Here is a 72089-nt window from a genome sequence, read left to right on the forward strand (position 1 = left end):
ACTCAAATTTTCGAGGTGGCCTCTATGCCTACCTGATTTGCAAATTTCTTAAAAGCACACAGTGTGCCAACTTTGTACAGTTGTACCATGGCTTGTCTTATTAATGCAATAACTTCAATACAGATATAAATTACGTTGAAACTCGAAATCACGTGTGTCACGAATTAAAGAGCTCATTATTATCCATTTGGTTACATACAGATGGTTCAAATGGCTCTGACCACTATGCGACTTAACTTCTGAGGTCAACAGTCGCCTAGAACTTAGAACTACTTAAACCTAACTAACCTAAGAACATCACACACATCCATGCCCGAGGCAGGATTCGAACCTGCGACCGTAGAGGTCGCTCGGCTCCAGACTGTAGCGCCTAGAACCGCATGGCCACTCCGGCCGTCTTACATACAAAACAAAAAAAAACAAAAAAAAAACAGTATTTTGGTCCTGTTTGGGCGCATTTGGTAGCAACATCGCCATGGTTCACGTTTGCGCATTTACTCCACGTAAGTCGGAAAGACATGAATTCCACACCAGTAACTTGCCTGCATCTTGGTGCTTAAACATCCGCACCGGAGTGCCCCGTGTTACATATACACTGCAGCGGTGCCCTAAAACGGGAACTTCTCGATCGCCCCTTGCACCAAGCGTCCCTGCACGATACTAGTGATCCCTTGGTATGTATCACAGAAAGTTTCTAGTCAGTAAGTTCCACTTCCGTGCTGATGACCGACGGTTCAAACTCCATATCTATTGACTACAACTGACTGACTTGCCACAGTGCGATTGTAGCATCAAGAAAGACATGTACAACATTTTCTGCTGCCCACTGCTGTACCAAGCTCCAACCAATTTAATACAATACTGAGAGCTTCGTGAGAATCTTCCCACCAGAACAAAGACGGTACTTACAGCGAATGACGTGTCACTGGTATACATTAATCAGTTAGAACATTATGACCAGCTACGTAATAGCCGGTATGTCCACCTTTGGCACAGATTACTGCGGCTTCATGCTATGGCGTGGAAGCAATGAGAGTTGGGACCACGTCTGTACACACAAGTCACCCAATTCCCGTAAAGTCTGTGGAGGAATCATGAGCTCTGACGTCATATCAAATAACAATCCGGATACATTCGACTGGGTTCAGATCTGGCGAGTTGGAGGCCAGTAGATCAATTGGGACTCGCCACTATGTTCCTCGAACCACTCCATCACACACCTTGCCTTGTGAAATGGAGCATAATCTTGCCACTGCAGTCTGCAAACATGACCGTCATGAGCGGGTGTACGTGGTCTGTATCGTTGGCCGCCATGGTGCCTTGCAAGAGCTCCACTCGACCTATGGATGCCCACACGAATGTTCCCCAGAGCATAATGAAGCCGGTGCTAGCTTGTATCCTTCTGACAGTACAGGTGTCAAGAAGCTGGAACACGACGGATGCGCGCCCTGCCATCGGCAAGGTGAAGACGGTATCGGGATTCATCAGACCATGCAATGCTGTGCCACTGCGCCAACGACCAGTGCCGATGATCACGCGCCCATTCCAGGTCTATTTGCCGATGTCGCAGGGCTAAAAATTGCACACGCGTGGGTTGTTGCCTGCGGAAGCCCATCGTTAGGAGTGTTCAGTGCACTGTGCACTTGTGCTCTGCCCAGCATTAAAGTCTGATCTTATTTTCGCCACAGTTCGCCGTCTGTCGTGGTTTACCCGACTGCCTAGCCTACCACATTCGACATATATTAATGAGGGGTGGTCACCCAACCCCACGACGTCTGGACACAGTTTCACTTTGCTTTCGTCACGTGTTGAAGGCGCTCACCGAAGCACTCTTTGAACACCTGACAAGTCGTGCAGTTCCCGAAATGCTTTTGCCGAGCCTCTGTTCCATCGCAGTCCGCCCTCGGTCAAACCCAGACGGATGGAGCGCCTTTCCCATTCTGCACACGGACAGCACGCTCACTGATACTACACGCGCCGTGCGTGAGTCTGACTAGCAGTCATTTCCCGTCAGGCGACGCTGCTGTCGCCTGGAAGGGCTTATATCGACAGTATGTTGATGGACATAACGTTCTGTCTGGTCAGTGTATAATTATATAACCTATTAACGACTCAACATGTTGTGGTTTAATTAATTTGTTTACAACCTTACATGTACTCGTATATTGCATATAATGCTTGGAATGCGAATCATGGATATATTAATATCTCTTTTATCCACCAAAATAAATGTTACTCTCTATAATTTGTATGGTGTCATGTAGTGGAAATTTCTGCGTGGATCATGTGCGACAGTGAAATCAAATTAAAAAAAGTTCCATATCCCGAAAACATCTATCAAGCGTAAATAAAAAAACGCCTGCGACCAGCTCTATGTACAAACTGCTTAAGAATTTTCATGTAAGTGTGTGTGAAAGGGGTGGGCGTGAGGTGAGAGTAGTATGTCGACCAATGTGAGAAAGAGGCTGGTCGCGGGATGCAGATTTTGTGCACATACGCTGTAAACAATAGCGGTAACTGTACAACAGTCGAGGCTGCTGTAGGAATGTCGAACAAACCCCGAAAATAGTCTACGCCTTACCTATTGAACCCCCCCCCCCCCCCCCAATTCGCAAAAATCAGCTGTCGGAGATGCAGTGTCGAAAGCAATACTGGTGAGAATAAAGTGGAACAGCAGACGTTTTGTAAGTGGGCTGCTTCTGTGTTGGCAGCGCTGTGTTGCGCTTTGCATTGGATCTCTGACTGTACTTCCTTTGTAAGAGACTCTGTGGCTGGTTGAACTCGTTGTTGGAAGTTAATCGCCGGTACTGTTAGCAGTTGGAAGCTCGTCGCCAGCAGTGATGGCAGTACTGTTGGGCAGTTGGAGGTGAACAGCCAGCAGTGATGGATGTGAGGTGTGAGAAGTTAGCACTGATGGAGGGTAGGGGCCTGAAGTGTTAGCGTAGGCTGACAATCTGTACATGTTCCACTTGGAGATTGAATATTATTCATAATTATATACCTTTGTGCAAGATTTCAATGGCGATTTATATTTGTGTCTGTACTGAGCAGTCAGGTTGCGTTGCGCTGGAATATTGTGGGCCAGTGTTGACACGATAAGAATAAGTAAAGAGAAAGTAGGTTCACTTGCATTCAATTTCACTCAGCAGCTTAAGTAAAATATTTAGTAAAGAAGTTTCAGTTTGTGTGAGGCTCGCTGCAAGGCCTGACCATGAAGAGTTTATCAAATAATGGAATCCAACCGGCAACAATGGCCTTGTAACATCTGAACCGCACGAAGCGGGTACCGCTGTGCTGGCCTCTCCACAGCTCAACACGACGTTTAGCGAAGGACGCTCCGCGGCCGAACTGGCCCTTGGTGTACTGCAGAAGGAGGAATCAACTTGTTGAGATTCATATATGCCACCTTATAATGCATGAATTCTGTCGGGACGGAGGGTGTATGCACCGCAGTATCGAGTGGCCGTAAATAAAGGCTAATGTCGGAAAAAATGGCCCGGCCGCTTTACACAATAAACTCTCTCATATCAGGCCGCCCCTCCGCTCAGGAATTAATAGCGAGCGGTGGAGTCTGCGTGGAGGTTAGAATCCTGCCGTGTTTAATGGAGCGAGACTGCTCGGACAGAAATCATTCTGCCAGAATGAAACTGGGGGTGGGGGAGGGGGAACGTCCCCCGTTCTTCACACGATAAGAGAGCTTGTGGGACGAGGACGCGCTGCTTGGTCGTGTTCGCAACGCCCACAAAAAGTTCCCATCTTTGTGGTAGCGTGTAAATGCAAAACTATCAAAACATCTACATCATTCTGCGCGAGCCACCTAACGGTGTGTGGTGGAGGGTACTAGAGGTACCACTAATTGAACCCCCCTTTCATGTTGCACTCACGATTGGCACTCGGGAAGTATAATCGTCGATAAGCCTCTGTATTACGTAGCTCTAATTTCTCGAATTTTCTCGCCCTGATCGTTTCGTGAGCTGCATGTGGGAGGAAGTAACACGTAGTTCCTTACCGCTCTCTGACTGTCAGTCCATTCCCATGGGAATGGACGAGCGTGGTTTGATAAGTCCTTGAGAGGATATATACTTGGCCCAGTGATCCTCCAGCTTTTGATTGCATGAGAAAATTATGTTCTGGCAGACTCTGCAAAACACGCGCTGACTGCAACTATCACTTCCTCATTTGATAATAAATTTCTTTTCTGCAAGCCAGACAATCAAGTGATGCAACAATAAAAAGTCACTCTGGGTTAGGTCTGGTGAATAGGGTGGATGAGGAACCAATTCAGAACCCAATTCGCGCAAACAAGTGATTTACGGACAATACCATCCTTTCTCTTTAGTTGAAGATACAGAATTTTAAAAAATGTATTTATTATAAGCTTTGCACAAGTTAAAATTTACCAAATCGAAAAACGTTGTGAAACTCTCTAATGCCCAATTGTATCACGGTATCCTCTTGGGTACAACATTCCAGAGGTACAATAGCCTCTGGGCACAGCTACTCAGGAGGATGTCGTTGTGAGGAAAGACAAAACTGGTTTTCTACGGATCGGAGTGTGGAATGTCAGATCTCTTGGGCAGATAGGTCAGAAAATTTAAAATGAAAATGGGGAGGTTGAAGTTAAGTATAGTGGGAGTTCGTGAAGTTCGGTGGTGGGAGGAGCACGACTTCTGGTTAGGTGAATACAGGGTTCTAAGTATAAAATCAAATATGAGTAACGCAGTAGTGGACTTAATAATGAATAAATAATGAATTGGAACGCAGATATGCTACTATTAACAGCACAGTGATCGCATTATTGTAGCGAAGATAGACACGAAGCCCGCACCCACAACAGTAATACAAGTTTATAGGCCAGCTAGCTCCGCAGATGAAAAGAGATTCTTTCAAGAATAATGAAAGAAGATTATATACTTGGAAGACACTTGCAACACTAGAAAGTTTCAGATTGGTTATATAATTGTAAGACAGAGATTTAGGAACCAGGTTTTAAACTTTAAGACATTTCCAGGGGCAGATGTGAACTCTGATCACTACTTTTTGGTTATGAACTGTAGATTAAAACTGAAGAAACTGCAAAAAGTTGGGAATTTAAGGAGATGGGACCTGGATAAACTGAAAGAACCAGAGGTTGTACAGAGTTTCAGGGAGAGCGAAAGGGAACTAATGGCAGGAATGGGGGAAAGAAATACAGTAGAAGAAGAATGGGTAGCTTTGAGGGATGAAGTAGTGAAGGCTGCAGAGGATGAAGTTCGTAAAAAGATGAGGGCGAGTAGAAATTCTTTGTTAATACAAGAGATACTGAATTTCATTCATAAAAGGGGAAAATATAAAAATGCAGTAAATGAAGCAGGCGGATGGGAACACGAACGTCGAAAAAATGAGACTGACAGGAGGTGCAAAATGGCTAAGCAGGAATGGCTTGAGGACAAATGTAAGGATTTAAGATCATATATCGGCAGGGAAAAGATAGATGCCGCCTACAGGAAAATATAAGAGACCTTAAGAGAAAAGAGAACGGCCAGTATGAATATGAAGAGCTCAGATGGAAAACCAGTCCTACGCAAACAAGGGAAAGCAGAAAGATGAATGAAGTATATAGGGAGATGTACCTGGGGCAATATTCTGGAAACGGAAGAGGACATAGACGATACTGCGCGAAGAGTTAGACAAAGCACTGAAAGATGTGTTGAAACAAGGCCCTAGTAGTAGATAACGTTCCATTAGAGCTAACTGATAGCCTTGGGAGAGCCAGCGGTGACAAAACTCTACCATCTGGTGAGCAAGATGTATGACTCAGGTGAAATACCCTCAGACTTCAAGAATAATGTAATAATTCCAATCCCAAAGAAAGCATGTGTTGACAGGTGTGAAAATTACCGAACTATTAGCTTAATACTTCACTGTTGCAAAACAGTAACACGATTTCTTTACAGAAGAATGGTAAGACTGATAGAAGTAGACCTCGGGGAAGGTGAGTTTGGGTTCCAGAGAAATGTTAGAACACGAGAGGTAGTACTGATAGTGCAACTTTTCATAGAAGATAGGTTAAGGAAGAGCAAACATTCGTGTATAGCATTTGTAAACTTAGAGAAAGCTTTTGACATTACTGGCAGGAACACTCTGTCGCAAACTCTAAAGGTGGCAAGACCCAAATACAAGGACCGAAAGGCTTTTTACAATTTGTACAGAAACCAGATGACAGTTATAAGACTCGAGGGGCATTAAACGGAAGCAGTGGTTGAGATGGAAGTGGGACAGGATTTAGCCTGTCCCCGATGTTATTCAATCTGTATATTCAGCAAGCAGTAGAGGAAACGAAAGAAAAATTTGGAGTAGGAATTAAGGTTCAAGGAAAAGAAATAAAAACTTTGAGGTTTGCCAATGACACTTTAATTCTGTCAGAGACAGCAAAGGACTTGGAAAAACTGTTAAAGGGAATGGACAGAGTCCTGAAAGGATGATATAAGATGAACATCAACAAAAGCAAAACGAGGTTAATGGAATGTAGCTGAATTAAATCAGGTGATGCTAAGGGAATTAGATTAAGAAATGGGACACTTAAAGTAGTAGCTGAGTTTCGTTATTTGGGCAGCAAAACAACTGGTGATGGTAGAAGTAGGAAAGCTATAAATTATAGAGTGGCAGTGACAAATACAGCGTGTCAGAAGAAGAGGTATTTGTTAACATCGAGTATAGATTGAAGTGTCAGAAAGTGAAACATGAACGATTAACAGTTTAGACAAGAGGAGAATAGAAGCCTTTGAGATGTGGTGCTACAGAAGAATGCTGGAGATTTGATGGGTAGATGACGTAACTAATGATGATGATGATGTTTGGTTTGTGGGGCGCTCAACTGCTCGTTCTTCAGCGCCCGTACAAGATGCCAACTATTACACAGTCCAATTTTTACGCAATCCAGTCTAGCCACTGTCACGAGTGATGATGATGATGATGATGAAATGATGAGGACAACACTTACAACCACTCCCCAGGCAGAGATAATCCCCAACGCGGCCGGGAATCGAACACGTAGCTAATGATAAGGTACTGAATGAAATTGGGGAGAAAAAAATTATTGCTAAGACCTCACTAGCCTGTAATGCGGTGTTATTCTAGAAGGCTGATATTAAAGTGCAGTGATTAGGTAAGAGAGGAGGAGATTGTGTGCAGAAAAACCGCAGGCGCGAAGGACCGCACAGCGGCGACTGGCCCCTCCATCATCGCCTGCACTACTGAGTCACGTGGATGCGGTGAGCAGCGGCATGGCTCAGTTCCTGGCTCTGCCGGCGGTTGCCAGCTTTCTGGGCGGCAGAGCGTCTTAATTGTGATTCAGGCTGCTACTCAGCTGGCCTACCTGGCTTACTGCACCGTGTTCTACACCCCATAGCCGGCGAACAGCCACGGCAATAGCGAGAACTGAATACGGTTCGTCGGCATGCCAGTCACAAAGGTTGACATACGTATTAAGACATGATTAGGGAATAACATCAATGATAGAGCGATAAAGTTGCAGGGAAGAGAGAGAGTGGTATATTTACTACGAAATAACAATGAAAACCTTAGATTCAAGCGGTAATCTGAGATAAAGGTAAGAGATTACCGCTGGATATCAATTTCGCTGAACAGAATGCCACATCAAAGCAAAGAATGACAACCAAGAAATGAAAGAAAATATTTAAGAAAAAGGTGGTGCTGAATTCTGCAGTGACTGTGGTACTCCCAGTGGGAGTAGGGGGGGGGGGGGGGAGGGTCACGACACTTAGTGAGAGGAGACTGAGCGACAGTGCGGGCCTGACAGGTGGTGGTTTTGCAGCAGCTCAGCCGAACGCAGCGTAATTACAGCAGGAGTTTGTCTGAGCTGGGAGCTGTCTTTGTTGGACGACTCCTCCCAGAATGCACAGAGGGGGCCTTTTGTCGGCGGCCTGGCTCCCATTAACAGATCTACTCCGGTTCGATTAACCATTCATCGCGAACAATCAGCTCGCCGAGTATTGTGTGAAAGCTTTCAAATTGGAAATATTGATGTCGGAGGGAACTAATTTTGGCCACACAGTATTGTATGGCTGTGGTTCGACCCTCAGCTGTAAAACATTCAAGCAGTTCTAGAAATACATAACACACACATTCACTCACTCACGCACACACACACTCACTCACTCACATACCTGCTGCAGTCTCATTCGGAAGGACGACGGTTCAAATTCGCGTCCGGCCATCGAGATTTAGGTTTCCCACGACTTCCCTAAATCGGTTAAGGCAAATGCCGGGGTGGTTGTTTTGAAAGGCACAGCCGATTTCCTTCCCCAATCCAAAATTCTGCTCCGTCTCTAATGATCGTATTTTTTACGGGGTATTAGACTTCAACCTTCCTTATTTCGTTTTTTGACGTACTCTCTCTTGTAACACGATAGGTTATTCAGAACCAGTAGTAGACGAAGGAAAGGTACAAGTTGTCGCACTGGCAACCTGAACGACAGTAGCTGGCTCACAGTCAACAAAGACATGGAGGAAGGTCCGCCGTGCATTACTGTAAGGAATAATACTGACACTCCCCTAAACAGAGTTAGGGAGGGCACGTAGGATAGAACGGTACAATTTACCCTTCTAAAAGACTTGGAGTGCGTCAAAATGTAAAGACGGTGGTTCGTCATGATTCACTCATAAGGAAAACCATAAAATTATGCACAGCGATAGCGTGATGGTTTTACAGACTTGCCGGCCGAAGTGGCCGAGCGGTTCTAGGCGCTACAGTCTGGAACCGCGCGACCGCTCCGGTCGCAGGTTCGAATCCTGCCTCGGGCATGGATGTGTGCGATGTCCTTAGGTTAGTTATGTTTAATTAGTTCTAAGTTCTAGGCGACTGATGACCTCAGAAATTAAGTCCCATAGTGCTCAGAGCCATTTGAACCATTTTTTTACAGACTTCCAGGGATTACCGTATGGAGAAGGGTACACGTATCAGTTTGATGTAACAGACCCTGGTCCGGAAACGACCGAGTCGAACGCTATGAGGGAAAATAGTTGTTCTGTCAAAAAAATGTTCAAATGTGTGTGAAATCTCATGGGACTTAACTGCTAAGGTCATCAGTCCCTAAGCCTACACACACTACTTAACCCAAATTAACCTGAGGACAAACACACACACCCATGCCCTAGGGAGGATTCGAACATCCGCCGGGACCAGCCGCACAGTCAATGACTGCAGCGCCCGAGACCGCTACACTAATCCCGCGCGGCAGTTGTACTGTCTCTGACAGTGGAATACATATATCGGTTCTGTGTTTGCTAAGATTGTAGGGCAGGCGATATTCAGAGGTGGTAGCATGGAGCAAAACAAGAAAAAATACCTAGAAAATATGGACACTGAAATGCATAACTTTAGAGCTATGAGCACTTGTTCATCTTCCCTAGTGTGAAACACAGCTTTTCTATTGAAAAAGTACCAGTAGCTCTCAAGACACGCAGTTTGGCCCACACGAACCTCACCAAAAACATTGACAACACAGAGCATTCAGTAGAGCAGACATGTTATTTGCGGTATCCAAGATAAAAAAAAAGTGCCCAAAGCTCTTAAGACACGCATTTTTGAGCTCATATGTAGTACGCATTTTTTCCATGCTTCGCTGCATACTACCACTTCTGAACGTTGTCTACCCTACTACAGTCTTAGCAACAATAGTACCGGTACGTGTATTGCACTGCCAGGTATATCAGAACGATTAACCCCCCTAGTTTCGGCTTAGTCGCTTCCTGGTCTGGGTGCCTTGCCTCCAAATGATACACTTACCCTTTTACCTCACCTCTGAAATTTGGTAACATCATCACATAATCACCCTGTGTTATTGATGGCTCTCCATCTTCCACCATAATCGAGTCCATCAACATAAGGTGGCAAATGTGAGGTAGCCAAGGAGGTGGAAACGTGGGTTCTACTATGCCAAGACTGCTTGGTAGCTACAACAGGAAAACACAATTAATTAGCAGGAGTACAAAATAGGAAAGTATTTATTACTTAGATTTGCTGTAGTCCATGATCAGTTAGTTGACAGTTATAGAAGACGCGACTAGACTAAGCGTCTGTAGAATGACATAATTTACAAGTCACAATTCTTGCAGTGACGAATTAATCTCTCGTAATCTTGAATGTGCAATCCGGTGAATTTGGAGACTAACTTGGATCGGAGCTACAAAGACTTGACGGCGGCAATGACTGAGCTGGAGACTGATGACTAACACGGGCGCTGGCTGACTACTGAGCGCGGCTACGAACTGTAGACCGGCACGACTGCACTACTCTCCTGCTGCACGTGAAGTGGCGTAGCTGCGCATCGCGGCGAGCATAAACACTGCGACTGGCTGTGTACTCTCTGGCTAGCACAGCCGTTCTTCTGTTCCGTTTATCGAGAGAATCGCATGCGACGGATCGATCTTTTTTTTTTTTAATTGATAACTTCAGCAGACAGCAGAATTGCGTTTAAAAAAAAAAATGTAGTAGCGAATGTAATAGAACACGCGACGTCTTATCAACAGTGCGCGACGCTTACCGTTACGCAACTTTTTTTTTTTAGGGAAGATTTTTTTTTTTTTTTTTTTTTTTTTTTTTTTTTTTTAAGGAGGTGGGGGAGGGCGGGGAAGGCAGAGCGATCAGGGGTCGTAACCCGAGGCCTGGTCGCAGTGTCCCCTTCGTCCGTCAAGGAATCAGGGATGGGAAAGGGAAATCTTTTGTGGGAATTATTATTCATTTATTTATTTTTATTTACTGTTTTAATACATTCTTAATGTGGTTTTACTTTGTACCACAACAAAAATAAATGTATCTAGCACCGCATCGTGCTCTGAGAAAAAGAAAACAATATCGCGGCACGTTCCTACACCGAGGTAATGTACACTCCTGGAAATGGAAAAAAGAACACATTGACACCGGTGTGTCAGACCCACCATACTTGCTCCGGACACTGCGAGAGGGCTGTACAAGCAATGATCACACGCACGGCACAGCGGACACACCAGGAACCGCGGTGTTGGCCGTCGAATGGCGCTAGCTGCGCAGCATTTGTGCACCGCCGCCGTCAGTGTCAGCCAGTTTGCCGTGGCATACGGAGCTCCATCGCAGTCTTTAACACTGGTAGCATGCCGCGACAGCGTGGACGTGAACCGTATGTGCAGTTGACGGACTTGGAGCGAGGGCGTATAGTGGGCATGCGGGAGGCCGGGTGGACGTACCGCCGAATTGCTCAACACGTGGGGCGTGAGGTCTCCACAGTACATCGATGTTGTCGCCAGTGGTCGGCGGAAGGTGCACGTGCCCGTCGACCTGGGACCGGACCGCAGCGACGCACGGATGCACGCCAAGACCGTAGGAACCTACGCAGTGCCGTAGGGGACCGCACCGCCACTTCCCAGCAAATTAGGGACACTGTTGCTCCTGGGGTATCGGCGAGGACCATTCGCAACCGTCTCCATGAAGCTGGGCTACGGTCCCGCACACCGTTAGGCCGTCTTCCGCTCACGCCCCAACATCGTGCAGCCCGCCTCCAGTGGTGTCGCGACAGGCGTGAATGGAGGGACGAATGGAGACGTGTCGTCTTCAGCGATGAGAGTCGCTTCTGCCTTGGTGCCAATGATGGTCGTATGCGTGTTTGGCGCCGTGCAGGTGAGCGCCACAATCAGGACTGCATACGACCGAGGCACACAGGGCCAACACCCGGCATCATGGTCTGGGGAGCGATCTCCTACACTGGCCGTACACCACTGGTGATCGTCGAGGGGACACTGAATAGTGCACGGTACATCCAAACCGTCATCGAACCCATCGTTCTACCATTCCTAGACCAGCAAGGGAACTTGCTGTTCCAACAGGACAACGCACGTCCGCATGTATCCCGTGTCACCCAACGTGCTCTAGAAGGTGTAAGTCAACTACCCTGGCCAGCAAGATCTCCGGATCTGTCCCCCATTGAGCATGTTTGGGACTGGATGAAGCGTCGTCTCACGCGGTCTGCACGTCCAGCACGAACGCTGGTCCAACTGAGGCGCCAGGTGGAAATGGCATGGCAAGCCGTTTCTAAGGACTACATCCAGCATCTCTACGATCGTCTACATGGGAGAATAGCAACCTGCATTGCTGCGAAAGGTGGATATACACTGTACTAGTGCCGACATTGTGCATGCTCTGTTGCTTGTGTCTATGTGCCTGTGGTTCTGTCAGTGTGATCATGTGATGTATCTGACCCCAGGAATGTGTCAATAAAGTTTCCCCTTCCTGGGACAATGAATTCACGGTGTTCTTATTTCAATTTCCAGGAGTGTATATGGGGAAAACGAAAAAAAAAGTGCTTCATACAGGATGCAGAAGGGTGTGTCGCTACTCTCCTTACGCTTCATCATCCAGGTACGTCTTCACGTATATCATGTTGTTCCACCGAGAATCGAACTTAGTCATCTCAGCTCACTCAATGGGTATCTTCTCCTACCTGTTGATGATCCAGCTGCGTGGAGGGTCGCGCAGGGCACTCCCTAAGTAATTAGAAAAATACTGTCTGTATTTTGGGTTCCGTACGATCTTGCAATGACGTTCTTGTAGGTAGTTCCAAAAGTCTAATACATCTTTAGGTCCATCGTGAAATAAGTAGTGTACCGCATGCGCACGGATCCACGTGACAGCGTTGGTCTTGGCGCGCGGGAAATACTGTTGATCCGGAAATAGTAGAAACCGAGGTGTAATGTGTTCCGGAGTCACTCGTAGAAAATACGACAAAATTTGTCGCACCAAGCGCCGTACGTCTTCTGCCGCGCCACATGTGAGACGGTGTTCGTCCGTGTCTGGTATCCCGCAGTCTACGCAGAGAGGCGATTCCGCCATGTTTATCTTGTGGAGGCGTGATCGGGTGATCTGTTTACCATTGACTGTGATGTACCATGTGGATCGGACGGCTGTGTCCAGTGGAATCGCGTGAATCGTCTTCCACACCACCTTCCAATTAACCTGAGGGCTTTTGGTCTCCACGATGTTTGGTGGGCGCCTCTGCTGTAGGACATGATATATATCCCGCGCCGACGCCTGTTTCGTCGGTGGTACTGCGATACGGACATAACTGTGTTCAATGTAAAAGTTCCCGAAGTAGTAGAAGGGTGGGGGTATGTCTTGCGTGGTCAGTGGGGGCATAATGGATGGCGGAGCTAAGGACTCCAACAGCAAACCTGTCAAACTTTCCGAGTGGTGGCGCCACAGCTTGATGTGTGAGCTGACATACAGAGCCACAGCTCTGTCGTGGACATGGACTAGACCAAGACTTTCCCTTCCTGGGGGAAGGGTCAGTGACTCATAACTGACTTTGAAAAGCATGTCTGTACTGACGTAAGCTCCGAATGCCGCTAATAGACGTCGAGCCACCAGTAACGGTATTGGGAGAACACACGCTATGTGTGGAAGGCGCGATGCGAGGTAAACATTGACGAAGTGTGTCCTTTGGAGAATGTCGAGGGTCCGCAGACGAAGGTTGAAGATCTGGACCCGAATTTGTTGTAATAAGCGGCGGTAGTTAAGAGCCGCGGTGCGCCGTATGTCGTCGTGAAACTCTATTCCGAGACATTTGATAGTGCCACGAAGCTGTAGGGGTTCGACACACGCTGGGGTCAACCCGTCTCCTATGGCCGTGGCGACCGATTTGGCGACGTTGAGACAGCTGCCGGAAGCCACACCGTACTTGGTAATCCATTCTAGTGCTCTGTTGACATCGTCGCGATTGCAGAACACGAGAACCATGTCGTCTGCATATGCTGTACAGCGAAATGTGACGTCACGTAGGGTAAGACCGGTGAGGCGTTGACGGAGACCACAGAGGAGCGGTTCCAGTGCCAGAGCATATAGTAACGTCGACAAGGGGCAGCCTTGACGGACGGAGCGGAAAATCGGGAGGGACTGCGAGAGACGCCCGTTAACGAACACTTTGGAAGTCGCCCCTCGGAGTAGGCGCATCACGACGTCTGTGAATTGCTGTGGGTACTGCATGTGCTGGAGAACGGACGTTAGGTACGCGTGATCCACTCGATCAAAAGCTTGGCTAAAATCTAGTGATGCCAGCGCTCCCGGGATGCGGCGTGCCCTGGCTAGGGCTATTAGGTCACGGTATCGACACAGTGCTGTGTGGATGTTGTTGATACCCCCTAGGGAAGTCTGATCTGGCGAGATGACGTAAGGTAGGGTCGGTCGTAGACGGTTTGCTAATAGTCTGGTGAATATCTTCATGTCGCAGTTGACGAGTGTTAGCGGGCGGTAATCTTGTATTCGAGCCCCACCTTTAGGCTTGTTAACCGGTATAATTATTCCTTCTACGAAGGTCGCAGGGAGCCGCACCGCGGGGGACATAAGCTCCCGACAGATGTCTGTTAACTTGGGAGCCAGTAAATACTGGAAAGTACTATAAAACTCCACAGGGAGCCCGTCGGGGCCAGGAGACTTATTCGCCGCTCCTTTACCGATGGCGTCGATAACTTCGTCTTCCGTAATGTCGTTCAATAATTCAGTTTGTAAATCCTGTGGAACAATACCGTAAACCAGTTGTGAGACTGCTGTCACCGTCGTCGGGTCGGAACATTGAGCAGAATAAAGTCGTGCGTAATGGTCGAAGAAGGCTGCAGCAATATCGCGTTGTGTGGTGTGATGATGGCCGTCCTCAGTGGTGATGGCATGTATCAGCGCCCGTCTTCGCAGTGTACGTTCTCGGATGACGTGGTACATGGTGGGTCGTTCCGTTGCGAGTCTGTCTTGTGTCCGCGCTCGGACGATCGTCCCTTCGAGGTGTCGGCGCATATGGGCTACGATCTGTGCTTTCGCACGCTGAACTGTCAGCTGTCGTTCCGGTGTGGGTGGCAAGGAGGCGCATTCGCGAAGGACGGTGAAATAAAAATCAAGGGTCTGCCGCCTCCAAGCAGCAGTCTCACGACCATACGTAATAAAGGTTCGCCGTAGGGCCGGCTTGGCGCAGGTTAACCACCAACTAATCGACGTAGGATACGTTGGGAGGCGGCGGACGCACAAACTCCACGTGTCTTCGATGGCGCGTCGACAATCCGGAGAAGCGAGATGAGCAAGGTTCAATTTCCAGGGATGTCGGCTGCGCCACACCCGTTGGCGACGAAGGGTGACGGCACATATATAGGCCTCGTGATCAGAAAAGGCTACTGGCCACACCTCCGCGTCACTCACCGTTGCGGCGAGAGAACGGGAGACGTAAATCCTATCGATGCGACTAGACGAGTGACTCGTGAAATGGGTGTATCCCGGTCTATTTCCTCGGACATGTTCCCATGTATCTACTAGCTGGAGATCGCCGATGAGTGTCCCAAGTTCGGGGCACGGTGAATGGCGTGGCAGCTGATCTTTAGGTGCTTGGGGTGCAATTGAAATCGCCCCCTAATATCAAGTCATCGTACCTGCCCTGAAAAAGCGGTGCTATTCCTTCTGCGAAGAAGAGCGATCGGTCACGACGGCGATTCGTTCCGGAAGGGGCGTACACATTGATAAACCGGACGCCTTGCACCGTTACGGCCATTCCTCTAGCGTCGGGGAGATATCGGGCTTCGTCCGCCTCGAGGCCCTCTCTGAGGAGAATGGCGACTCCACTGTTAGTTGGCGAGGCGTGGGACACATGAGCCGTATAACCAAACATACCCGGGAAATCGGCGACGAAGACTTCTTGGAGAAAGACAATGTCAACGTCTGCTGCATTGAGCATGTCTTGGAGCAGCGACAACTTCGTACGTATCCGAATGGTGTTAATGTTGATGGTCGTCAAGCGATAGGTTTGTAGATCGTCTCCTGCGGTGGGGGCTGCCGTCAGTGTCGCCGTAAAAGGTGGGGCCCGTGATCTGCTGGCCGCGTCCGCGCCGTCATCTGTTGCTACTCGGGAGGGGCCGAGGTGTGGGAGGAGAGACCCCACTCCTCATCCACCACAGCGGCCGTAGAATCGTCTTCAATGTCATCCGCCCAAGGTCCGTAAGTTAACGGTGGCTGCGGTAGAACACTTGTGGGCTGAGTGACTAAGGGTGAATCCGCAGTTGTTTCCGGTTGTGTACCAACGGCGGGCGCTGTGCTGGCCATCCGTTTGTCCGAGGGAGCGGAATCGGGTTTGTCAAAATCAGACAAAGTGACAGGTGAGGGCGATCTCGTGTCATCCATTCTCCTCGTCGTTTCGTCGGCCGTCAACTGGAGAAGACGTCCGCTGGGGGCAATCGTCTGAGGGTGTGTGACGTCGCCTTTTATGTTATCTCGGTGACCTTTGTTTGCGGACGTGGGTTTCTGTGTCCGAAAGAGTTTGTGGTTCCCGTATAGCATCCCCCTCAGGGAGAAAGGCAGAGGTCGGTACAACCCTAGCGTCGAGTTCCATTCTCTTGTCAGAATCATCTTCATGTGGAGTCGATGGGCGGCGTTCTTCAACCCCTGCAGACACCGTAATGGTGTTGGTCAATCCAGGACCGGCGACAGGTGCGCATTCTAACGCTTCCTGTCTGCCGGGGGGGTTGTCGTCTGTCATGACGGTCGATCGTGTCACCTCTGCGTAATTGAGGGGGAGGGCCTTGAGCGTAGGAGGTGGTGTCGTGTCATGCAACGGAAGTTGTGTAACGCGACGTTGAATACACGCCGAGCGCACATGACCCTCCTGGCCGCAACCAGAACAAGTACGTGGTTGGCCGTCGTACATTATTATTGCTCGACAGCCACCTATGACTAAGTAGGACGGCACATGTTTCTTTAATTCAATTTTCACTTGTCGGACGCCGTTGAGGACTTGGTACGTCTCGAAGGTGTTCCATTTTTCGGCCACGTGGCTAATTACCGTCCCATAAGGGCGGAAAGCTGAGGTAACGACGTCCGGTGGTACTTCGAAAGGGAGTTCGAAGACTCTTAGTGTGCGTAGTCCTAGTCCAGCATGGTCAACAGTAACCTCTCCGATGTTACCATCGGAGTGTTTGAACTTGAGAGTGTTCGCGCATCTGTTCACAACTGCGTGACATAACTCGTCGTCGACCATCTTGACGTAAACGACGCTACTTGTGATGGATAGGTGGATACCGATGATGTGCTGTGTTGGTATTTGAACTTCGTCACGGATGAATCGTTCGACTTCAAAGGCTCTTGGTCGTGCGTAGTCGGGCTGGAAGCTGATCTTTCTGTACGAATGAGCCATGGCGACTCAGTGTTAACGGACGCGAGTATTAGCTGCGGCGAGGAAGTAAACAAACTACGCGCGCTCGCGACTCTGCGGACGGGACCGCGACTCTGCGGACGGGACGTAAACAAGACGTCCTCGCCGCTCACCGGCCGAAAGCAGACTGATCTCTCAGGCGGCGGTGTGATCGTATGACTGACGACGTCACAATTATCGAACGCACAAAAGCTGCTGACAGCCTTCTTCCTCTTTTTCTTGTGGCTTTGTCTCGAATCGGCGCAGCGTCGGCTCGGCTATAAACAGATTTGGCGCGGCCCACGTGCCCCTCCTGTCACTACCCCGTTACCCTCTGGGAAGGATCGTGTGTAACCCACGTATCTGCGACTACTGTTACTCGCGCGAAAGCGAGCGGAAGTTTTGTAAACGTTTGAGAATGGCGTCACTGAGGCGGGACTTGTGTGTCAGCCCGGTACTGCCCAGCGGGATGTGGGAAACCCCCTGAAAACCACACCGAGCCTGGCCAGCGCGCCGAACCCCGCCGCTGAGCCACCGGCCCGGCTTGATCCCGTCCCGGAAGGAGCGCTCCGGTAACAAGCACCGCTGTCCGGGCGGGTAGTGTTGGCTGCCGAGAACCCGAAAATGACAAATTAATGAGACGAAACGGTGTATAAAATACACACAATTGCCAAACATCGAAACGACTTCAAGGAAGAGTGTTTTGGGTAAGAAAGTGTCAACAGTAAAACAGCAAAATATGTAAGATAAACAATTTTTATGAAACAAATTACGCATCTAGTACTCGTGCCAAGTAAGAAGGCTGTGCCGGCAGCCCGGAATTCGCGTCCAGATTCCCAGACTTGCGTTACCAGTTGAGAACACCTGACGATTCGATTCGTAGCGTACTGTGGTCTCACAGCTCACCTGATTGTGTGCTACCGGTGGTACGCAGAGGTCCCACAACGAATCCGTGGCTGCCACGCTGTAGAACTTCTCAGAGACGCCCATCCCACAGTATAATCTGCTAAGAGTAACAACACGCCAAATCGAATTATTTGTGGTAGTGCCGTATTTACGCTCTGCCGCTCAAGTGTGGAGATAATGACGGTACCTTTTCACGCTTCAGTTAATGTTGAACGTCAGCTGACGTATCATACGAGTTGACTTTAAACTACTGACAGTTATTATCCTTGCTCTCCTTATCTCTGTTATTTATTTTTTTTAAAATACTTTCTCCGTAAGAGAAAGACCCGCAAAGTTCTTTCACAGGAGAGCCCAGTCGTAAAGCGTTCGTTGCTGCGTAGTAAAAAGTAGAGTTACGTAATTAAATTTTTGTCCATTTGCAAGTGCATATCGCCGTCGTGGTACCGCAGAAGGCCGCTAGACAAACCATAATAAAATGTCGTTCTCCTTCCTCTAACGGCGTACTGCTGTTTGCTTTCCCAACCGCTAATGTCTATAACGTCTTAAAAACTTTATTTCAGTCTATGTTATCACACTCTGTTAGCAATAAATAAAACTATCGCTATTTGTTATGTTTCTCGAAATAGAAAGACGATTTTAAGGTGTGGTTGGTTCAAATGGCTCTGAGCACTATGGGATTTAACAGCTGTGGTCATCAGTCCCATAGAACTTAGAACTACTTAAACCTAAATAATCTAAGCACATCACACACATCCATGCACGAGGGAGGATTCGAACCTGCGACCGTAGCGGTCGCGCGGTTCCAGACTGTAGCGCCTAGAACCTCTCGGCTACACTAGCCCGCTGACCTCAGAGCTCGAGTGCTGTAAATATGCCATGTGTATATACAAAATGTAAATAAAAATGTAAAAAACATTAAAAACTGTTCCGGAGCTGTTATTTCGGAGAATAGCCGTAATCATAATTACGCAGCGTGGTGCAGCTAGCTTTTCACCCCAGGTATTTTCTAAAGCTTTTAATATTTCCAAAGAAATGAATGCTGAAAACGTCTTCATTAAATGATGTGTAGTCTGTTTTAATAACTTCACTGGGGTGACAAAGGACATGCGATATCTCCCGATATCGTGACGGACTTTCTTCTGCTCGGTGTATTGCTGCAGCTCGACGTGGCATAGAGTCAACAAGTCGTCGGAAGTCTGCTGCAGGAATATTGAGCCATGATGCACCTCTATAGCCTTTTATAATTGCGTTAGTGTGGTCGATGCAGTATGCTGTGCACTAACTAACCTCCGGATTATGTCCCATAGTTGTCGATGGGATTCTTGTCGAACGATCAGGATGGCCAAACCATTCGCCCGAACTGTCCAGAATGTTCTTCAAACCAGTCGCGAATAACTGTGCCCCGGTGACGTGGCGCATTGTCATCCATAAAAAATTTGTCGTTGTTTTGGAACATGACGTCTATGGATGGCCGCAAATGGCCTCCAAGTGGCCGAACATACAGAGGACCCAGTCCACTCCATGTAAACACAGCCCACATCACTATGAATCCACCACCAGCTTGCACAGTGCCTTGTTGACGACTTTGAGTCCAAGGCTTCGTAGGGTTCCGCCACACTCGGAACCTACCATCAGCTCTTACCAACTGAAACCGTAGCTCATCTGACCAAACCGTGGTTTTCCAGTCGTCTAGCGCAGAACCGATGTCGTCACGAGTCCAGGAGAGGTGACGGAGGAGATGCCGTGCAGCTAACACAGGCACTCGCGTCAGTCGTCTGCTGCCACAGCCCGTTAACGCCAAATGTGGCTGCTCGTCATACGTCCTACATTGATTTCTGCGATTATTCCACGAAGTGTTGCACGTCTGTTAGCACTGACAACTCTATGCAAACGCCGCTACTCTCGATCGTTATGTGAAAGTTGTCGGCCACTGCATTGTCCGTGGCGAGAGGTAATAACAGAAATTTGGTATTCTCGGCACACTCTTGACAATGTAGATCTCCAAATACTGAAATCCCTAACGATGTACGAAACGGTAAGTACCATGCGTCTAGCTTCAACCACAATTCCGCGTCCAAAGTCTGTCACTTCCCATCATGCGGCCATAATCACGTCTGAAATATGTTCACATGAATCACTTGAGTACAAATGAAAGTTCTGGCAAAGCATTGCCCTTTTATACCTCGTGTACATGACACTGTCGCCATGTGTATGTGTGCATCTCGCTACCCCATTGCTTTTGTCGCCTCAGTGTACATTACACTACTGGCCATTAATATTGCTACAAGAAGAAATGCAGATGATAAACGGGTATTCATTAGACAAATATATTATACTAGGACTGACATGTGATTACATTTTTACGCAATTTGGGTGCAGAGATCCTGAGAAATCAGTGCCCAGAACAACCACCTCTGGCCGTCTTGATACGCCTGGGCACTGAGTCAAACAGAGCTTAGATTGCGTGTACAGGTACAGCTGCCCATGCAGCTTCAACACCATACCATAGTTCATCAAGAGTAGTGACTGGCGTATTGTGACGAGCCAGTTGCTCGGCCACCATTGACGAGACGTTTTCAATTGGTGAGAGATCTGGAGAATATGCTGGCGAGGGCAGCAGTCGAACATTTTCTGTATCGAGAAAGGCCCGTACAGGACCTGCAACACGCGCTCGTGCTTTATCCTGCTGAAATGTAGGGTTTCGCAGAGATCGAATGAAGAGTAGAGCCACGGTTCGTAACACATCTGAAATGTAACGTCCACTCTTCAAAGTGCCGTCAATGCGAACAAGAGGTGACCGAGACGTGCAACCAATGGCACCCCCATACCATCACGCCGGGTGATACGCCAGTATGGCGATGACGAATACACGCTGCCAATGTGCGTTCACCGCTATGTCGCCAAACACGGATGCGACCATCATGATGCTGTAAACAGAACCTGGATCCATCCGAAAATATGACGTTTTGCCATTCGTGCACCCAGGTTCGTCGTTGAGTACACCATCGCAGGCGCTCCTGTCTGTGATGCAGCGTCAAGGGTAACCGCAGTCACGGTCTCCATGCTGCTGCAAACGTCGTCGAACTGTTCGTGCAGATGGTTGTTGCCTTGCAAACGTCCCCATCTGTTCACTCAGGGATCGCGACGTGGCTGCACGATCCGTTACAGCCATGCGGTTAAGATGCCTGTCATCTCGACTGCTAGCGATACGAGGCCGTTGGGGTCCAGCACGGCGTTCCGTTTTACCCTCCTGAACCCACCGATTCCATATTCTGCTAACAGTCATTGGATCTCGACCAACGCGAGCAGCAATGTCGGGATACGATAAACCGCAATTGCGATAAGCTACAATCCGAACTTTATCGAAGTCGGTAACGTGATGGTACGCATTTCTCCTCATTACACGAGGCATCACAACAACGTTTCACCAAGCAGCGCCGGTCAACTGCTGTTTGTCTATGAGAAATCGGTTGGAAACTTTCCTCATGTCAGTACGTTGTAGGTGTCGCCACCGGCACCAACCTTGTGTGAATGCTCTGAAAAGCTAATCATTTGCATATCACAGCATCTTCTTCCTATCGGCTAAATTTTGCGTCTGTAGCACGTCATCTTCGTGGTGTAGCAATTTTAATGGCCAGTAGTGTAACTCTCGTAGATGTCCATATTAACTTCGCTTTTCCAAATCTAACTATAGTATTTCACTCTTCAAAAGCTGTTTAGTAGTTTCGGAGAAGTTGCAATTTCTAAAACCCCGATATATGTATTCTGAACGGGGAGCTGATGACTGTCTTATGTGGGAGTTGGTGTTGTTACACGTAAATATCGTGTGAGGGAACTTGATGCATCTAGGAGAGTCTGCTTACAAAAGCCTAATAGTTAAGGAAAGCTTGTAAAACTGCTACAAATCACTCTTGAGTACATGTGAGTGGAACGACGTACCAACCGGAAGCCAAAGCAACTGGCATCGATGTGTGGTTCAGCAGATTACAATATCTTAAAGCTGTTCCGGCCATATGTGAGGTGTGATCTGTTATTACGGGTCGCTACAGACGTCTCTCCTCAAGGAATCGAGAAGTGCACATGGTTAATCCCGCCGAACTCTCGGTTTTCTAAGATCTTGCGAAGCGAACGCTGGCGTACTTTGTCGCACTCTACCTGAGCGCGGCTACATTTTCAGTATCATCTGCTCCAGAGATATCTGATACTCGTCGGATATCGGTGAGCGAAGCACACAGAGCGCCCTCGATTGATTTCCATTTGCTCTGCCAGAGCATCAGAATTATAACGAGGCGCGAGAAGACAACCCGCCGACGTCTCTTCCCCGGCGTGCTGTGCGGAGAAACGAAGCGAGCAGAGATGACGCCTCCTGGCCGTTAGACGCGCAGCTGTAGAGTAGACCGTACGCTTTCATGGCCGCCTCGCGTGACTGGCTTCGGTCGCACATGCGCGGGATGTAGTAGCCACACCAGTCAGTATGCGTGATGCAGAAATTAAAACGCAAATTTATGTCGAAACAGACTGATCACCCACAACATTATGACCACCCACCTATTATCGATATAAACCCGTCCAAGCGATAGTAGCGTCACCCTGTAACGTCTCCGCTCTGGCGTACGTTAACTTTTTAAAGCCTGTACTATGATAAGTTGACGGGCTTCACCTTTTTAAGAAAGGATTTTAGTACATATGTTGACCGCGTGTACCTGAATGGAAGCAAAATCGGACTTATACCCAGTCAGTAACAACAATGATACGTCAAGCAAGTATAAAGTGCAACTACACGTTAGGACGGGCAAGGAATATGCACAGCAGATGCTACCAATTGTTAATAACACGGTCGCCAGCCTAATCAGGCATTAAGTGAGTTTTTTCCTTGTACAAGTGGGTGTACGTACAAGCATAACAACACGTCGTAATACTGCATTATATGGTAAATTTTAGAACCAGAAAAATCTACTGAACTAATATTTTCCCTTTCTGTACTAATTTGGACAAGCTGTAAATACACAACATTACACTACAATGATTACTACAAACTGCATTTTGTCTATTGATCCGACTGAAATCGGGCATAGACTACCCTAGAAATAGCACTTTTGAAACACACATACAATGTCAATTTTAATAAGAGTAAACACTGATAAATTTAGGTTTTATATTGACTTAAACTTTGCAGGTCAAATCAGTTCAGTACACTCCAGAATTTAAATGAATAGAAAAGAAAAGAGTGGAAGGGGGGGGGGGGGGGGGGGAGGGCGGGACCCTGAAATTGTTATGATCACTGTGTTGAAACTATTGTCTATTGGAAACATTAAGCACTCAAGATTTACAAAATATGAGTTACTACTCTTTTAGTCTTATTACTTCCTCATTTAACTACCATTATTTTTGTCTCAAATTATTTAAGCTTCATTACTAAACCAATTCCAAAATTAACTTCCAACTTTGTCAGACCTTTGTTCTTTGCTTATATTTTCATTAACAATAAAGCTCCTTAAACATCTTTCTAGCATAGATAGGTCTGCAGGTAATTCTTATTAACATAAACTGAAAATCTTCATTTCGGGACACTCGGATTGCACATGTGGAAAGGACCCTGTCTAGGTTAGTGATAAGGATAATTAATTGATAGGACAATTTTGGTAAAAGTTAAGTTGTTATTGAACAGTCAGGATCAAAATTAACACTGGTCCACACGAATACAGTACTAAATGTTTCAACCTGTTCGTGTCGATGCGCCGGTTGACGGGCGGCGAGATGGCGAGGCGCACAGCACACATACAATCACAGCTATGGCTCTTGATGTATCGGCACTTTGCTTCTTCTTAGCGTCGCAATCCTTTTCCATTTAGTGCCTATGGAATATAGCCATGCTGTATAGTCGTCGGAAACGGCACATCCGAGCCTCAATGAAATCACGTTTTCCAGGAGAGCCTCCTCGATCCAGAGCGTGTTTCTCAGACCGATCCCCAACTCCGAATGTATTGCTGAGCCCGTTATGCCGTGCCGCGCCCGTGTGCATTTTCCCGTGCTCGCCTGCCATCCACCCTTTACCGCTCCCCTACAGACAGGGTATTCACCAAAGGTTTTACATTCCACATATCCTAATACATTGCCTACGTATGGAACAGGCGCACAATTACAATTTTAAACATGTTACAATAGATTCAACATCAATTCTGTTATAGCATAGCTTGAAATTTGACATAAACATTAATATTCACCTCGAAAGTTGCTTACAGTTTCTTTAACACAATGACACGAAAAGAAAAAGAAATGAAATCAAAACATTGCTTACACTAATTTATCGAAAATCAGAAGAAAAAAATTATTATATGTACAGTTGTTGTTACACATGCCCCTGTTTCCAGTAAATTTTTACTGAGTATAAATTTAATGGGAACACTAAATTTTACATTTATACAGTGGTTCTGAATCTTTATGTGAATGTCCCAAAAAAAATTTTATATCACAAACTTCCTTTCACTCACATTATATAGGTCTATACTTTTTAACATATCAAGAACATTTACTTGTCCTTTACTTAAGTGCCTTTTGCACAGTCCAACCTCCCATCACAACATTATTAAAATAGCAAATTACTAATTTTTACTAAATTTCTCAAAAAATTAATTTCAAATTCTGGAACACAAACATTTAACTACAAAAGCAAATGCAAATATCTGTATACACTATAAGACAATTTATTGCTGCTTGCATTGAATGGCAGTCCATTTCCTTACTTACTAAAAAAAACACACACACACAATAATATTCAGAAAATTTACTACACATATTTGCTGCCTATTATTCAGATTTGGGCAATCCTTTTCACCTCATTTTACCACATCACCTGTATCACACTTACAATTCTCCATTGATTATTTATCTGCCCTCCTTGGTGTTTGGCAGCCCTTTATATTATGACTCATATACTGTCCACTTTGGTTTTTGGCATTTACCCTTTCCTTTTCAGTCCTTTTCTCCATACATTCTTACATTTATAGTGCATTTGGTAATCTGAAACTCACCTAACTACATTAGCACGCTGTCAATGGTATACATACATTTACAAAGATTTGTTACATTTGGAATAAAATAGTTTTAGCATAGGATACAGCACATTTACTGCAAATTATTTTCTGAGTGTACTTAGGTCACTCACTCCTAGGAACATACAGTTTCAGGTCCACAACATTTCTAACACCTAAAGGTTTTTTGGATTTTGGGTAGATCAGGTAGTAAGCATTATCGTGTGGAATGTTCTGTATTATATACGGCCCATTATAAACATATTTAAATTTGGAAATTTCATGGTTCAGTTCACTAGACTTTTCGTGGGTTTTTAAAAGAACATAATCCCCAATTTTAAATTTTGAAACTTTCAAATTTTTATTGTGTCTTTTAGATCTAGATTCAGCTTTTTGCTTTGCTCTTTTTCTTACTAATTCTTTCCTTTGACTCAACCCCAAACTTGTACAAGGCGGAAACTCTAGTTTTTCCTCAATTAAACTTTTACTTCTGCTGCCTAACAAAATTTCTTCCGGTGGGAATTCAGTAGTTTCATGATGTAATGTGTTCATGACAGTCTCAAAGTCCGATATAAGCTTGCCCCAGGCCCTATGGTTATGACTGCAGTACGTTCTACATAATCTTCCGATTTCTCGCATGTACCTTTCAACCAGGCTGCTAGCAGGATGATAGGCTGCGATATATTTAACCTCTACTTCATTTTGCTCCATCCCTTCTTTCCAAATTTTGGATATGAACTGGGGACCATTGTCAGATAGTACTGCCTTGGGTTTGCCAATGGTTCTGAAGTATTCAACCATCCTACTAAATACAGCTTTTGCTGTTGCTTTTTTCAAGGGGTATAATTTCACAAATTTTGAGAATACTTCCAAAATTACTAAAATATATGCACAATTTCCCGAAGTCTTTGGGAGGGGACCAAATAAATCTATCGATAATAAGTCTGGGGTGTCTTCAGGTAATGTACTTTGCATTGGACCCCTACTAGTTTTGTTCGGTACTTTGGCCTTTTGACAGACATCACACGACTTAACCCGTTCCTTTACCTTCTTACTGATACTACCAGCAATCACTACTACATTATTCAATTTATCCAAACATTTCTTCGGCCCACTATGCCCCAATGCTAAATGAAAATAATCTATGACATCAGTATCAAACTGGTGTGGCCAACATACTCTCCATTCCTCAGTGACTAAATCTTTCCTCCTATATAAAATGCCTTTAAAAATTTTGTAATATTTCTTAATTTGAGGATACTGCACACTGTCAAAATTTACCTTCACAGATTTCCATGTCGGATCCTCATTCTGATGGTATCTCATATTTTTACATATTTGCTCAATTTTCCTTTTTCCTGAAACCTCTTTCATATACCAGATCTGAAAAGTACCCTCTTCACCATTTTCATTGGGCACTTCATTCATACCATTAGGCAATCGAGATAAAGCATCTGTCACATAATTCACAGTACCCTTAACATAGCAAATCTCGTAATCAAATTGTTGCAGGTACAAAGCCCAACGAGTTAGCCTGCCATTAAGTAAACGACAATCTTTAAGAAAAGTTAAAGCTTTGTGGTCAGTATGTATGATGAGCTTATGGCCCCACAGATAATTTCTGAATTTCTTTAACCCCCATATAATGGCTAAAGCTTCCTTCTCAGATATGGTGTAGTTTCTCTCATATTTTGTTAGAGTTCTACTTGCAAATGCGATAGTCCTGTGTTCGATTTCTTTACCATCACAGATTTCTTGGAAAACTTCTATACCAATTCCATAAGCACTGCTATCAGTACTCATGTGGAAAGGTTTTGACAGTATGGGGTGATGCAAAATATTGTCATTCAAAAGTTCACTTTTTAATTTTTCGAAATCTCTCATACACCCTTCAGTCCACACAAAAGCACTATTTTTCTTAAGTAGATTATTCAAATGAGGACTATTAAAAACTTGCCCCTTGACGAATTTTCTATAGAAACCACATAAACCTAAAAAGGCTTTCAACTGTTTTCTATTTCTAGGAGCTGGACACCCTGCTATTGCACTTAACTTTTCCGGGTCCTTGCCAATACCGGTTGTAGTAATAATGTGCCCCAGAAACTTTATTTCCGACTTCACAAATTCACATTTCTTCCACTTAAGTGTCATGCCCGCTGCTTGTAGAGCAACAAAAACTTTTTGCAATAATTCACAATGCTCTTGCCATTCTTCTGTAGCAATCAGTAAATCATGTACATAAATGGTTAGCCGGGAACTCAATTCTCTCCCTAATACAAAGTCCAGTGCCCTAATACATACTGCCACAGAAGTGCTAAGCCCAAATGGCAGTACTTTATACTGATAGCATTTCCCGGCGAATAGAAAAGCGGTATATTTACGGGATTCTTTGCTCAATGGGATTTGCCAGTATCCGGCGGTCATGTCCAGACTGGTTAAATACTTCACATTATAAAATTTTTGGAGCATTTCGTCCAGATTTTCAGGTCTGTCTATTTCCTTCTTTACAATTTTGTTCAAAGTCCTGGCGTCAATAACTACTCTCACTCCCCCATCCCTTTTATTCATGATGATAAGGGGACTATTATATTCGCTGCTACTCCGTTCGATTACACCCCATTCTATCATTTTATCTATTTCCACTTGCACAGCCTGCCTCTTTGATATGGGTACCGAAAACGGTCTTACAAAGAAAGGTTTATGCTCTATGGTCTCAATCTGGTATTCGAAGTTCTTAACTAGGCCAGGTTTGTCCGAAAATACGGTGTTATTACTTTCTAAAATATCAAGCAATTCTGTTTTCTGATCAGGAGATATCGCCTTCAAATTTTCTACAATTTCTTTAAAATTAAGCCCCTGCTTGTCACTCGCATCTATTAACCTCTGGACATGGTACACCTCATACATGTTTGTCAAACCATCATTCCCTTGGTCGACCTCCAACAATAAAGAATCAATTTCTGAATCGAACACCTTCCCATTTTCCTCAAATTTTAATTCCAAATTTCTAGATGCATTATTAATTTTGATCACTTCCTGGCTACAATCAATAATAACCTTTTCTTTATCTAATCAATCTATTCCCAGAATCAGTTCAGTACTCAAGTCTGGCACAACCAAAAAATCATGTTCAAATTTTTGTCCTTTTATACTAAATTCAACCAAAATCTGGTTCTTTACCGGCTTGCTAGTTCTGCCAGTAGCACCAACAATTTTTACACCCGTCACTGACATAATTACTAGTCCAGGCTTATCACAAATGTGTTCGAAAAACGACTGGGAGATTGCGCTTATCTGAGAACCAGTATCAAGAAGTACTTGCAATTTCACATTATAAATTTCAACTGGTATTACAGTTTGTTTAAGCGTCGAGTGTTTTTCATTATTGTGGTCTTCCCTAAGCAAATCCGGGTCGACGATAACATCGTCCCAAGATATGCTTTTAACATTCACCTCACCTATATCTGGCGGTTTCTTTGGTTCCGGGAGTTCAAAGTCATTAATTACTTGAACTCTTTGTAAAATAGACCCTGAGTCGTCAGGTGGCTCTTTCTTTCTTTGTTCAGTCTCAACATCTGGGTTTTGTTTTGAAACTTCGTCATCATTAGGTACAATATCGCAATTAGCTGTATCCCCATTATTTTCACTATTACCGAAATATTCGTCATCTGAACTATCGTCAGAATCCGACCATTCAGGATCGCTTTCAGGTTCTAACATAAAAGCTTTTCTGAGTTAACACTGATATGGCCACCGCCCACAGCAACGTTGGATGCCGCCTGGAAGTATTGCGTGCACGTGACGCGGTAACAAAAGTAGCTATGTAAGCAGAGCAGACACGGACGCGGGATAACCCAAGCGAAGGTATGAGCTGCAAAAGGGAAAATCCATTGAAACAAGCGAGTTTGACAAAGGGCAGATTGGTATTAAGCAGAGCCTGTGAACGAGTATCTCGGAACGGCGAAGCTTCTGATTAGCAAAAATGACAAAAGCAGATTTCAGAGTACCTGAGGACCCAACACAAAAGTTTTGTCTCAAGTACAGATAGTGTTGAGGATCGGTGGACAAAGTTCAAAACCATCGTACAATATGCGTTAGATGAGTATGTGCCAAGCAAGATCGTAAGAGATGGAAAAGGGCCACCGTGGTACAACAACCGAGTTAGAAAACTGCTGCGGAAGCAAAGGGAACTTCACAGCAAACACAAACATAGCCAAAGCCTTGCAGACAAACAAAAATTACGCTAAGCGAAATGTAGTGTGAGGAGGGCTATGCGAGAGGCGTTCAATGAATTCGAAAGTAAAGTTCTATGTACTGACTTTGGCAGAAAATTCTAAGAAATTTTGGTCTTATGTCAAAGCGGTAGTTGGATCAAAACAAAATGTCCAGACACTCTGAGACCAAAATGGTACTGAAACAGAGGATGACAGACTAAAGGCCGAAATACTAAATGTCTTTTTCCAAAGCTGTTTCACAGAGGAAGACTGCACTGTAGTTCCTTCTCTAGATTGTCGCACAGATGACAAAACGGTAGATATCGAAATAGACGACAGAGGGATAGAGAAACAATTAAAATCGCTCAAAAGTGGAAAGGCCGCTGGACCTGATGGGATACCAGTTCGATTTTACACAGAGTACGCGAAGGAACTTGCCCCCCTTCTTGCAGCGGTGTACCGTAGGTCTCTAGAAGAGCGTAGCGTTCCAAAGGATTGGAAAAGGGCACAGGTCATCCCCGTTTTCAAGAAGGGACGTCGAACAGATGTGCAGAACTATAGACCTATATCTCTAACGTCTATCAGTTGTAGAATTTTGGAACACGTATTATGTTCCAGTATAATTACTTTTGTGGAGACTAGATATCTACTCTGTAGGAATCAGCATGGGTTTCGAAAAGGTCGTGTAAAACCCAGCTCGCGCTATTCGTCCACGAGACTCAGAGGGCCATAGACACGGGTTCACACGTAGATGCCATGTTTCTTGACATGCGCAAGGCGTTCTATACAGTTCCCCACAGTCGTTTAATGAACAAAGTAAGAGAATATGGACTATCAGTCCAATTGTGTGATTGGATTGAAGAGTTCCTAGATAACAACGCAGCATGTCATTCTCAATGGAGAGAAGTCATCCGAAGTAAGAGTGATTTCAGGTGTGCCGCAGCGGAGTGTCGTAGGAGCGTTGCTATTCACAATATACATAAACGACCTTGTGGATGACATCGGAAGTTCACTGAGGCTTTTTGCGGATGATGCTGTGGTATATCGAGAGGTTGTAACAATGGAAAATTGTACTGAAATGCAGGAGGATCTGCAGCGAATTGACGCATGGTGCAGGGAATGGCAATTGAATCTCAATGTAAACAAGTGTAATGTGCTGCGAATACATAGAAAGAAAGATCCCTTATCATTTAGCTACAAAATAGCTTGTCAGCAACTGGAAGCAGTTAATGCCATAAATTATCTGGGAGTACGCATTAGGAGTGATTTAAAATGGAATGATCATATAAAGTTGATCGTCGGTAAAGCAGATGCCAGACTGAGATTCATTGGAAGAATCCTAAGGAAATTCAATCCAAAAACAAAGGAAGTAGGTTACAGTACGCTTGTTCGCCCACTGCTTGAATACTGCTCAGCAGTGTGGGATCCGTACCAGACAGGGTTGATAGATGAGATAGAGAAGATCCAACGGAGAGCAGCGCGCTTCGTTACAGGATCATTTAGTAATCGCGAAAGTGTTACGGAGATGATAGATAAACTCCAGTGGAAAACTTTGCTGGAGAGACGCTCAGTAGCTCGGTACGGGTTTTTGTTGAAGTTTCGAGAACATACCTTCGCCGAGGAGTCAAGCAGTATATTGCTCCCTCCTACGTATATCTCGCGGAGAGACCATGAGGATAAAGTCAGAGAGATTAGAGCCCACACAGAGGCATACCGACAATCCTTCTTTCCACGAACAATACGAGACTGGAATAGAAGGGAGAACCGATAGAGGTACACAAGGTACCCTCCGCCACACACCGTCAGGTGGCTTGCGGAGTATGGATGTAGATGTTCCTGCTGTCGTGAGTGTCTACAGAAAGATGTAGAACGACAGGGAAGCTACCACTAGACGCTAAACGTTTGGACATCCACGACTCTTCGCAGAATGTCGGATTCGGAGGCTTGTCTACTGTAAAGTGGGATATATGGTGATCTGTGGCATCTCTGCCGAAAGAGCACAATGCTGCTGCATGCACAAGCGTTTTGGGGCACACCGTTCATCGTACACTGTTGAACATGGAGCTCCGCAGCAAGCCACCCCTACACGTTCACATGTTGACCCAGTGACCTCGTCAGCTACGACTGCAGTGCGCACGTGACCAATGCGATTCTACCCTCGATCAACAGAAATGTGTCGGCTCTTCGTATGAATCGCATTTTTGCAGCACTAACGCCGTCATAGAGGGGAATGGCGGCTTTAAATGTGCAAGAGCGCCACGGACGCAGCCTGATGGGATCAGTATGATGGCCGGACGCTGTGGCCGATCGGTTCTAGGCGCTTTAGTCCGCCATCGCGCTGCTGCTACGGTCGCAGGTTCGAATCTTGCCTCGGGAATGGATGTGTGTGCTCTCCTTAGGTTAGTTAGGTCTGTTCTAATTCTTGGGGACTGATGACCTCAGATGTTAAGTCCCATAGTGCTTAGAGCCATTTCAACAATATGTTGCCAAGGGAGACATTCTCCTGCGATTGTTTTGGACCTGTGGTAGTAACCGAAGAGACGCTGACAGATGCAAAGCGAACCACCTGCACCCCTTCATGCTTGATGTTTTCCCCAAAGGCGACGTCATGTTTCAGCAGTATAACTGTCCGTGCCTCGGAGTCACAGCCGTGCTGCAGTGGTATGAGCAGCATTATAGTGAACTCGCGTTGATGTCTCGGCGACCAAATTCGTCTGATGTAAAACCTGTGTAACCCATCTGGGTCGCTATAGGGCGCCGATGCGCAGAAACAGTGGCGTATTTCGTTCCAAAGACGGACAAACGAGCTAATAAGCAGATGGTCGTCATGCTTTGGCTCTTCAGTGTAGTTATCATACTTGCAAGAGGCGCTTTATGGGGTGATTAATACCGAGACACCGCGTAATGAAGAGTTCCGAGCTTATCCGTCTGACTGCGTGGCCATACATTTGTGAGACACGCGCAAGATAATCTCGGAGTAGCGTGGGAGTCAGCTGATAGACGAGCCGTTGAGTGTCTATACATTTCGATCAGTCTTCATACGCAGATAAGATTTATATATGGCAGTCGGAGTTATTACAACTGGACCGTAAAAATGTCCAAACCATTGTGCTTATTTTATAACACTTTCAATAGCAAACTGTGGTACTAGTACTTATGACGTACCCAATGAGTATGTGGGAGTAATACGGGATGTACATAAAGTCCGTGAACAGTTTCAATTATTTATTGCACAAGAATTAAACATTGTACAGATTTCATACATATATCATTTTGAAGAGAAACTCTGGAAGTTTTTTTTACTTTTTTTTTTTTTACAAACATTCAAAATGCGAACCGTGAGTGACCCGGCAGATGTCAGTACCGTAATCGAGTTCTTGAAATACCCGTCCAAGAGTAGCATCTTCAACTGTGGCAGTCGCTTCCCTTATTCTCTTCTGGAGCTCTGCTACATCACGTGGTAGAGGCAGTCCCCACAGTGAGATCTGGTGATGGGGGGAGCCTGATCCATCAGTGAGGCAGCTCCGTGTTCAGGTACCCACGAGCTCCAATTTAAATGGTTTCGTAAACAGCTTCTGTCACAGGACTTTGTCATTGGAGCCATTCACTTCACACACACTGGGACCTCCGCTACTCTATGCCGGGCACAAGCAACCCGTCGTAACAAATTTGTTGTGTCAGTGGTATATGACCGTGACTGTCGGTGCCTTCTTACCGTACTTGGTTCTAAACTTCCGTTGAACAGTTATAGCACAGAAAGCTTGCTCCTCACCTGAACTTGTCACGTTTCGAAGTCACGTTGACTATCAGCAAATTACCAAACTACACTGTAGCGGTAAGTATTGGGCAACCTGAGGTCTGGCGCACTCTGCATTGTTGCCAGATGTATACAAGATGGCGGCGATAACGTCATTCAAGATAGCAGTCACAACTTTATTCAAGATAGCAGCCATAATGTCATCCAAGATGGCGGATTTTGGCAGGAAGATTGGGCTACCTCCACTAACCTAACACCCCTCCCCTCCCCCAGGAAAATGGCGGCAAGTTCAAATTCCAACAGGATAATGCATTACACCACGGTTATCTCTACTAACCTAGGAAAATGTCCGAAAAGAAAGGGCAGTTCCACTAACATAAATCATCCGACCGCCACCTCATCCTGGGAAATGGTGGGGACAGGACTGGACCTGTGCTGGACATAAGTCTTTATTTTGCATACACTATTTATTTAAACAATTAGAGGCACTACTGCCATCAAGTGCGTTAACCATGAGGTCTGGGTCTAGTACACAGTACCACCACCAGAGGGCGTTGTTGTCCCCTCCATGATGTAATCAAAGATGGCGGTCTGATGGTGGAGAGAAAGGGCCTCATAACAGGAAACTCAGGGGTATATGGTTTATTTATAAAAAAGTCAGTTTGTTGGAGTTAGTATATCCTGATCATCATCCTCTGCTGTTTCAAAACACTTAGGTCTTGTAAGAAGTAATGACATGGAGCAAACATAATGCATAACCTAATGTTCGGCACTGTACTCCAGGTGTCTTAACCTAATGTAGAGCCCTTTGTCGGCACTTAACCTATTGTTCTGGTAAGTGGTTCTCCATGTCAGCCCCATTTCCCTAAACTATTTTACCAATCGCTTTCTTGGTGTCTCAGCTTGTATGCATGGAAATTCTTGCCCTAACAGAAAATAGCGCGGTATAACGCCGAATGTATACCTCATGATGACACTAATGTGGCACTCCGTCCATCACGTGTTACCCTTCATGCTTTGAAAATACACAAACATTCTCACCGCTACGTAGAGACTCCAATATCCCAGCAAAAAGGAGGTCTTTTGAATGAATGGGGGATTATGATTGGCTGTTATCCAATTTACACTGCCACTGATGCCATCAGTGTGGAAGCACTGTCTGCTTTTTCATTTTCTTTTTGCAAACGATACTTTCAATGTATAGATCTATTTTACACAGATGCCCCTACATATTCAGAATGAGATTTTCACTCTGCAGCGGAGTGTGCGCTGATATGAAACTTCCTGGCAGATTAAAACTGTGTGCCCGACCGAGACTCGAACTCGGGACCTTTGCCTTTCGCAGGCAAGTGGTCTACCAAGTTTTTTTTTTATTCATTTTTAATGGGACTCGAACCCACAATCCCCGGTTTAGGAGACCGATGCCTTATCCATTTTTTTTTTTTTTTTTAAATTAACCCGGGCGTGGGAAGCGAGAACGCTCCCGCACGACCACTTTTTTTTTTTTTTCTTTATAGAATGAACAAAGTGTATATCATTGCTAGGCTGCCGTAGCGCAATATAAGTAATGAAAAGTTTTTTTTTTTAACCTTATGCGCCAATTTGTAATAAGAATAGAATGAACAAAGTGTATTCATTGCTAGGCTGCCGTAGCGCAATATAAGAAATGAAATATCTTCTTGAGGTTTTTTTTTTTTTTTTTTTTTTTTTTTGGGCCAAGTAGTAAACAGAAATTTTTATGGTGCACAAAAGACTATCACTTCACAATTGAAGGAAGGTTGCTCCGCTCGGTCTGCGAGAGAAGGGAAATGTGAAAGCGAAAATGGGAAAGAAAAAATGCCTTCTGCGTTGGTGAGCATCTGAATAGTATCGTAAAATTCCGACGAGTACTAAAGTCCCAGGAAGCAAATGGGATTCATACATACAGGTCACTGGCAACCTCTTCGATCCGAAAGATTGTATTTGAAGCATTTAACCGTTAATTATGATGTTCAGCATATTTCCAAATATCCTCCTGTAGTCACAGTGTTGTCTCATTTTAAAGTGTTCAATTTCTATGTAAGAATAATAGTCGAGGAAAGTAGCATGCCTATTCTGCATAATAAACGATGCTGTGTGGCCCATGATCCACGTTGCAGCGTTGTTTTTTGCTCGTGGATATCTCAGTTTTTGTGGCTGAATGATCTCTAAAAGATCTGCACCACAGGGCGTCGTACGGTCTATCACCGACAATCGTTGACGAAGAAATGTAGTAATTTCTTCTGCATGTCCGCACGTGAACCTATGAAGAAGCGTATCGACCCTTCCGCATGTGTCACAGTTGGGCGTTGGATGAAGGACAATTATATGTAGCTTTTCATTCGTTGCTACTTTATCGTTGACTGTTAGATACCAGTCGCCTATGACGCGTGACGGTAACACGTCGCTGTGCACATTCCGCCATACTATACTCCAATGTGTATGTGGATATTTTTCTTCGAGACGATTCCTGTGGTTTGTTGTCGTGAGAAGGCCATAAAGCTTCCTGTTCGTCAGGCTTCCGTTATCGACGATGTTGTGTCGAATGTAGCTCATTTCCATGTACTACAGTCGCACATGTCGGTAAGAAAGTGGAATGCCGGCGATATTAACGGGTGGGTCAAGGCTATGAGGCTTCCACCGCTGAATGAGGTTTGTGATGATACTGGTCCTCCGGGTACGGAACTCCTTCCTGATGCGATTTAGGAGCAGGGTGACACATTTTTTGTGTACTTTAATGAGGTTAAGGCCACCTTTGAACGAAGGTAAGGTTAAGGTATCGAATTGAACTTTGAAAATGTGCCCCCTAAAAAGAAACCAACGTAACGCTTGTTGTATACTCCTGGCTAGATGGTCGGAGATTGGAAGAATTTGCGCCAAATAAGTCATCTTGCTCGTAATGGCGATGTCAAAAAATGGTTCAAATGGCTCTGAGCACTATGGGACTCAACTGCTGAGGTTATTAGTCCCCTAGAACTTAGAACTAGTTAAACTTAACTAACCTAAGGACATCACAAACATCCATGCCCGAGGCAGGATTCGAACCTGCGACCGTAGCGAATGGCGATGTCGATGGTCTTAACTTTCTGTAGTATGTTCAAGTCACGGTCGGAGTGAAGTATCAAAGCAGCACGTAATTTATTAAGCATGTGTGACCAGTTCTTCGTCAGGAATTTGTCTGGTTAGGCCTCAAAAGTAACACCGAGGGTTGTGTGAGAATCCTTGACCTTGCACCAGGTAACATGGGATATGTCTCCGATACCGCCACCGATCTGCAAAGCTGTGGTTTTAGTTCTATTGAGTATTGCTCCTGAAAGAAGCGTGAATTTTTGTAAAAGAGTTTCCGCTGACAGAAGTTGTTGCGATGATGACACAGTGACGCATACATCGTCAGCATACGCAATGCATGGGATAGTGACAGACTCGACGCTAAGTCCGATCCCGCTATGCGCCAAGTTGTTCAGGAGCGGCTCCACTGCAATGGCACTGCATTGACAGAGGACATCCTTGGCGGACGGACTGTTCAATGGAAACTTCTTTTGTAAAATGGCCATTAATGAGAATCCGTGAAGAGGCGTTTGTAGTAAGTTTGCGAATTAATTCTATGAGATGAAGTCCAAAACCTAGTTTCTTCATGCTTTTAAAGAGGAAGTCATGACGTACACGGTCTTAAGCCTTCTCAAAATCTAGAAAGATCAGAGCGCCCTGTCCTTTGGTTTCAGCATACGAACAAATGATGTCCCTCAAATCGCAGGCTGCTGAGATTGCACTTCGGCCTTGCACTGCACTGTACTGGTAACTGCCCAAAACCATGTACATAACGGTTTGCATCCTTAGCTTAATCGATCTGGTGATGATTTTGAAATCGGCATTCAGGAGTGTGATGGGTCGCATGTTTTCGACCTTCCTGCTGTTCCCTTTTTTCGGTAAGGGCAGGATGATACCTTCCGTAAATGCCTTGGGTATAACTTCCAGGTGCCAGAGTTCATTCGATATCTCGAGGAGTGTCGGACCGAGGAGGTTCCAGTAACGCTGGTAAAACTCAGCGCTGAGACCGTCGGGTCCTGGTGACTTCCCTTTCTTTGCACTGTGGACCGCCAGTCGGATTTCGTCCTCTGTGAAAAGAGATTCCAGATTTGCAGTATCCTGTTGCGACAAGCGACAGCTCAAGGTCCTAAGAAAATCGTCGCACGAGTGTTCATCAACGGCTTGCTTCTTGTAAAGTTGACTATAGTAGTCGTAGACGTGCGAGATGATGTCACGTTGCTTCTTGATGGCATTCTCAGCGTCATCAACGACGGCTTCAATCAACATGGCTTTACACCGTTTCGTCGTTCTCAGGATGTGGTACAGAGAGGCCCGTTCTTCGGCGGCAACGTCCTTGGGGTGGGCTCGCACGATGATGCCTTGCATTCGTTGGCGTTGTATCGCCGTGATTTTCTCTTTATATCGTTTGATCTTTATGTCGATATCGCCAGAAGGATTGTTAGCGCGACTGTACAGTTCTCTCAAACAGCGATAATAAAACTCAATAGTCTGTTTCTGCCAAAAGCTTTTTTGTCGGGCGTAACTCATGAGGGTGAGGCGTAATTTAGGCTTAGCACACTGAGTCCACCACTGGATAGCGCTATCGTAACGACGTCGTTGCCGCTGGAGCTGTTGCCACGTTATGTTCACCTCCTCTTCAAGTTGGGCATCCTGCAGAAGGCTGACGTTCAATTTCCAGTAGCCTTTCCCGCGGTATATTTGCTGGCGGTGGAGGTTAAGGTAACACTGATACGCACAATGGTCGGAGATGTTGACAGGAGCTATGTCACAGTTCACAGCGTGTCGCTGGAGGGCCTCGGACACATAAATCCTATCCAGCCGACTGGCAGAATGACTGGTTACGAAGGTGTACGCTACCCGTTCACCGTGCAGTTGTTGCCATGTGTCGTGAAGACGCATGCCATGAATTAAATGTTCAAGTTCGATACATCTGTTCGTGTTAGGAGTTTGGTCTCTGTCGTTAAGCACACAATTGAAGTCACCACCGAGGATGAGATGTGCACGATAAGCGCTAAGAAGAATGGGAACCTCGTTTTTATAAAATGTTGAGCGATCTCTCTTATGAGTGCTACCTGAGGGAGCGTACACGTTAACAATCTGCACACCATTCACTCGAAGAGAAATGCCACGACCACTAGGAAGCCGCTGCACATCCGTAAATGGTATACCGTCGCGCAGAAGTATGGCAGTGCCTACAGCATCCTGGAGATTGATGTTATCAATGAGAACGTAACCGGGCACTTCTAAGACTGTGACTACCTCCTGTAGGAGGGCAATGTCAACGCTGGTACCATACAAGAAATCAGTTAGCGAACAGAGTTTCACCGCACTTTGAATTCTATTGACGTTAAGTGTGGTAACGTTGTAGGTTTGGCTATCGCACATGATGGTTCAGAGGACAATGAGCTCTGTGTTGGATCGTCCTTCTCGACGTCTTTGAATCAAACTCGTTGGGAACGTCTGGAGTACTCAGAGAGCGGAAATGTCGCAGCGCGAGAGCAGCTACTGCTGCATCTCCTCGTCCTGCTGCCACCACGGCTCATTGCTGTCGGGGTGCTTCGCGGTGCGCGCGCCGCCCTGCCCGCCACCGCCGGCTGAGTCTGTCAACGTGGTTGCATCCGCCTGACCACCACGCGGGGCTGCGACAGACGTCATCGAGTTCCTGCGGGAGCGCTGCTGCAGCTGTTCGCTACTCTGTTCGCTCTTCCTCTTAGCCGTTACGGTGCTCTGTTCCCTCTCAGCGCTCAGTAGTGCCTTCAGGTGTTTGGTTTGTTCACGAATGCGTTCTTGCCTCGCGGTGTCCTCGCAGCGCACGGAGCAAGAAGATTGAGGTTCAGTCTCGCTGCCACTTACTGACATGTGTACGGGTCTCAAATCATCCGACTTTTCCTCTTTGCTACTATTCCCTTTGCTTCTCCTTCGGCGGCCTTTCTTCGTTTCTGCTGCAGTCTCTACCGATAGGGGCGGTTCAGGCAAACTGATCTGCACCCGCTCCTGTATCTCACACGGCTTAGTTTCAGAGGTGGCTGGCGCATCGTTGTTATCCAGCGGTAACTGCCCCGGTGAGGATGACGGTGCCGGATCGACGTCTGTCCTACTGCTAATGTCTTGGGCACTGCATTCCACCTGAACTGGCATCTCCGCCTCGCTAACACGTTCCGGCTGCCGAGGTGGTGGTACCGTCCCCGCGACTACCTCACTCAATAGCGGAACAAGCTTTTCACTACCGTCTGCAGGACGTTCCCGTGGAAGTTGAAATGGACGTCGACGTGTACAGTTCATCCGCAGATGTTCTGTTGAATGGCAGATCGAACAGGTAGGGGGTTGTCCAATGTAAGTTACCTGTGCACGACAGCCGCCAATGGCAACATACGAAGATATATGCTATTTTAAGTCCACACGTACACTTCGCACCCCGCTGTTAACTTGGTAGCGATATGCACTCGACCATTTTTCATTGGTAACCGACAAAACAACGCCGTACAGTGACAGAGAACGTGCTATTAGGTCATTAGGGCACTCAGGTGGCATATTAAATACCCTGACGGTTCTCACTCCGTATCCCGAAGGCACGATTTGGACATTGCTAATACTGCCATCATTATGACGAAATGGTCGCACACCAGCATGCTCCTCAACGAATTTCTCATAAGTGGCACTCGAAATAAATTTGATAAATAACGAGTACTGCACAAAGTCCAACTGGAACGTGTCGACTATATCTTCCGGCAATTTCAGATCCTCAAAAATCCACTCATGGATTTCGAAAGCCGTCGGTCGCAAGGCAGCACGATCGAAAACACACTGAACACTGTTCGCTCTGTTAATTGTCGACATCTTACTTAGAACAGTGGTACAGAAAGAAACGTTAACAGCGCTCGCACACGCTGCGCAGCTCTCCACCGCAGCACTGCTCGCGACGTAAACACTGGCCCGCGCTACCGCCCGTCACCGCGCGATGTGCACTGGCCGAGTGCCTGAGCACGACTGTATCACGACTCACGTCCGGTACTCACAGCTTTACTTCTGCCAGTACCTCGTCTCCTACCTTCCAAACTTTACAGAAGCTCTCCTGCGAACCTTGCAGAACTAGCACTCCTGAAAGAAAGGATATCGCGGAGACATGGCTTAGCCACAGCCTGGGGGATGTTTCCAGAATGAGATTTTCACTCTGCAGCGGAGTGTGCGCTGATATGAAACTTCCTGGCAGATTAAAACTGTGTGCCCGACCGAGACTCGAACTCGGGACCTTTGCCTTTCGCGGGCAAGTGCTTTACATATTGCCCCTACATATTGTCAAATATGCAAAGACTCTTACTCAATTACACTGCTCTCCTACCAAGGACAGGAGCTTGAATATTAGAACATGAAATCAATCTTCGACCCATCAATATATCACTGCCATGGTGGGCTTGGCAGGGGGTGTGTGGCACTTTCCAGCCACCTTGGGTAGCAGTACTCGCTTCATCAGCTGATGTCACGGTAGTCATCTTGAATAACGTCAATCGTGTCACATTGCGACGTCTTGGATAACTGTACTTTGGAGTGATGTCCTTGTTGCTTGTGAGAGGCCACAGATCAGAACATCTTAATGAATGACATCAATCACGTCATCACCTGACGTCACAGCGCTATCTTGAATGACGTCAATTGCGTCACAGTGCGACGTCCTGGATAACGGTACTTTGGGATGATTTCCTTGTTGTCTGCGAGAGGCAGTAGATCAGAGCGTCTTAATGTCAGATTAGAACCTGACAAAGACCTTGAAGTCGTGGTAGAAAAGAAAATGTTTGGCAGTGTACAAAGCGTATCGGAACAGAAAAAAATACGTTTCAAGCAACGAGACAGGGTCGCAGGGAGCGTCTCTAGCGGCTTACAGTATGGTCTGTGGGATACGGTCATCCTCTTACAGTGCAGGTGGTGGAACTTTAAACTGGTCTGTGCAGTTGATCAATACCTGTGTATTTAATAGGACCGTCACATGTGCTCGATGCCTACACACAAGCGGTATGTGTTTTCGATATATGGGAGGATGGACATGCAGTAAAAATCTTATCTAGTTATCTACTGGATAAAGTTAGTTGAGCTTTTTCTCTGACGGATGGTACAGAATAACGAAGATAGCATGTTGGTGAGATAGATGTGAATGGACATGGACCTATAGTAATTGTATGTGCTTTGCAGAAGCACCACAATGCAGTAGCAAAATCCACATCCTTCCCCCAGTTCCCGTACGTCTTTTATACTACTTTGTGTTGCAGGAGCTGGCTTCGTTTCTGTTGAATGCTCAAAACACAGTTACGTCGCAGCAACTCAGCTTCGCCTGTTTCTGCACAGTTGCAGGAGGTGGTAGATATAGTTTCCTCTAACTCCTACTCATTTCCGACCTACACTGGAACGATCACGTGCGCAAAGGTGCAGGGATGGTAGCGTAGAGTCTGAGAACACATATGCAGGATGCATAGGGGCTACCTAAAACGAGGCGGTAATTTTACTGTAGCAGATAGCTTCGAGAAATGTGACTCGTTTCGAGATATGAGAGTGCCAGCAACAAGATTCACTTGTAGCCATAATCAACACTGGACTTCTCCATAGGATCAAACGCAGGTATATCCTTGAATGGAAAGACTTGATTCCAAATCTAGCGGGTAGCGTGGCATTAGAGATCTGTGCACATTTCTAAGACCTCACACACCATCCACTACTGTTTGTGGTCCTTCTCAATCAACCATTGCCTATAGCCCAGTGGTTATATCACTGACGTTGCATCGTGACAGAATGCGTAACAAATACTGGAGAAACAGAAACGGCGGGTCCGCAGCTCGTGGTCGTGCGGTAGCGTTCTCGCTTCCCACGCCCGGGTTCCCGGGTTCGATTCCCGGCGGGGTCAGGGATTTTCTCTGCCTCGTGATGACTGGGTGTTGTGTGATGTCCTTAGGTTAGTTAGGTTTAAGTAGTTCTAAGTTCTGTGGGACTCATGACCTCAAGTCCCGTAGTGCTCAGAGCCATTTGAACAGAAACGGCGGCGTGAGGGAGTTGCAAATACCGGTTGCATATCACACTCCTTAGCCGAATCGCTTTCAAAATGCGGTAATTTTATCACAAGGTTGCACCATCGGCGATATGTTGGTCTGATACTATACGCTCCTGTGATCACTGTTTCGGTATTTGTCCAGGAAAAACCACCTCATTCAGAGGCAGTATAGCTTTTAACATGGATACTTGTATGCACCTGTAGAACCAAGACCGCTTGTGACAGTAAAATACGGTAGTTGTTGCGATCGGGTTTTTTGACATCTGGCCAATTACGTCTTTTTTTTTAAGACACAGTGGTAGCACTCTAAAGAAAAACTTACAAAACATGTCCACCCATCATTGATTTTCGGTCAGTATTATTTCGTATCGCCAGCGATCAGTTACTGACAAAGTATTATACTTAGTAGTAGTAGGGGATGTCTGATAGGTTCGCCTTGAGCATCAGGCTTATAATGTATGTGTTTGTGTTCAAACATGTGCAAAAGGGAATGAATATGCCCCGTCGTAAGGAAGGTATGGATTTGATGTCGAGTACTGTGATAGCAAAGGAAAGAGTCTGTCAAGTCATAAGAATGGTACAGATATTTCTATTTCCATAGCCACAGCCGTCAACAGAGTGTATTTCTGATACTTCGCTCATTGTCAAATGTTGTTCAACTGAGACCTCAATCGTAACATATAGTTGTAAGTACAGGGATAAAGTATATACGTGACCAGTTTCCTATGATGATGATTTTACCTGTGCGTGCTTGGCGTGCAGTGCTGGTGACCTATGTGTGACAGTAGAAGCCCTCCAAATGGAGAGGTCTGTTGGAGTGCAGGAACGTAGATGAATTAAGAGTGTTGTCCTCTACACGACTGAATAGCGACTTGATACTTACTAAGCATTGGATAGGTTTCATGATCGCGTGGAAATTTGACGAGATTCAATATGGACATGTGTTTGTGCTGGGCCATTATTCCCTCCCATGTAAATTGTTCGGTTTACTGTTTCTCCACATTTCCTGTCTTTATTCAGCTGAGAGAAGCTCGATTATGGTGTGCGCGACTAGCGGGTGGCAGACACGTTTGCCGGTTCTCTAGAATTGAGAAACAGCTAAATTATAGGGTTGATTTGGAATCTGCTACATCACTGACATCGGTATTCACAAGTGGAAATACCTATTTTCCCCTATTTGTTTCGAGTTCTCACATAAAGGTCTTCTCAAACGGTATAAGTTTCTAGTTACACAGTGGTCTAGAGCAAGCTCCACCTAGCTACAGTTTGGGGTTTGTTGAGAAATAATTCCCAGTCCGTATCTTCGGAATTATGTTGCGTGAGCGATCAGCAGGATACTGCCGTGTGCAAACCATGTGAAAATGAAACGCGTTTGTGTCGAGGAGGAAATGAGGCCGAATTTGTAGAACAGTTCTGAGAGTGACTTCAGCCCGCTGAGGGCACTCTGGTCACCCATCGGGAGTGGATGCCCACCGACCTCGCAGGGAGATATCTTGTGCCTTGAGCATACATACTGTGCTGTCTGTCTTCGAGGTATATGTATGGATGGTGTAAAATGGGCGATTTTTGTATGGCGCAGGATACGAATTGCATGTTTGCTAGATTATTACGGTATGCAGTGATATATTGATGGGTTCGAGATTGGTTTCACATTCTAATATTCAAGCTCCTGTCCTTGGTGCGAGAGCAGTGTAATTAAGTAAGAGTCTTTTCGCATTTGACGATATGTAGGGGCACTTCTCAGGGTTTAAGTGTCGGTGCAATATGGCTGTGTAAAATAGTTTTTTGCCGCTGCAAGTCTCATCTGCGAAGAAAAAGAAAAGGCAGACAGTGCTTACACATCGACAGCAACAGTAATTCGGAGGCTAAATTCGTTAAGAGCCAATCATAAAACCCTATTCTTTCACAAGACGGCCTTTGTGCTGGGATATAGGAGTCTCTACATAGCGGGATGTCCAAAGCATTAAGCGTAAGACGTGATGGTCGGGGCGCCACGTTAGGGACACCATGAGGAATGCATTCGGTGCTATTGCGCGCTATTTTCGTAAATAGGTTCTGTTAGGGCAAGAATTTCCATGCATACTAGTTGAGACATCAAGAAAGCGATTGTTAACTATTTCTGGGCACTATACAGTTTCCGAGAGGTCGACTTGGCTCTGATTTTACTAAACCATGTGACGTCAGAATAACATTGAGTACCTCTTAGATGGTGAGTCGCCACACGGACGTTTCGCGGCGAGGTGTCACTCACGCTGGGGCAGGGATGCATGGCTGGATGCAGCTCATATGTTCTGTTAGGACCACTAAGGGGAAAGCAGCCTGTGCTATTCTGGAACAGGTTTCTATGGCGCTTTCCGTGACATCAGTATCCATAGGTATAGCGGCAGCAACGATAAACACACGTGCTGCCCAGAGGCGTTTCGCATATGGGATCGTTGTGAGCGCGCCTTGGAGTTCTGTGGCCAGGTGGACAGGGGTGTGTGCTGTGCCTCACGTGTTTGGCGAGGACGTGACGGCAGGGGAGGAGACGCTGTGGAATCGGACCACCGCGAGCAGCCTGGTTGCTGCAGCCCTAACCTGCTAGCCTGAGGGAGGGCGGCCCGTGGAAGCCAGAGCAATGCTGTGGCGGACACGGCTGGGACGGGGTCGGGGCTGGGGGTAGTGACGGTGGCGGCTGCGGCGGTGGCAGGGGCGACTGCAGCGTAAGGCATCGAGTGGCAGGACGTGCTTTTATTACCAACCTTTTGTTTAAACTGTATGCCAACGATTTCATCAACCAATAGGATCCTGTGGATTGCTCCATACATGTGAAAAACATCAATTTAATTAATTTGAATTAATTTTTTGTATCAACATGGTGCTAGCAGTACAGTAGTTAAGAGAAGGGTGTGCATGAGTGGGTGCCATGGAGCAGAACAGCAGGTTAAGTGCCGAGAACTAGGTTGATTTGCATTGTTTAATGTAAACCGCAGTACAAAATTTAAGGGTTTTGGGGTTGTTTGGGGAAGGAGACCAGACAGCGAGGTCATCGGTCTCATCGGGTTAGGGAAGGATGGGGAAGGAAGTCAGCCGTGCCCTTTCAAAGGAACCATCCCGGCATTTGCCTGGAGCGATTTAGGGAAATCACGGAAAACCTAAATCAGGATGGCCGGACGCGGGATTGAACCGTCGTCCTCCCGAATGCGAGTCCAGTGCCTAACCACTGCGCCACCTCGCTCGGTAAAATTTAAGGGGGTGGATGGCAAAGAAGAATGCTACATAAATGGCGTTCAACAGCATGTGAAATTCGAAAAGTGTACCAGAAAATGGTGGGACGATATAACTAATTGCTTAATTTGGTATCAATAGCGGTAGAACAGATTAAGGAAATGGGGCTGACATGGAAAACCACTTACCAGAACAATAGGTTAAATGCAGACAAATGGCTGAACATTAGGTTACGACACCTGGAGTACAGTGCCGAACAATAGGTTATGTATTATGTTTGCCCCATGCAATTACTTCTTACAAGACCTACGTGTTTCCGGACATCAGAGGATGATGAGCAGGAGAAATCCAACCCCCACAAACCTTTTTTTTATATAAATAAACCATATACCCCGAGGGCATGCAGCTTTACTGTACGGTTAAATGATGATGGCGTCCTCTTGGGTAAAATATTCCGGAGGTAAAATAGTCCCCCATTCGGATCTCCGGGTGGGGACTACTCAAGAGGACGTTGTTATCAGGAGAAAGAAAACTGGCGTTCTACGGATCGGAGCGTGGAATGTCAGATCCCTTACTCGGGCAGGTAGGTTAGAAAATTTAAAAAGGGAAATGGATAGGTTAAAGTTAGATATAGTGGGAGTTAGTGAAGTTCGGTGGCAGAAGGAACAAGACTTCTGGTCAGGTGAATACAGGGTTATAAATACAAAATCAAATAGGAGTAATGCAGGAGTAGGTTTAATAATGAATAGCAAAATAGGAATGCGGGTAAACTACTACAAACAGCATAGTGAACGCATTATTGTGGCCAAGATAGACACGAAGCCCACGCCTACTACAGTAGTACAAGTTTATATGCCAACTAGCTCTGCAGATGACGAAGAAATTGATGAAATGTATGATGAGATAAAAGAAATTATTCAGATAGTGAAGGGAGACGAAAATTTAATAGTCTTGGGTGACTGGAATTCGAGAGTAGGAAAAGGGAGAGAAGGAAACATAGTAGGTGAATATGGATTGGGGCTAAGAAATGAAAGAGGAAGCCGCCTGGTAGAATTTTGCGCAGAGCATAACTTAATCATAGCTAATACTTGGTTTAAGAATCATGAAAGAAGGACGTATTCATGGAAGAACCCTGGAGATACTAAAAGGTATCAGACAGATTATATAATGGTAAGACAGAGATTTAGGAACCAGGTTTTAAATTGTAAGACATTTCCAGGGGCAGATGTGGACTCTGACCACAATCTATTGGTTATGAACTGTAGATTAAAACTGAAGAAACTGCAAAAAGGAGGGAATTTAAGGAGATGGGACCTGGATAAACTAAAAGAACCAGAGATTGTACAGAGTTTCAGGGAAAGCATAAGGGAACAATTGACAGGATTGGGGGAAAGAAATACAGTAGAAGATAAATGGGTAGCTTTGAGAGATGAAACAGTGAAGGCAGCAGAGGATCAAGTAGGTAAAAAGACGAGGGCTAGTAGAAACGACATATTAAATTTAATTCACGAAAGGAGGAAATATAAAAATGCAGTAAATGAAGCAGGCAAAAAGGAATACAAACGTATCAAAAATGATATCGACAGGAAGTGCAAAATGGCTAAGCAGGGATGGCTAGAGGACAAATGTAAGGATGTAGAGGCTTATCTCACTAGGGGTAAGACAGATACTGCCTACAGGAAAATTAAAGAGACCTTTGGAGAAAGAAGAACCACTTGCACGAATATCAAGAGCTTTGACGGAAACCCAGTTCTAAGCAAAGAAGGGAAAGCAGAAAGGTGGAAGGAGTATATAGATGGCCTATACAAGGGCGATGTACTTGTGGACAATATTATGGAAATGGAAGAGGATGTAGATGAAGATAAAATGGGAGATATGATATTGCGTGAAGAGTTTCACAGAGCACTGAAAGACCTGAGTCGAAACGAGGCCCCCCGAGTAGACAACATTCCATTAGAACTACTGACAACCTTGGGAGAGCCAATCCTGACAAAACTCTACCATCTGGTGAGCAAGATGTATGAGACTGGCGAAATACCCTCAGACTTCAAGAAGAATATAATAATTCCAATCCCAAAGAAAGCAGGTGTTGACAGATGTGAAAATGCCGAACTATCAGTTTCATAAGTCACAGCTGCAAAATACTAATGCGTATTCTTTACAGACGAATGGAAAAACTGATTGAAGCCGACCTCGGGGAAGATCAGTTTGGATTCAGTAGAAATGTTGGAACACGTGACCCTACGACTTATCTTAGAAGAAAGATTAAGGAAAGGCAAACCTACGTTTCTAGCATTTGTAAACTTGGAGAAAGCTTTTGACAATGTTGATTGGAATACTCTCTTTCAAATTCTGAATGTGGCAGGGGTAAAATACAGAGAGCGAAAGGCTATTTACAATTTGTACAGATAGCAGATGGCAGTTATAAGAGTCGAGGGGTATGAAAGGGAAGCAGTGGTTGGGAAGGAAGTGAGACAGTGTTGTAGCCTATCCCCAATGTTATTCAATCTGTATATTGAGCAAACAATAAAGGAAACAAAAGAAAAGTTCGGAGTAGGTATTAAAATCCATGGAGAAGAAATAAAAACTTTGAGGTTCGCCGATGACATTGTAATTCAGTCAGAGACAGCAAAGGACTTGGAAGAGCAGTTGAACGGAATGGACAGTGTCTTGAAAGGAGGGTATAAAATGAACATCAACAAAAGCAAAACGAGTGGAATGTAGTCGAATTAAGTGCGGTGATGCTGAGGGAGTTAGATTAGGAAATGAGACACTTAAAGTAGTAAAGGAGTTTTGCTATTTGGGGAGCAAAATAACTGATGACAGTCGAAGTGGAGAGGATATAAAATGTAGACTGGCAATGGCAACGAAAGCGTTTCTTAAGAAGAGAAATTTGTTAACATCGAGTATAGATTTAAGGGTCAGGAAGTCGTTTCTCAAAGTATTTGTATGGAGTCTAGCCATGTATGGAAGTGAAACGTGGACGATAAATAGCTTAGACAAGAAGAGAATAGAAGCTTTCGAAATGTTGTGCTACAGAAGAATGCTGAAGATTAGATGGTTTGATCACATAACTAATGAGGTATTGAATAGAATTGGGGAGCAGAGGAGCTTGTGGCACAACTTCACTAGAAGAAGGGATAGGTTGGTAGGACATGTCCTGAGACATCAGGGATCACCAATTTAGTATTTGAGGGCAGCATGGAGGGTAAAAATCGTAGAGGGAGACTAAGAGATGAATACACTAAGCAGATTCAGAAGGATGTAGGTTGCAGTAGGTACTGGGAGATGACGAAGCTTGCACAGGGTAGAGTAGCATGGAGAGCTGCATCAAACCAGTCTCAGAACTGAAGACCACAACAACAACAACAACAACAAGCCCTGAATTTCCTCTTATGAGGCCCTTCCTCTCCACTATCAGGCCGCCATCTTGGATTATGTCATGGAGGGAACGACAATGCCCTCTGGTGGTGGTAGTGTGTACTAGACCTAGACTTCATGGTGAATGCACTTGATGGTGGTACTGCCTCTAACTGCTTAAATAAATAGTGCATGGAAAATAAAGACTTATGTCCAGCAAGGGTCGAGTACTCTCCCCACCATTTCCTAGGATGAGGTGGTGGTCAGGTGACATAGGTTAGTGGAGGTAGCCCAAGTGCCCTTTCATTCCTGCCATTTTCTTAGGTTAGTAGAAATAGCCCAATTGACCTATTTTCCCGCCAAAATTCAAACTTAGCGCCAGTTCCTAGGATGAGGTGGCGGTCGAATGACTTAGGTTAGTGGAGATAATCCAAGTGACCTTTCTTTCCCGCCATTTTCTTAGGTTAATAGAGATAACCTTGGTGTGATGCATTATCCTGTTGGAATTTTCTGGGGGAGGGGAGGGGTGGGGGTTTAGGTTTGTGGAGGTAGCCCAATTGATCTGTCTTCCTGCCAAAATCCGCCATATTGAATCAGTTCGCGACCTCCATCTTGGATGATATCATGTGCTGTTGTCAAGTCTACATGCCAACATCTCAGATGACGCCATCGCCGCCATCTTGGATACATCTGGCAACAATGCAGAGTGCACCAGAACGCATATTGCCCCAATACTGCATGTACACATGTAAAAATCTACGTTCAGGTTTTCTCTTCAAAATGACATATGTATGATATCTGTACATTGTTTTGTTCTTGTGCAATAAATAATTGAAAGTGTCCTGGACTTTATGTACACCCTGTATTTAAGCTTTCCTAATGATACACAAAAATATCACAGCAGAAAGTAAAAACGAAAGATATTCATCCCTAAAAGTTTTTCAGTTGCTGATGAAGCGCTAATTTGCCGCGTATTCTCGCACCAGAATCAACGTTTTCTGTGACACGTTTACTTTAGCGTACTGGGGAGCCATTCTGTCAGGCTGCGCAACAAAATATGTTAAAACAGGGTCGAGGCAATAAACAAACAAGTACGTTACTAAACCTGTCAAGTAGCGTCGACCGTGTCTTCTCCTCTTATTGAAAAACCTGTAGTGACATCTCAGCTGTGACTGTTACATTTATCTCGTAAAAGTCTTAAGCGAAGCTCATTGCAGATATCGAATTGTAATTGTGAAGACGCCTATAAAATGCGTCTGAAAAATTCATGGTAAAATTTATCAATGTTTGCCTGTACAACAGAGTCCCGCTAATCCCAACCCCGGTACTCCGAACGTTCGGTTAATCCGAACATGAAAAATGGTAGTCTAAGTATGAAAAACTGTGTGGTAAACAGATGTACATACACACTATTTTAATTTACACATTACAGTAAACATGTATTAGGAAAACTGACAAGAAAACATTAGGTTTAAATAACGCATAACATTGAAAGAAAAGCTGTCAAACTTACTAAAATACAGCGGACATTTTATCCCTACATTTTAGATGAGAAAAACTCAGTCATTGTTTCTTGGCTTAATGAAGACAGTCTGTTTTATGATGCATAGTAGCGCCATTGTCTCATAAACATCAAATCAGCATGTGTACCACAGAACTGTTGCTCCAAATAACTTAGCACGAGGTCAAGGGCTTCTGCTGCGTCACTGTGTGGCACCAGCTCTCCTTTGTCTCTTTCAGGCTCATTGTCACTTCCATCACAACAGTCCACTTCTTCCTGGTCTCGAGTCACAGCAGCAACTAAATCAGCGTCAGTAAGGTTCTCCAGACATGCCCCATCCGCTGCCATCCACTCATCTACGTCTCCTTCACTAGCTTCTTCACATCCAGAGATTGTCTTTATCATTTGTAGTAGATTTTCCTTTTCATTTTCAATTAGGTTGTCCTGAAGTTCAAGAGATGTCCATAGTTTTCTACACGACATTCTCAGAGTATTTTCTGAAATACTCTGCCGTGCCTCAGCGGCCCAATAAACATCATCCTTCAAGTTGGTCTTTTTTATTTTTTCCACTAAAGGAATGCTATCATCTTGGATCAGCATGCCTAAAAATTTTTTTCTGTAAATTAGTTTTAATGTTTGCAGTACGCCCTGGTTCATCGGCTGTACAAGTGGTGTAACATTCGGCGGCAAAGCTTCGCCACAATTTCTCCATCACATAATTCCTCAGAGCAGAGGTGATATGGTGCGTTTCAAACGAAAGGATTGCCCGGGGAGACAAATGATTTTCGTTAGGAAACCGTAGATCAGAGGGAACAACCTGGCCGTGAAACCATTCTGTGAACAGCTTGGCATTCATCCATGCTTTTTTCTGGTTGCTATAATATACGGGCAGGGACTTCATGTTGCAGTGTTTAAAAGCTCTGGGCCTGTCAGATTTGCTGATCAGCGTTAAAGGCAGCTTGTGATTACCAACAGTGTTGAAGCACACTAATAAAGTCACACGATCTTTGTACATTTTAAAACCAGGAGCATGGCCTTCTGCTTTTGATCCCAGGCTTTTTGTTGGCAAATGCCCTAAAATTAAGGCTAGTCTCGTCAGAGTTATAAATTTGTTGAGGAGAATACTTTCCCTATCTTATCATTTTTTGAAACTCACCCAAGTACTTCTTCGCTGCATCACCGTCAGAAGAAAGCTTCTCTCCAGTGATTGTTAGCTGACGTTTTTTGAATCTGTCCAACCAACCCGTACTCACACTAAAAGACCTATCACCATTCATTAACTTGTTCAGGTGAACAGCCTTTTCCTAAACCAGTGCTCCTCTCAGTGGAATTCCCCTTTCTCTTTCCTGCGTAAACCAAAGGGAAAGAGCTTCATCTATTTTATCGTAGTGGGACTGTTTCAAAGTCTGCCGAATAATGAGTGTTTTTCCCGAAGACGTTGCAAAGGACTCTTCAAGCTTCACTTGGTTCTTCTTCCAGTCACAAATGGTTGCTTTACTGACACCCAGTTCCGTTGCCAGTTTAGATACATTCTCACCATTGTCTATCCGGTTCATAGCCTTCAGTTTTTCTTTGAGATTTACCGTTGTATGTTTCCGTTTACTCATGACGAAAATACGTACACCACTACACCTGAACGAATACAGTAAACTGTTACGCGTGCAAGCGTTCGATAACTAACATAACCAAGCGCTTTGCGAGACAACTGGCAGTGCACTGACCTCAGACACTACAAAGGTCTCAACAAAGCACAGCAACAAGGGCAGGGAGTGAAAGTGAGCCGTTGTTCCCACACTTGTTTCCATTTGTTACCACGGCGTACCTACTTACCTGCTTGGTATACTTCATTCTAGAAACTCGTCGCCGTAATTGCGGCTAATCCGAACAAATCGGTAATCCGAACAAGGTCCTGTCCCAATTAGTTCGTATTAACGGGACTCTGCTGTACTAGTTATGTTATGACGCTCAAAATCGCATGCGGGCAAAACGTACAGTGAACCGTGGAGTCGATGTATGTTGTCTACAAAAATCACATTCTTCGGTTCTCAACATCAACATTACTCTGTAAATATCCGTACTCTGTGGCGCCAATAAAGTCTCGTCCCTCGTTTTAATAAGAATTTCTCTTGCTCTAGTCGTGACCTCCACGCTACAAAGCCTTAGAACATTGAAGCATTACATTCAGAGCGTGGATGCTGTAAAATATGTGTGCATGTAGTAAGATAAAAATATTTAAAAACATTAAATATTGTGTGAGCTATTTGTATTTTAGTGATTTGAGCCTGTAACTAAGAAATTCTACTGGTGCTTAAATCGAAGAAGAACAATGCGCATATTTGTTTTCAAAGTGGAGGACTTGTAGAATACGTGTTCCTTTGGAGGGAGTACAGCGAATTAGTTTTCTAAGTTGCATGTTAATTGTGCTATCTTGCTGGTGAATCAAGTTTTTTTAGTTACGAACATTTGACGTCTTCGGTGTGTTAAAGAAAGTTATTTCATTATCATTATCATCACTATTTATTCTGAAATAACTTCAGCCCACAACTAGTTCAGAAACTTCATTGTTACTTACCTCTGCTATATGATGCGGAAATGTGACACCCACGTTTGCAAAAAATTATCGAAGACGTGGAAAATTCGAAAATTGTCACTTATTTTGTATAAAGGATGCAGTGTACTTGGCAAGAATTAAACATGACAGGAAGTACACTACACAAAACTTTTTTATCTCAGCTGTTTAATTCGAGGGGCGTTCAGTGTGTAATGCAATAGATATTTCGCCCAATTTCGGTTGAAAATGCAGAATTTGTTGCGGAACATTGTGGAATATTCCCGCTTGAGCCCCTGTCGTTAGACGAAGTTCACATAGGTAGCGGCGCTATACATACTCTTCAAAATGTCGTCTGTACCGGAGGTGCGTTCAAGCAGAGGGCTGTCATTGAGTTTCTTTTGGGGAAAACCGGAGAATCGCAGACACTGACAGGCGTTCGCAGATTGTCCACGGAGACGTGGCAGTGAACAAAAGCACGCTGAGTCGTTGGGCGAGGCGTTTGTCATCATCGCAACGAGGTCGCGCAAAGCCGTCCAAACTCCCGCGTGCCGGCCAGCAGCACACAGCGCACAGGGTCTGCGCAAGTCTGTTGCGCAACCCTCAGGAAATGGAAGAAAAGACTCGGGCGTGTTCGTCGCCACAAAAGTGCAAACGAACTTCTCCTTCACGACGACAGCGTGAGGCCTCACACAAATCTGCGCACCCAAGACAAGCTCAGAAAACTTCATTGGTCTGATCTTCCTCACCCACCCTACAGCCCGGACTCCGCATTTCTGATTTCTATCTGTTGGGCCCAATGAAGAATGCACTCTGCCGGAAGCAGGGTATGTGGATGATGGGGAAGTCATTGATGCAGAAAGACGCTGGCTCCGGCACGGACCAGTGGAGTGGTACCATGCGAGCACGCAGGCGCCACCTGTAAGGTGGCGGAAGGCCGTCTCATTGAGTCGAGACTACGTCGAAAAGTGGTATTTTGTAACCGAAGGAGTGGGAATAATGCGGTGTATCGTAATCCTGAACAAAAGCAAACTGCTTTCAGAAAAAAATGTGTTGCTTTACTTATTGAATGACCTTCGTATTTTTCCAGTCATTATACAGTATTATAGGCTACCTTTGAGGGTAGATTATGTTTGTACCAACAAGGCACCCATATTTATCCAGTCATTATATTATAGGGTACCTTTGAGAGTAGATTATGTTTGTACCAACAAGGCACCCATAATGTGGTAGCAATGCGAAGTATATTGTTTTATGTTATCAATTTGAATATAGATGTCACATTTCTTTCATTTTTAAATATGACGCCACATCCTCAAAAAAATAAGTCCCGCATTTTCAATGTGCCAGAAAATCTTCACACAGGTTATTTTTATTCACGTAGCAATGGCGGTCGGCTACCACTAAAAAAGTCGGTTACGGAAATACTGTAGCACGTCAGTACTAAGAACAAAATGTCCTGTCTTACCACCATATAATCTATCTGAGACCTTCCAGTATCTCCAGGCTTCTTCCATGTATACAACCTTCTTTTATGGTTCTTGAACCAAGTGTTAGCTATGATTAAGTTATGCTCTGTGCAAAATTTTACCAGGCGGCTTCCTCTTTCATTCCTTAATCCCATCCCATATCCACCTACTACACTTCCTTCTCTTCCTTTTCCTACTATCGAGTTCCACTCACCCATGACAATTAAATTTTCGTCTCCCTTCACTATCTCAATAATTTCTTTTGTCTCATCATACATTTCATCAATCTCTTCGTCATCTGCGTAGCTAGTTGGCATACAAACTTGTACTACTGTGGTATGCGTGGGCTTCGTATCTATCTTGGCCACAATAATGCGTTCACTACGCTGTTTGTGGTAGCTTACCCGCATTCCTATTTTGCTATTCATTATTAAACCTACTCCTGCATTACCCCTATTTGATTTTGTGTTTATAACCCTGTAGTCACCTGACCAGAAGTCTTGTTTCTCCTGCCACCGAACTTCACTAATTCCCACTATATCTAACTTTAACCTATCTATTTCCCTTTTTAAATTTTCTAACCTACCTGTCCGATTAAGGGATCTAACACTCCACGCTCCTATCCGTAGAACGCCAATTTCCTTTCTTCTGATAACAACGTCCTTCTGAGTAGTCCCCGGCCGGAGATCCGAAAAGGGGACTGTTTTACCTCCGGAATATTTTACCCAAGAGGGCGCCATCATCATTAACCACACAGTAAAGGTGCATGCCCTAGGGAAAAGTTACGGCTGTAGTTTCCCCTTGCTTTCAGCCGTTCCCAGTACCAGCACAGCAAGGCCGTTTTGGTTAGTGTTACAAGGCCAGATCAATCACCCAGACTGTTGCCCCTGCAACTACTGAAAAGGCTGCTGCCCCTCTTCAGGAACCACGCATTTGTCTGGCCTCTCAACAGATACCCCTACGTTGTGGTTGCACCTTTCTGTATCGCTGAGGCACGCAAGCCTCCCCACCAACGGCTGGGTCCATGGTTCATGGGGGGCGGGGGGTGGGGGGATGCCATGAATAATAAGCCACATTACTTCCACGTGAGAAGCTGTGCTACATAATTTTGCTGTTCCTCTTGCCTCCTTCAGTTTACAAGATGCGAACACGTTGCCTGCTAGCCACCGACTGACTCTTGCCGCGAAAGAGCTTTGCAGTTCGACCGCCAGACACAACTATTTTATTTTCGCCTGGAGAGTTTCGTTGCGGAGGGACTTCCCTCCACGTTTTACATGATTAGAAATCTATTTTTTCTATGCATGAGACAATATTACAAGTGAAGTTTCAACGTTTTCAACCTTTTAAGGTATATTACTTTCGGAATTACACCCATAGATTAATTACAATTACACAAATTTAGCCGGCCGCTGTGGCCGAGCGGTTGTAGGTCCTTCAGTCCGGACCCACGCGGCTGCTACGGTCGCAGGTTCGAATCCTGCCTCGGACATGGATGTGTGTGATGTCCTTAGGTTAGTCAGGTTTACGTAGTTCTAAGTCTAGAGGACTGATGACCTCAGGTGTTAAGTCCCATAGTGCTTAGAGACACTTTTTTTTAACACAAATTGAATCAATAAAACACTTGCATGATGCTATATCAAAGATCATGCTTATACAGAAATCACGTTAAGTGAAAACAGACAAAGAAGTTAGATAAGGCAGTTATAGCTGATATCGATAATTGTGTTATAGTTCGTCCAGACATTTAGTCAGCAGATGAAGAAGTATGCCCAAGATGTTTCCATACCAGACACCCTGACATTTTTTTTAAAGTTCATATCGGCAACGCAGCTTTGTGAGAAGAACCCACCACAGCTCTTACATGGATGTTAGGCCCATTCTGTTCTGCAGTTACTGTGTCCCACACACAGGCCTCCGGTTCCATCCCCCTCTCTGAAGCTCCAGCCTGGCACACAGGTGCAGATCCACGGGTTTGACTGACAAGATAGGTCAGCAATTGGGGAGATTGGCTTGTATTGTACTCTCAGTACCAGAAACCGGACCTTCACCTGACATGAGAACAATCTCTGAGCATGCAACTGCACCTCCAGGACTTTTAATCCCCAATCCTTACACTGAACTCCATTTTTATCAGCCATTGGCAGAAGAGCCCACTCCCCCCCATTCTCCTCCATTCATTCCTTCTAATTCCAGTGTTAGATGTACCAGGTCACCACAACGACAGGATGTGAGTCCAGCCTCGCTGCCAGCTTCCCTTCCAACGCTTTGGATCGAGTTACCGCAGTTGGGGATTTCTCTAAAAAGTGCGGAGTGACTGCCAACCTGGAGCCCGGATGCGGTCATGATGTCCCTTGTAGTGATTGGTGCCTCACCTGTATTCTCACCACCGCCCATCTGACGCAGCCACTGAGAAGCAAGCCACTGTTAGCCTTACCTCCGAGTCTGCATACTGGTGGCTCCTGGAGTCTGAGCTGTAAGGGAAGGGGGGCTGCACACCTTGCTCTCCATGCGGCACGAGACTTGACCCAGCGAAGTCCCCCCCCCCCGAGAGGTGTGGTAAATGTACGGGCCACCACATCACCTACCTGGGTGCACGAGCGACAGGTCAGGATGGCACACCATTGACATAACTCAGTGCACTGAGCTAAGGCTTGCTAGCCGCCCATGTAAGGAAGGACACCAGAGGCTCCACCTCGGCCTCCAGCGTGAGTCTACAGCAACACCTGCACATACCGACCCAACACAAGGCGGCCAATCTCGGGTAATGTGTATCTTGTCCACATCTAGGCTGACGCGAGACTCAGCCTCATTTCACGCCAACTGTTAATTATCGTGCAGCCCTAAAGATTTGGATGCTGTTACTCTACTGACCTTGTATCACCTGTGAGCAGTTTCATGTTATTGTATTTCTTTTTGTCATTGTGTGATGTACCATGTAAACTAATTCAGAAACCAGTGTACCTTTGTGTTGTGTGTTATTACTCCAAATGAACTGGAAAATTTCTAGCTCTATGAGTGCATTTTGCGGTGTCTTGCCTCCAGAGCGAGTCTACAGCGACACCCGTACATACCGACTCGAAACTAGGGTCTCCCTAACTACTACAAAGTATATCGTACCACTACAATATTTCAGTTTTTCCTTTCTGCTTAAACAGAGAATGGGTTTCTTCTTTTCTACAAATAATTTGTTTTATTAAGAAATTCATTCGTGAATTGTGATATAAATTTGACTCGTGTTGTACTATTAGTAATACACGAAAATTTCTGCCGTACCAGAAATCGAAACCTGATTTCCCACTCATGCCGAGTGGATCGCCTCAACAACTTCTATCTGTGCATGCTCTCCAGAGCGATCCGAACCTCCACTGCCCAAATTTCCTAACCCTTGCAAGGTATGTGATTCCTGTAAAAGAGGAGACAAATTTGTTATGAAAGCTTTTAGCCCGTCGACGCATGTAATACACAATTTAATTTATAATGCACGTGTTTTACGTTACCGTACAATGTCCTCGAGACGTACATTCATGTCTCAAGGAACATAAGCTGCTGACTATCCACAGCTGCATCAAATATTACGAAACTGATTTGCAAACAGCGAAAACATTTTTGATTTCAGCTGTACTATTTATCAGTGACACATAAAAATTTGTGGCTAACAGAAACTCGAATTCGCTTTTCCCACTTATCGCAAGCGCTCGCCTTAACAACTCCAGCTATCAGCGCACACACTCTGGGGCGATTCAAAACTCCAGATGCCACATTGTAGGCATTCTCCAACACATCCACGGTATATGAATCCCACAACAGGTAAAAACAATGTTATTGGCTCTGAGCACTATGGGACTTAACATCTATGGTCACCAGTCCCCTATAACTTAGAACTACTTAAACCCAACTAACCTAAGGACATCATACACATCCATGCCCGAGGCAGGATTCGAACCTGCAACCGTAGCGGTCACGCGGTTCCAGACTGAAGCGCCTAGGACCGAACGGCCACACCGGCCACCAAAAACAATGTTATTATCGTCGCTTTTAGTCCATCGAGGGATGCAATACCGATTTTAGTATACAATGTCTGTGTTTTACGATTTCTATATGTTATTATCCGCCCGCCGACGTGGCTGAGCGCTTCTAGGCGCTTCAGTCCGGAACAGCGCTGCTGCTACGGTCACAGGTTCGAATCCTGCCTCGGGCATGGATGTGTATGACGTCCTTAGGTTAGTTAGGTTTAAGTAGTTCTAAGTTGTAGGGGACTGATGACCTCAGATGTTAAGTCCCATAGTGCTCAGAGCCATTTGCACCATTTTTTTGTTACTATCCAGTGTCCTTCAGACATGCATGCTTGCCTGGAGCGACAGACACAGCAGTACTAAATATTACGAAATTCACTGACGAAATCTTTTTGACGTCAGTTGAACTATTTACTTGTGAGTCAAGAAAATTTGTGCCAGTGTGCAGTTCTAACCTGGATTTCTCGCAGGTCGCGAGCAGTCACCTTAACAACTCCGGCTATCTGTGCACGTTCTCTGGACGGATCCAAAACTCCATACGAAACACGTTCGCGTGGTATGTGATTCGTACAACAGGAAGAGATAATGTTGTAATCATCGTTTTAGCCCACCAGTGCATGCACAGTACACATTTTGGTTAATGTCTGTGTTCTATAATGTCTGTGTGTAATTACCCAGTGGCCTTCAGACATGCATGCGCGTCTGAACGAACAAGCACTGGTCACAATCCACGGCAATTTCTCTAACAAAATAAAGTACGTTGTGTCTGTCACGGTAAATGAAGATGTTACCCTGACTGCCACGAGGGAACAAGAAGGAAAAACGAAAAGTCAACTGCTGATAAAAAAGACACCAGAGTGGATGGTGAAAGAATTGGTAACTATACTTTCTGTTAACCAACCTCACGTTACACCAATAAGTATTTTGAAAAACAGCAATTAATCCATAATAAGAAAAGTATTGTAAAATGAAAAAAAACCTCACTGGCATCATATATACTAACAAAATTGCATAAAATGCACAACAATAACGGGGTAGATACGTACAATGCTACACTATCTGTTCAAATGTGTCCAGACACCTATTAGAGGACATTAATAGTGTGTGTGTCCACACTTCACCTTTATCATGGCTCGATACCTGCTGATGACATATTCAGTGAGGCGTCTGAGTATCTGTGAAGGATGAAAACCCATTCTCACTTAACACTAGAACCGCCGAATTTTTTGAAACACCTAGAACCATGAAAGGAGCAAAAGTGTCACACTTCTTGTTGACACATTTAGAGCTCGTTTTAAGTTTATGGGATGAGGTTATCTGTAACGAAAGTCACAGTCATCGTCTGTTATTTTGTTTTGATTCTAAACATAGAGAACTTTCTTATTTTTGTCCAAATTAACTTACATTTGCAAGTACTGTTCCTAAAATAGCGAAGACATTTATTTTCATAGAAAAACCAACCTCCAAGTCACAAAGTTTTCAGCACAAAATGATATTTTCCACAAGGAAGACCTAAGTCGAAACAAGGCCCCGGGAGTAGACAATATTCCATTAGAACTACTTACAGCCTTGGGAGAACCTGGCCTATCAAACCTCTACCATCTAGTGAGCAAGATGCATAAGACAGGCGAAATACCCTCAGACTTCAAGAAGAATATAATAATTCCAATCCCAAAGAAAGCAGGTGTTGACGGATGTGAAAATTACCGAACTATCAGTTTCATAAGTCACAGCTGCAAAATACTAACACGAATTCTTTACAGACGAATGGAAGAACTGGTAGAAGCCGACCTCGGGGAAGGTGAGTTTGGGTTCCGGAGAAATGTTGGAACACGTGAGGGAATACTGACCTTACGACTTATCTTAGAAAATAGGGCGGCCGGTGTGGCCGTGCTGTTCTACGCGCTTCAGTGTGGAACCGCGTGACCGCTACGGTCGCAGGTTCGAATCCTGCCTTGGGCATGGATGTGTGTGATGTCCTTAGGATTAAATAGTTCTAAGTTCTAGGGGACTGATGACCTCAGATGTTAAGTCCCATAGTGCTCAGAGCCATTTGAACTATTTTTTTTTAGAAAATGAAAGGCAAACCTGTGTTTCTAGCATTTGTAGACTTAGAGAAAGCTTTTGACGATGTTGACTGGAATACTCTGTTTCAAATTCTGAAGGTGGCAGGGGTAAAATACAGGGAGCGAAAGTCTAATTACAATGTGTGCACAAACCAGATGGCAGTTATAAGAGTCGAGGGGCATGAAAGGGAAGCAGCGGTTGGGAAGGGAGTGAGACAGGGTTGTAGCCTCTCCCCGATGTTATTCAATCTGTATATTGAGCAAGCAGTAAAGGAAATAAAAGAAAAATTCAGGGTAGGAATTAAAATCCATGGAGAAGAAATAAAAACGTTGAGGTTCGCCGATGACGTTGTAATTCTGGCAGAGACAGCAAACGACGTGGAAGAGCAGCTGAAAGGAATGGACAGTGTCTTGAAAGGAGGATATAAGATGAACATCAACAAAAGCAAAACGAGGATAATGGAATGTAGTCGAATTAAATCGGGTGATGCTGCGGGAATTAGATTAGGAAATGAGACGCTTAAACTAGTAAAGGAGTTTTGCTATTTGGGGAGCAAAATAACTGATGATGGTCGAAGTAGAGAGGATGTAAAATGTAGACTGGCAATGGCAAGGAAAGCGTTTCTGAAGAAGAGAAATTTGTTAACATCGAGTATAGATTTAAGTGTCAAGAAGTAGTTTCTGAAAGTATTTGTATGGAGTGTAGCCATGTTTGGAAGTGAAACGTGGACGATAAATAGTTTAGAGCCGGCCGCGGTGGTCTCGCGGTTCTAGGTGCGCAGTCTGGAACCGTGCGACTGCTACGGTCGCAGGTTCGAATCGTGCCTCGGGCATGGATGTGTGTGATGTCCTTAGATTAGTTCGGTTTAAGTAGTTCTAAGTCCTAGGGGACTGATGACCACAGCAGTTGAGTCCCATAGTGCTCAGAGCCATTTGAGCCATTTTTTTTTAATAGTTTAGACAAGAAGAGAATAGAATCTTTCGAAACGTGGTGTTACAGAAGAATGCTGAAGATTAGATGGGTAGATCATATAACTGATGAGGAGGTACTGAATAGAATTGGGGAGGAGTTTGTGGCACAACTTGACTAGAAGAAGGGATCGGTTGGTAGGACATGTTCTGAGACATCGAGGGATCACCAATTTAGTATCGGAGGGCAGCGTGGAGGGTAAAAATCGTAGAGGGAGACGAAGAGGTGAATACACTAAGCAGATTCAGAAGGATGTAGGCTGCAGCAGGTGCTGAGAGATGAAGAGGCTTGCACAGGATAGAGTAGCATGGAGAGCTGCATCAAACCAGTCTCAGGACTGAAGATAACAACAACATCAACAACAAGTAGAATCAATTGGTTTCCATAGTCTAATACAGATCTACACCTAATCCAAGAGTAAACTTTACTGTGTATGTAAGTAAACACGTTCCTTTTACATGCTCACGTATCATTCCCTTCTGTAGACTGAACTTTGCAATCTGCAAAGACATAGGAACTGCGACAACACATTTCTTGCTCGGTATCATTTATCTATAACACACCACCGTCGTCGCAGGGTTGTTAACAGAAGAGCAGGGTTCCTCCATTAGACGGCGACAGCGGGCCCGAGGCGCGCACCCCAGCAGCTGCCGCCTGCGAGCGCCGCCTGCCCCCTGCTGCCGCAGTACCGCCTCCTGGACTCTGTGTCTTGCTGCATTATTTGCTCTGAGTCTTCGTACGTTCGGAGAAATACAAGTAAATTTTCTGCATGTTGTCTTACCTCGTTCTGCTCCTGTCCAGCTTCCCTATGACGACTGTTGTGGTTGGCAGGAGAGCCAACACCGTGCTACTAGAGGAAGCCGAAAGGCACGCGTTTTAGCTCACGCAGGCTGGCGTGAGGTCTGGAACAGGACAAGGAAATTAGAATTTAGAAAAACGGACGTAGCTGGTGGAATACTTAACTTTAATCCGTTAAAGGTGAACGTCGGTCTGACGGAACATGATTAACAAGATCAATAGCAACTGATAATGGCGCCTTGCTAGGTCGTAGCAAATGACGTAGCTGAAGGCTATGCCAACTATCGTCTCGGCAAATGAGAGCGGATTTTGTCAGTGAACCATCGCTAGCAAAGTCAGCTGTACAACTGGGGCCAGTGCTAGGAAGTCTCTCTAGACCTGCCGTGTGGCGGCGCTCGGTCTGCAATCACTGATAGTGGCGACACGCGGGTCCGACGTATACTAACGGACCGCGGCCGATTTAAAGGCTACCACCTTGCAAGTGTGGTGTCTGGCGGTGACACCACAACGACAGTTGCCGCAACACGCTGCGGCCCACACCTCCTCACCGTTGTGTACGAGGTCGTAGAGCTGCTTCTTCCTGTTTTATCGTCTTTTTGGTTGCTTTTTTTTGGATGCTCACCCCCTATTTGCCCGTGTTTGCCTTGCTTGTGCTCTTTATTTTCTAGGATCCGAGGTTCGCCGCCCGGGATTAGCCGAGCGGTCTAAAGCACTGCAGTCATGGACTGTGTGGCTGGTCCTGGCGGAAGCTTGAGTCCTCCCTCGGGCATGGGTGTGTGTGTGTTTGTCCTTAGGATAATTTAGGTTTAGTAGTGTGTAAGCTTAGGGACTGATGACCTTAGCAGTTAAGTCCCATAAGATTTCACACACATTTGAAAGGTTGGTGCTTTTGCACCCTCCTTCCTGCTCTGTTTCTGCCATTATTGCTTTTCGCTGCTTGTCCTTGCGCATTGCTTAGCAGATAATGGCTACAACGCCTGCTGTGATGCCTGCAGTTGATCTAACACAGTCTATTCAGCTTCAGAGCGAACAAACGGCGCACATGCTCGAAGTGACGAATCGATTAGTGGCGGCGCTGGTGAACTCACGCGAGACCCCGGACCCAACGGTAGCACCACTGCCTGCACCGCCGTTTTGTGAATTTGACGAGACGATGGATTACTGTACCGAGCACTTCGCCCAGTTCAATGCGCACATCTCAGGGCATCACGTACGAGGTACTGACAAACAACCTTATTCCTTGCCCACGGCGGAGGTGACTGTTTACCACCTGTGGGCGAAGTTGTTTCCCACGTCGCGTCCTGAGTTGGTACACGAGTACTCACTGCAGGCGCTTACAAAGTATTACGAGGAAAGGCAGAAATGACGGCTGCCCGTTATTTATTCTTTTGGTTGCGTAAGGAACAAGAACAGACAAACATCAGTGAGTGACTGATTTGCAATGCCTTACTAGACATTGTAGATTCAAATGTGACTGAGCTAGATACTACAGCGATGCATTGATCCGTGATGCCATCACAAACATTGTAGCTGACACTAGAATTCGGGAACTGATTCTTAAATTCCTAAACCCATCCTTGGAACAGGTTCTGCAGATTCTCGACTGTCGAGATTCCTGGGAAAGCGCAGCCCACAGTTTTGAGGTAACTTCCGTTTGTTCTGCAGACAGACCTCGCAGCCGGCCCGCAAACACCATCTGTCCCGGCCGCACCCACAGCGTTCACATAAACTCGTGTTGCGTCTGGCCCCAGGTGTGAAGTCGTGCCCTCGCTGTCATACGGCACATGGTCCCCGATCTTGGCCTCCGCCTGAAGCGACTTGCCTTTTTTTGCGGCAAACGGGGACATTTCTGTCTGTGTGCCTACAGAAGCGTAAGGCACCCTTTCTGCTACTCCTTCACGCAAATCTAAGTCACAAGCAGTGTGTAAAGCGTTCTCAAAGCCCCAGTGTCATTAGTGTAAGGAAAGGCTTGCAAGTCACCTACAGTGTTACGTGAGGAAAACAATGTTTTTATCCACTACTTGCCGGTAAAATTGCTACACCAAGAAGAAATGCGTATGATAAACGGGTATTCATTGGACAAATATATTATACTAGTAGAACTCACATGTGATTACATTTTCACGCAATTTGGATGCATAGATCCTGAGAAATCAGTACCCAGAACAACCACCTCTGGCCGTAACAACGGCCTTGATACGCCTGGGCATTGGATGGCGTGTACAGGTACAGCTGCCCATGCAGCTTCAACACAATACCACAGTTCATCAAGAGTAGTGACTGTCGTATTGTGACGAGCCAGTTGCTCAGCCACCATTGACCACACGTTTTCAATTGGTGAGAGATCTGGAGAATGTGCTGGCCAGGGCACCAGTCGAACATTTATTGTATCCAGAAAGTACCGTACAGGACCTGCAACATGCGGTCGCGCATTATCTGCTGAAATTGTAGGGTTTCGCAGGGATCCAATGAAGGATAGAGCCACGGGTCGTAACACATCTGAAATGTAACGCCAATGCGAACAAGAGGTGACCGAGACGTGTAACCAGTGGCACCCCATACCATCACGCCAGGTGATACGCCAGTATGACAATGACGAATACACGCGTCCAATGTGCGTTCCGCGCGATGTCGCCAAACATGGATGCAACCATCATCATGCTGTAAACAGAACCTGGATTCATCCGAAAAAATGACGTTTTGCCATTCGTGCACCCAGGTTCGTCGTTGAGTACACCATCGCAGGCGCTCCTGTCTGTGATGCAGCGTCAAGGGTAACCGCAGCCATGGTCTCCGAGCTGATAGTCCATGCAGCTGCAAACGTCGTCGAACTGTTCGTACAGATGGTTGTTGTTTTGCAAGCGTCCCATCTGTTGACTCAGGGATCGAGACGTGGCTGCACGATCCATTACAGTCACGTGGATAAGATGCCTGTCATCTCGACTGCTAGTGATACGATGCCGTTTGGATCCAGCATGGCGTTCCGTATTACCCTCCTGAACCCACCGATTCCATTTTCTGCTAACAGTCATTGCATCTCAACCAACGCGAGTAGCAATGTCGCGATACGATAAACCGCAATCGCGATAGGCTACAATCCGACCTTTATCAAAGTCGGAAACGTGATGGTGCGCATTTCTCCTCCTTAGACGAGGCATCACAACATCGTTTCACCAGGCAACTCCGGTCAACTTCTGTCTGGGTATGAGAAATCGGTTGGAAACTTTCTTCATGTCAGCACGTTTTAGGTGTCGCCACCGGCGCCAACGTTGTGTGAATACTCTGAAAAGCTAATCATTTGCATATCACAGCGGTCGGTTAAATTTCGCGTCTGTAGCACGTCATGTTCATGGTGTAGCAATTTTAATGGCATGTAGTGTAGCTCTTGAAACTTCCTGGCAGATTAAAACTGTGTGCCCGACCGAGACTCGAACTCGAGACCTTTGCCTTTCGCGGGCAAGTGCTCTACCACCTGAGCTACCGAAGCACGACTTACGCCCGGTCCTCATAGCAGGTCCCGAGTTCGAGTCTCGGTCGGGCACACAGTTTTAATCTGCCAGGAAGTTTCATATCAGCGCACACTCCGCTGCAGAGTGAAAATCTCATTCTGGAGTGTAGCTCTTATTGTTGCTGGACAATCAGTCCGTCTGCAACTTGACACTGGCGCTTCAGTCACTTTGCTCTACCCTACGACTCACAAGTTGCTTGGCAAACATAACTTACGCACGTCGCGCCATATGCTGATGGCGTACAACGGCCAAGACATTCCTCTCTTAGGCAGTTCTGGTCTTCCTGGAACTTTCCGAAATTTGACAAAGACTGTGACACTAGCAATATTTCCCTCCAGAGACATTGCTAATATTTTTGGTCTAGTCTCTTTTTATTTGTTTGGATTAAACAGTCAGGACAATGTACTTTCTGTTTCCACCTTTGATTCTCGAGACAGTATTGCTCAGTTTTGCGCAGAATTTCAGGTTTTATTTTCTGAGAGTTTAGGCAAAGCCAGTAATTTTGTTCCCCATGTCACAATGAAGGACATTGCACAGCCGTGTTTTGCTAGATCTCGTCCTGTCCCTCAGGCTTTTCGAGAACAGCTGTCTCAGGAACCTACTGGTTTAAAAGACAGTGGGATGATAGCACCCATCACTGCCAGTCAGTGGGCGTCTGCTCTTGTTATTCGAAAAAAGCCGTCTGGCATACTCTGGCTGTGCACCGATTTTAAGAAAACTGTGAATTCTTAAAAAGGCATTGACAGTAAACCCTTGCTGCGCCCAGAAGAAATGATGGAAAAATGGGGTTCTGGTCGTTACTTTTTCAAAATTGACTAACGTGACGCTTATTTGTAGATATCGCTGGATGAGCAGACCCAACAGGTCTTCGTCACTAACACTCATCTGGGACTCTTCAAATTCTTGAGATTTCTTTTTGGCAGTGCTTCCACACCTGCCATATTTCAGTGCTTTCAGGAGCAGCTGACTGCAAAAATTCCTTTCTGCTAGAATTATTTAGATGACATTGTCGTCTCAGGTCGCAATCCTGACGAACACATTAGCAATCTTCCCATTCTGTTTCAAGTGTTGTCTGCAGCTGCTCTCATATGTAAGAGAGACAAATGTGTGTTTTTTTAGACTGAGCTTGAGCACTTAGATATGTCATCAATAGCCAGGTTGTTCACCGATTGTAATCACATTTGCTTGCTATCCGTGACCTTCCATCTCCATGTAATGTGCAGGAATTTCAGTCCGTGTTAGGGAAGCTCATGTATTACATTCCATTTATTCCTTACGCCACTCAAATCGCGGCTCCCTTTCATTGTCTGCTAGTGGAGAACATCACTCCTGCTTGGTCGCATGAGAGGCGGTTTCCTTTCCAGAAGCTTACAGATGCTCTGCTTAGTGATCGATGCCTCGTTCCTTTTGATCCGGTCAAACCTGCGGTCTTGCCTGTGGATGCTTCATCTTACGGCACTGGTGCTGTTTTGTCCATGAAACCTGGCTCTGTTGACAGACAGATTCCTTCACTTTGAAGTTGCTGAACAAATCTCAGTGTAATAATTCGCAAATTGAAAAGGAGGCTCTCGTTATTGTCTTTGGTGTCACTAAGTTTCACCAGTATCTTTTTGGCAGAAAATTTTACTTCGTGACTGACCATAAACCTCTACAATCTTTGTTTAGCCCGTCTGTCAGTCCCAAGTCGCAGAGAGCAGAAGCTGCAATGGTGGGTTCTTCTCTTGTCAAATTACCAATATGAGATTGTATATTGGCCTCCTTCTAAGAATCCTAATGCAAATACTCTTTGTCGCTTCTCTGTAGCCCAGATTCCACATATTGTGAGTCCTGTGCTTCTTGTTACTATACTGATTCACAAGACACAGATGTTTTGCATAGCTTTCTGCTTAATCACCGGAAAATTGCCTAAGCCACAGCAGTGGATCCTGTTGTGCAGCTTCTGCTGCACTACATCCGCACTAGTTGGCCACGTTCAGCCAGACAGATTTGTAGCTCTGCGGTTCGCCGATATTTTTCCGTTTGGCACGCCCTTGCAGTTCACCAAGTGTCAGTTTGCTTAGCACTGATAGTGATCAGATACTTGTCGTGGTTCGCCAGGCCCTCTAGCCTGTCGTATTTCTTTTGCTTCATCAAGGTCACTGGGTCATTATTTACACCTAGCAGTTGGCACGACGTCATTGTCCCTGGCACGGTCTGAACAGTTGACTTCTCAGTGCAACGCCTGTGCTGAACATCACTCAGACCTCCCTCAGCGCTTCTCTGAATGGCCCAAACCTCAAGCATCTTGGCAATATTTGTACTTGGGAGTTTTTGAGTTCTTACTGGAATACACATTCACTCACCATCGTTGATAGTTTCAGCAAATTTCCCTTCATGGTTCCTACGCACTCTACTGTGGCTCATTCCGCAATCCAGGTCTTGCCGTCTTTTGCATCGAGAGATTACCTGAAGCGATTGTGACAGACAATGGACCTCAGTTTGTTGATGTGAACAGTCTGGCATCAACCACATATCGAATACACCATTCCACCCACAGTCCAATGCAAAGCTGAAGTCTTTGCACGAAAATGTAAGCGACAGGTGGACAGACTTCACGCTTCCCACATATGGAAACAAGCTCTGTTGCTCTTCTTGTCTCTTAGCGCTCCCAGCCACGCGAGGGGCTAATACCGGCGCATTTGTTACATGGACGGCACCACCAAACCCTGCTTCAATCGCTGCACCTGCCGTGGTGGGCGGAACTCACGCTGCCCGTACAGGCGAAGTATCACACTAAGGATTCTATCTTTCGCAGAGTGGTTGGTGGACGAAGGCACTGAGAGTGAGGCACCATTCTACGTCGTATTGGATTCAGGGAACGAAAAGATTGCTGAGGTGCCACCAGAATAAAATTTGTCCATGTAAATAGTGTGATCCTGCCACAGGCTACATGCTTCGAGATTCCGTACCTGCCTGAACACAGTAGCCTCCGCTGCATCTGGCTCCCGTGGGACCCACACCGTTGGCGCTAGTCACGGACCCCTTTTCACAGTCGTCACCATCTCGACAGCCACCATTGTCTGACAATGGGCTGCTCTTCCCAGCAGCTGTCCCATATGCCGCCTCGGGTCCCTCTGCAGTCACCGAGATACCTCCGTCTTTCTTTGCTGTTCTGCCTCTGGATGTGGATACACACTCTCTGCCCAGTTTTTCAGCTGGCGTTCCTGGGTGGGTTCAGGGTGTATGCTGGGGTGCAGGCAGGAGCTCAGCATCAGCCTCAGTTTCGGCTCCCATCTCGCCATTGCCACTTGCATCCACCACATCCCCCAGTCATCATTCGGTCATCGATACCACCCACAGGCATCGCAATGTTGGTAACCAAATGGTAAGTTTCTGTTAGATGCCGACAGTGCTCGTGCGGGGTCCGACAGTCCCAGTGGAGCACTCCTGCTGAGGCATGCCTCCAGCTATCCTGGCCTACGAATGCCCTCCACTGCTGCAATACGGGACGGCCGGCGACAGCCTCTCAACCCATTTGCACAGGGGCCACATCGCTATGGGATGCTATGCAGAAACTGCTAGTCACTGCTCTGCCTCCGTTGTTATTGCTGTTATATGAACTGATCTCTGTTTCTTGCTGCATTATTTGTTATTAGTCTTCGTATGTTCGCAGAAATAAAAGTAAATCCTCTGTTTGTTGTCTTAACTTGTTCGCTAATCATTTCTGCTCCTATCCAGCTTTCCTGAGACGACCGTGGCCGCATCACACTGTAGCTCACCTCTTCTCACCATAGTGTATCAAGTCGTAGACAACTGTTTTGTCACAGGCACGTTTTTTCCCTTCTTTGCACGATTTTCGCACTTGGCATGTGACTTCCACCAGCGTCTGATTATTCCACGTAAATAGTTAGAGCTATGACCCTGGTTTCTTTATAATCTTCCCACGAGTTTGAGAAGGCAATCTCATCTTGTCATTTTGATGTCTCTTATTTCTCTGTAGATCACCCAGTCATTGAAGTCCGCTAAATCAATAGGATAAAAAAGTATGAAATGGTCACCTTCTGCCACAAGAGTATTTGTGATCGGTCTCGTCAAAAACATTTACTCCGTACTTAGTTTCATTGTAACATGTGAGTTGAATTCGCCGCAGTTCCAATTTTTACAACTGTATTGACAAACTGAGTGCTATTACAATCTTCCCTGGCTTTCCTTGATGTTATGTGAGGATTATATTATTATTTTTGAAAGGCACTTATTGCATAGTTTCTCGCGAACTTTATTCATACATTCAGGCACTTCCTTTCCAGTTTTGTTTACAGTACCAAGCAAGCTTATTCGGTTTGTTTTCAGACGCCATGTTAAAAGGTGAAGTAGTTGTCACTCGTAAAAGTTCTTCCTTTATTTGGGTATAGGCCAGCAAGTTTCTTCACTACAAATTCAGTAAGATGATCACCATCAAAAAGAATTTAATCTTTACCAAGCTATGGGAAAGCATTTAGCATATACGAGGGTTGGAATTTTAATACCGGCCACTATTTATTTACAGCTAGTACAAAATAGATACGTGTTTCAAAGTTTTACTGACCTTCAAAGTAGTCAACAGCATTGTGTATAACCCGTTGCCAGCGATGTGGAAATCGTACGATACTCTTATCAGTGCCAGTTGACAGTTCGAGAGGCGCGGTCTATTGCCCGACGATTTTGTAGCAGTTCTGAAGCGAAGGCCGTGAAGTGTTTCCTTCAGTTTAAAAAACCAGTTGAATTGACGAGGGCTTAAGTCAGAGGAGTGTAGTAGGTAGTATAGTACTTACCAGCCCCATCAGTCAAACACATCAGTAACAGCTTGCACTGTGCGTGCTTGAGCATTGTCCTGCAAAATGATGGTCAGGTCCTGCAGAAAGTATCATCACTTCTGTCTCTAAGCTAGTCGTAAGTTGTGTAGCTACTAAGTGCTATACCACCTACTGCACTTCCCTGACTTAAGCCCTCGTGAGTTCAACTCCATTTATAAACTGAAGGAAACAATTCAAGGGATTCGCAACAGAACTGCTACAAATTCGTCGGGCAATAGACCGCGCCGCTCGAACTGTCAATGTCAACACAACTGGCACTGCTAAGAGTATCCTACGACTTCCACATCGCTGGCAACGGGTTATGTACAATGCTGGTGACTACTTTGAAGGTCAGTAAAACCTATCCAGTATGTGTGTCCATACTTCTTAGGTGATATCATGAAGTGAGTGAACCGATCTCTACACTTGGAGGGGAACTAATGCTCATCAACCCATATACGAGTATATGGAGGAAGAATGTACATGCTCTGATAGTTTGTTACGACTTTCTCTCATACGACTAACATTATAGCAAATGTGCATTCCTTAGTCGCTCCAACTACGTCGACTACAAACCAAACCTGAGGAACCTCTAAAATCCCCTGAAGCGATTATGTGACATTACAGACTTGTAAATTTGTATTTGCGAGTTCTCTGACCAATGAAGTTGCACTTTTATTCCATCGTATACAATGCCACGCAGAGAATGAATAGTAAGACCTATAAAGCTCTTCTGACGACAATGACCATTCCCCGCAACGCTGTATGTCGCAGTGTTTCGGTGCATCTTTGAATATATTTGATGACAGATTCATCAATAAAACAAAAATATACCGTTTCAGAAACGTCTCACTTCTATTACGTTACTATTGATCAGGTTCTTTATCACTGGCCTCTGATTCATTCGAACTCCCTGCTGTACTTTGTTTTACATTAAAGTCAGAATTAGTCGAAATGCCATCTACACCATCTCCTTCGGTTTCAACTTCTTCAATATTATTTTTCCAAGCTAGTATCTACTCATCAGTGAGACGAGGAGCCGTGTTGCTCGACTTCGCAATGTCTTTTGGTTTTATTCGTATGAAGTTTCATTTTGTCAAAGACGGCGCACTGACAGTTACATTTGAGTATTGCAGCAGCAGACACAGTAAACGTTACCGGTAACTTGTAGCAACTGGTTTACCCAATGAGACAAAAATGTCTCGTGAGCGGTTTTAGATATTTATAATTTTTTTTACGAGAAATATGCAAGTGACAACGTTCACTTTTGTTTCAAAATGTACTGGCTTGAGAAATTTTAAAATGCAAGAACTCTTACCCACTTCCTAAAACAATTAGAGAAGATAGGGAGGGGTTCAAATGTTGTTTCAGGGTAAATACGCCCCATCGGAGGAGGTGGTGACGTTGACGCTGGAATCCGGAGTGCAATCGACATCCTGTTGTCCTGGGACTCATAGAAAATGCAGTTTACTATAACAATTTTCACTATATTCTGTAAATGACAAAGTGTAAAGTTCCAGACAAATGTTTAACCAAGTAATGCTATTACCAGCTGTTGTACTATCAGAGCTGTTCAGAGTCTATTGCGCATATCCTATTATCCCTAGATAACGAAACGGTTCAATAATCGTTATCGCCTC

Source organism: Schistocerca serialis, chromosome 6, assembly GCF_023864345.2.
Source record: "Schistocerca serialis cubense isolate TAMUIC-IGC-003099 chromosome 6, iqSchSeri2.2, whole genome shotgun sequence".
Taxonomy (NCBI): Eukaryota; Metazoa; Arthropoda; class Insecta; order Orthoptera; family Acrididae; genus Schistocerca; species Schistocerca serialis.